The 72,089-nt window shown below is 45.3% G+C and overlaps 1 protein-coding gene and 1 long non-coding RNA gene across 2 annotated transcripts; both read left to right on the top strand.

Annotated features, from left to right (window-relative positions):
• The first annotated feature begins 30,375 nt into the window (after positions 1 to 30,375).
• Positions 30,376 to 33,326, top strand: LOC125551120 (putative indole-3-acetic acid-amido synthetase GH3.7). The gene is made up of 4 exons (XM_048714276.2): positions 30,376 to 31,071; positions 31,175 to 31,276; positions 31,403 to 32,241; positions 32,584 to 33,326. Exons 1-4 carry the CDS (start codon positions 30,752 to 30,754, stop codon positions 33,153 to 33,155), a joined length of 1,833 nt encoding a protein of 610 aa, XP_048570233.2. The 5' UTR covers positions 30,376 to 30,751; the 3' UTR covers positions 33,156 to 33,326.
• A 4,620-nt stretch (positions 33,327 to 37,946) lies between these two features.
• On the top strand, positions 37,947 to 41,395 carry LOC147975088 (uncharacterized). The gene is made up of 3 exons (XR_015600508.1): positions 37,947 to 38,336; positions 38,525 to 39,888; positions 41,115 to 41,395. It is a non-coding gene; the product is annotated as an uncharacterized LOC147975088 (long non-coding RNA).
• The last annotated feature ends 30,694 nt before the right edge of the window (positions 41,396 to 72,089 follow it).

Raw genomic sequence — 72,089 nt, 5'->3', positions numbered from 1 at the left:
CTCGAACTACCAGGGAATATCCCGTAATGGCCTGACATATAACATAATAAAATCCCTAGGGGTTGTCTCCTTTGTATGCAAGTATGAGTGGTGTGGCGAATGTAAAACCAGCTTGTGGCTCCTGGATAGTCTGCAGCTATGGGTAATTGGGACCCACGTATGGTTAATGCGCTCATTCATAGAACATAAACAAGATCCCACTCTAGGGGGGACTCAAGTGGAACAAAACCAAGGCATAAGGCCCAGCCTCTCACCGTTGTCATTTTCCTACCATTTAATTATCTCCACGTGCATATCATAATAAGTGACCCATGGTAATATAAGCATAATCCAAGTAAAGCATGACATAACTTGAAAGGAAACAACTTAAGCATGCATACTAAGCAAGTTAAGTAAGTAGTCACATAGCAATAATAAAGTTTTTTTGGGATATGATGGTAAAGGCTTTATCGTGGCAAGCAACATGGCTTTGACGGTGAGTTCAGAGGGCATTTTACCCCTCCCCCTCTGACACGTGACCCCGTCTCTCGGGGGCTCCCGCGGCCGCCCAGGCGACCTCGCGGTGCCGGAGATCCTGGCGGCCTAGATGGCCGTTCTATCAACGACGGCTCCACCGGAAAAGGGGGCGCCGCCTCCTGAAGATGGCCTCGTCGTGGGCGTCTTCAGCGGCCAGGAATGGAAGGTCCTTCGGGAGAGATCAAGGAGTTTAATCAAGAAAGCGAAAAATCGGGAAAGATGTCTTGAGCATCCAAGGAGAAGATTGAGGGATTTGTGCCGCAAATTGGCAGGTGAGATCCCCTCTGACTCACATGAGGAAGGTCCGACGGGGCCCAATTTTGCTATGGAAATTGTTGTTACGGTGAGACATGATTTGGGGAAAAATTTAGGGACAGAGGAGGAGGTGGTATTTAATCTTGATTATTTGGTAAATTCTCTCTCTAGTTTGGAAAGTAAGGACATGAATCAGTGGGGATCTTCCAAGGGAATCGCGAAGTTTTCGGCAGGTGGGATCCCGTCGAGTCTTTGTGAGGATAGTAGGATAGGATTGAGAGGAAACAGGAGTCCCGCTAGGTGGGAGGGGAATGATTCAGACAAGATGGGCGTGATTTCCGCCCGGGATTCAAAGGCTCTTCTTGCTATTCTGCTAGTTAACTTATCAATTCCAGTTTTTAGTATGAGTATTCAGCAGGATTTGATTGTGTTCTCGATTCTGGATCTAGCTCTGCCTGTTTGTGAATCATTTGAGGGAGAGGGGTTTTTTTCGTTGTAGTTAATAGGAAGCGTCTCATTCATGGCCTTTTACTCGTGTTTAATAGCATCAATTTCGTTCATGAGGCTGTGAGGAAGGGGATTCAGACTTGCTATATTTGTGGGTGCGGAAGAGGTCGTCCCCCCTCATCATTCTCGCCACTGCAGAACCATCTGCTCTCTGCTCCTTCTACCTCTTGCCACGACCGAGGGAAGTGTGCCATGGCGGGTCAGGGAGAGATCGCGCATGATGTTTTGGGGAAGAAACCAGCGAGTGGAGAAGGTTCGAGGGATGGGGGCCGTCCTCTTGTCATTGACATGGAGGCTGCTCACAAGGCCATCAGCAGCTTCCTGGTGGTTGGACGCCTCCTCTCCCCTTTCCAGGCCAATCCGAGGGCCATCCTCGATGATCTCCGGAACACGGCTTGGAAGAACCAAGGGGTGACCACCCTCCAAGAGGTGACAGCGATGACGGGAGGTTCATCCTCAATTTCACCTCTGAGAGTGACCGTCGGTTCGTGCTTAAGGCGCAGCCTTGGCACTTTAATCGGGATGGGCTCATCTTCGCCGAGTTCGACGGCAACGGTGACCCGGTAGAGGTTGACCTTGGCGTCATGACCATATGGGTCCAGGTACGCGATCTTCCGTACGTGCTTAAGACGGAGAGTATAGGGTGGCCTCTCGAGGATCAACTGGGAGAGGTGCTGGAGGTATCGCACCGCAACCATGTAATTGTTGAAAAATACTTGTGTGTGCGCGTGAAGATCTTATTGCATGAACCTATGAAGACTTTTGTAGAGTTTACCCCTTTAGGTAGTTCAAAGATTCTTAAGTTTGGTGTAAAGTATGAGAAGCTACCTTTGTACTGTGAGTGTTGTGGGACTGTGGGTCATACTTCTGAGAGGTTTTGTAAAATCCCAAGTGAGAAGAGAGTAGTTTGCTTCCCTAGAAATCTTAGTGTTGAGCCCTACTGGAAGAGCCAAGGTACTAGCAGGAGGGGTCTACTCTCCGGGAACTACTATTGTGGCGACAAGAACACGACTGCAAGCATCGCCAACAACAACAACAACGGCAAGCCCATGGACGTTGTCAAGGTGGCCACTGCCGTAAGTGGCCTCACGGTCTCTGATAAGGGGGGCGCTACTTCCGCCAAGACGACCACCGGCCAGGAGGGTCGGGCTTAGGTAGTCTTGGCGCCTGCTCCGGCTGGTGCGCCACTTGGTCAGGTGGACCAGGTGGGCATGCCATCTACTCGGGTCCAGGGCCACAAGTCCTTGGAGGACTCGTCCAAAGGTGCAACACATGACCGGGAGGGTCTTTTGCGTGCTACACTTGCTCCGAATCAGGCTCTCCAGGAGAGTCAGAAGTCCATGGGTACTCAGCCGCTGGGGATGTCCAGTAAAACCCCAGCGCCTGGGGCTGATACGGGCCTCCTGCTCTTCTATCCGGGGGTGTTGGATGCGTTGACAAACGCGGTAGCTGCAAGGTTTGGTAAAACAGGTGGTGGGACAGAGAACAATACTGTATGCTTTAAATTCAGTGCAGCTAAGAATCATACGCAGGGTAACTACAAAAATAAAGATAAAAAGAAATGGGGGCAAAATAGAGATGAGAATGCTCGCAAGCAAGTCATAGGAAAAAAAGGGGACATTCATTTGGCGTTCGTCCGATGGGTAGTGAGTTAGAGTTCTCTTTTGAGAAAGAAATGGATAGCTATGAGCGCATATTATATGGCGATGTAACCGCCTCTTCCAAGCGGGTGTGCACTGGCAGAGTTGAAGTAGTCCAGGACGAGGAGGGTGGGGTTACACATGCTGCAAAGGAGACTGATGAGAAGGAGGAAGAGTATATTCCGCAAGGTGTGGAATCGGTTGGCGAAGAGAAAGACGAGAATGGCACATCGGCAGCCTCCGAGGAGGAGGACCGCCGGGCCAAATGAAAATCCTAGGATGGAACTGTCGTGGTATGCTCTCCAACATGACAGTTCATGAACTCCTGGATCTACAGGAGCGTACAAGGGCATATTTATATTCCTTTCTGAATCTCATTTGAATAATTGTAAAGCCGATGAGCTTGTCGCATTTTAGATTTTGATTCTATGTTTCTAGTGGAAAGTGATGGTAAGGCCGGTGGCCTCGTTTTGTTTTATCATAAGTCAAATAAAGTTGAGTTGAACTATGTTTCACCCCATTTTATTGATATTGTGTTTATGTATGAGGATGTGGTTCAATGGCGTTTCACGGGTTTTTATGGTCACCCGAAATGGAATGAAAGTCATCTATCTTGGAATGATATTCGCAATCTACATAGTAAGGGTAACCACCCCTGGGTAGTTTTGGGGGATTTTAATGAAATTTTATATCCTTTGGAAAAAGAGGGTTGTATGGCAAGACCACTTGGTATGATGAGAGATTTATGGATTGTGGACTCGACGACCTGGGCTATACCGGTGACCTTTTCACTTGGAGGAGAGGCGAAATATGTGAGCGTCTTGATCAGGCGGTCTGTAATTTAGCGTGGGAAAATAAATTCCCACGAGCGGCAGTGATCAACGAAGAACATGTTCATTCTGACCACCACCCAATTGTACTAGACATGGATTATTTGGATGAAAAGGCGTTTAATCGACCAGAGGGGCGCGTTAAACAATTTGAGGCGAGGTGGTTGAGGGAAGAGACAGTCACTAAAATTGTTAAGGCATCTTGGGAGAAAGCCAAGCTTGCAGGTATTGGACCTTCACTTGCTAATCGTACGAGAGCAGTGCATGCCGGTTTGCATACTTGGGATCGGGAAATTCTAAAGGGACCGAAGGTAAGAATTAGGAAATTAAAAAAGGAATTAGAAAGATTAAGGCATGGCCCACTGAATACGGAATCTCGATGTCGTCAGAAGGAAATTATTGTGCTAATTAAAAACATTTTGGATCAAGAGGAAATTTTCTGGTTATAAAGAGGACGGGCGAACTGGTTGATGCACGGGGATCGCAATACGGCATTCTTTCACAACGCTGCCACGACCTGGAAAAAAAGAAATAATATAATGAAACTCTTAGATGAGTCTGGAAACTGGATAAAAGAAAAGGAGTTGAAGGATCACATCACCGAATGTTATTCAAACCTTTTCACATTGGAAGTTCAGCATCCGAACCAAGAAGTTTTATCACTTGTCCGTAGGAGAGTGTCAAATGAAATGAATAATGCTCTACTTGCCCCTTATACCGCGGAAGATGTTCGCAAGGCTTTATTCGATATTGGGGACTTAAAAGCTCCAGGACCAGATGGGCTTCATGCTATTTTCTACAAAAGGTTCTGGCCAATGCTGGGGGAGGACCTAATTGAGGAGGTTATGAAAGCAATCAACACATGTACTATCCCGAACGGTTGGAACGATACGACAATCGTGATGATTCCTAAGATTAATACACCAGAAAAGGTAACATTTAGACCGATTAGTTTATGTAATGTGGTATACAAAATAATTGCGAAAATGGTGGCTACTCGATTGAAGGTCTTTTTACCAGAAATTATTAGTCCCACACAGAGTGCATTTGTACCGGGTAGATTGATAACGGATAATAATTTAGTGGCCTATGAATGTTTTCACACAATCAAGAACAAAAGAGAAGGGAGAGAGGTCTTGTGTGCTATAAAACTTGATATGCAAAAAGCATACGATAGAGTTGAGTGGCCTTTTTGGAGGAGATTATGTTGAGATTGGGTTTTCATCGAGAATGGGTGAATTCAATTATGCAATGTGTCTCAACTGTCGATTATAGAGTAAGGATCAGTGCAGAGGAAAGTGGGAGTTTCAAGCCTACTAGAGGGTTGAGGCAGGGTGATCCGCTACCACCATACCTCTTTCTGCTATGCACAGAGGGGTTGAATGCCTTGCTAGCGCATGCTGAGGACAACGGGAACATATCAGGAGTTAAAGTCTGTAGAGACACCCCGCCAGTCACAAATCTTCTCTTTGCGGATGATTCATTGATATTGATGAAAGCCAACCAACATAATGCGGCGGCCCTGAAATCAGCATTAGATTTATATTGTGCGGCGTCAGGACAACTGGTAAGCGTGGAAAAGTCAAGCATTTCCTTTAGTCCTAATACAACGGTAGAGATAAGAGAACAAATGTGTATAACGTTGAATATAATGACAGAGGCAATGAGTGACAAATACTTGGGCTTGCCAGCAAATGTGGGTGTTGATAAAACAGACTGTTTTAATTTTTTGATTGAACGAATTGTTAAGAAAAATAGTGGTTGGAAGGAAAAATTATTGTCTGCCGAGGGAAAGGAGATCCTGCTCAAGGCTGTGATCCAAGCCATACCTACCTATGCAATGTCGGTCTTTAAAATTCCTAAAAAAATTGTAAATGAATCATTGACACGATTGTGCATTTTTGGTGGGGAGACGAGGAGAACCAGAGAAGGATGCACTGGATGGCCTGGTGGAAAATGTGCGTACCAAAAAAATCAAGGAGGAATGGGTTTCCGTGATATCCACTGTTTCAACATGGCTTTGCTCGCCAAACAGGCATGACGTCTCATTGATAATCCTGATTCCTTGTGTGCTACTATTCTGAGAGCCAAGTACTATCCTGATGGCGATTTGATGAAGTCCAGGCCAAAGCATGGCGCTTCCTTCACATGGCAAAGCATTATTGTAGGATCTAGAAGTAGATGTGTCTAGAGGGGGGGGGGGGGTGATTAGACACTTAGTGCTAAAGTTGCAATTTTTAGGCCTTTTTGGTTTGAGTGGAGTTTTAGGCACAATTTCAACATACACAATACATATCAAGCAAGCATGCAAAGAGTATATGAGCAGCGGAATGTAAAGCATGCAACTTGCAAGAATGTAAGGGGAAGGGTTTGGAGAATTCAAACGCAATTGAAGACACGGATGTTTTTCCCGTGGTTCGGATAGGTGGTGCTATCCTACATCCACGTTGATGGAGACTTCAACCCACGAAGGGTAACGGTTGCGCGAGTCCACGGAGGGCTCCACCCACGAAGGGTAATGGTTGCGCGAGTCCACGGAGGGCTCCACCCACGAAGGGTCCACGAAGAAGCAACCACCCACAAAGGGTCCACGAAGAAGCAACCTTGTCTATCCCACCATGGCCATCGCCCACGAAGGACTTGCCTCACTAGCGGTAGATCTTCACAAAGTAGGCGATCTCCTTGCCCTTACAAACTCCTTGGTTCAACTCCACAATCTTGTCGGAGGCTCCCAAGTAACACCTAGCCAATCTAGGAGACACCACTCTCCAAGAAGTAACAAATGGTGTGTAGGTAATGAACTCCTTGCTCTTGTGCTTCAAATGATAGTCTCCCCAACACTCAACTCTCTCTCATAGGATTTGGATCTGGTGGAAAGAAGGTTTGAGTGGAAAGCAACTTGGGGAAAGCTAGAGATCAAGATTCATATGGTAGGAATGGAATATCTTGGCCTCAACACATGAGTAGGTAGTTCTCTCTCAGAAATAGGATGCTGGAAGTGTAGGCTTAGTCTGATGGCTCTCTCCACGAATGAAGAGGAGGTGGAGGGGTATATATAGCCTCCACACAAAATCCAACCGTTACACACAGTTTTCCAATCTCGGTGGGACCGAATCAACAAACTCGGTCAGACCGAAATAGGAAACCTAGTGACCGTTAGAGATTTTCGATGGGACCGACTGGATCAACTCGGTGGGACCGATGTGCTAGGGTTAGGGTAAATCCAAAACTCGGTTTGACCGATTACTCAAACTCGGTGGGACCGATTTGGGTAATAAGTGAAACAGAGAGTTGGCCAAGCAAACTCGGTGGGGCCGATTGCATATCTCGGTGGGACCGAAAATATTGCAATAGGTAACAGAGAGTTTGCAAGCCCATCTCGGTGAGACCGAGATCCCATCGGTGAGACCGAACTGATTAGGGTTTCTGGCAGTGGCTATGACAGGTGAAACTCGGTGGCGCCGGATAGGAATAATCGGTAGGTCCGAGTTTGGCTTTGGGTTTAGGTCATATGTGGAAGTGGGAAAGTAGCTGAGGATTTTGGAGCATATCATTAAGCACATGAAGCAAGAGGCTCATTAAGCAACACCTCATCCCTCCTTGATAGTATTGGCTTTTCCTATGGACTTAATGTGATCTTGGATCACTAAAATATAAAATGAAGAGTCTTGAGCTTGAAGCTTTAGCCAATCCTTTGTCCTTAGCATCTTGAAGGAGTTCCCACAACCTTTAGTCCATGCACTCCATTGTTGAACTTATCTGAAACATGCTAGATAGAAATGTTAGTCCAACAAGAGATATGTTGTCATCAATTATCAAAACCACCTACGGAGCACTTGTGCTTTCAATCTCCCCCTTTTTGGTAATTGATGGCAACATACATCAAAGCTTTAGATAAAGATATAAAGAACAGCAAGTAAAGCTTTGGAAGGACATGTAACAAGCATAGGCTCCCCCTACATTTATGCACTCATGTAAAAATGAAATATAGAGGCATGTGAGAGCATAACCATGACAGAGTAGGCAATGTGTTACATGTATCTTGGCCATATGCATCAGAGCAAAAGATTATCAAGAAAAATACCTTCATGCTCATGAGTTCTTCTTGCAAACAGTATGTACATAAGCAAGAACTCCTCATACTCATGATTTTGATGCATATACTTACCTTGTGGTCTTGAGTTGGCTTAGGATGGAATGAACCTGCACAAACAAAGTTAGATAACATAGGTACATCCACTAGCCAGAGCACACAAAAGAAACCACAAGAATACCAAGACTGGGATGACATGTAGAGAGTGAGTACAAGGTACCACATTGGATTCAACATGTCCCCAAGAATAAAGATATGCAATGAATTTGACTGATTTCTTTCCCTTAGGTGTCTTGCTCCCCCAGAATCTTACATGGGATATTGGGAGATGATAAGGAACAGCAAATCAGAGCTGAAAGATACAAATGAACATGTCTTTCCCCCTAAAAAGACATGTGACATCTCTCCTCTTGAACATCAAGCATCAAGCATCTGGGACATCTGGGATCCTTGAGTATTCTCTCCCCCGGAAGTCTCTCTCTCCCCCTTAATACTTTCTCTCTTGTAGGTTTGGTCCTTGAGACTTTTTCTCTCCCTTGATGTGATCTCTCTCTCCTACAAGCTTTGATGTGATCTCTCTCCCCCTTTGACATCAATTTCCAAGAAGGGCTTTCTGGAATCTGTCGTATAGGTTTGGTCCTTGAGACTCAGCACAAAGCAATGGATAAAACTGTGATGCTTGAAGAGGACAAGATTCATTGAGTAGAGTTGGATCTGAAGAAATATAGAACAAGTGGCAAATTGTTTTTCCTGGTGCGAAGTCGGTGGCACTGAGTGGAATGTTTCGGTGGTACCGAAAGGATTCGGTTGGACCGAAAATTACAAGTCGGTGAAACCGAGTTTACACAGAGAAAAACATTTGTCACCTCAGCTCACTAGACATGTAGGATCTCACAAAGATTTGCAATGAATTACCTGAAGGATTTGCAAGGAATTGAATGCAGAAAATGCAGAACAAAAACAAAGAGAAAAGAGAAGAAATTGAAAGATCTAGATGGAGTTTTTTTTGAAAAAAGAGAAAGAAAATAAACATGCATGAGACAAATGCAATAACACAGAAAAGAACACAAGAGAACTTCATCTAGAGTTGGGCGGTGACATAGTCACCTATGTTAGAGTATATTGACTTAGGAGTCAAGTGAGAACACTTGATCATAGGTCATACTCATCGTTTAAGCTCAAAATGGGGTTACCATTTTTCGTTTAAGCATATTGATGTATTCACATCTTGTTGAGTTGCTTTGACTCATGTCTTGGAGTAAAGCTTCTCTAAGATGGAATAACATACCTTGGGTGGTGGTGTGGTTCTTGCTCATGTAGTTGAACTTGTGTGGGTGCTCAAGGTTGATGTAGCTCATCAAGAGTTGGGCGCACCACTTGGAGTTTGAGTTCATCTACCTACATGGGTTAGTTCTTGCAAGGAAGAGCACTTGTGTATCCAAAAATGACAATCATGAAGCTCAACATAGAATTTGTCAAAGGATATGTTTGAATGGTTTTGTGCTTCCTTGTCTTCAACCACCATTGTGTAGAGTCTTGGTGATGTAGAGATTGCTCAAGATGTGAGTGAGTCGCAATCTCATGGAATTAGATTCAACCAAGCACCTACATGGGTTAGACAACATGCAAGGTGCAAATATATCCAAGACATAAGATAGTTATCATAAGAGATATATCATGGATTAGTCATAAGCTCATGTCTTGCATGTATCTAATGGAGTTTCTACTCCAGGTTCGAAGCATCAATGATGTTCAATTCTCCTCTCAACCTGCAAAACACTTTCTCATCAAGAGGTTTAGTAAATATATCCGCTAATTGCTTATCGGTGCGAACATGCTTAAGATCAATGTCACCCTTAGCAACATGATCTCGAATGAAATGATGACGAACTTCAATATGCTTAGTTCGAGAATGTTGTACAGGATTATGACCAATTTTGATAGCACTTTCATTGTCACAAAGTAGTGGAACATGTTTCACATAGATCCCATAATCTTTAAGAGTTTGGGTCATCCAAAGTAATTGAGCACAACATGAACCAGCGGCAATGTATTCCGCTTCGGCGGTGGATAAGGATACCGAGTTTTGTTTCTTGGAAGACCAAGACACAAGAGATCTACCAAGAAATTGACAAGTACCCGAAGTGGACTTTCTATCAACCTTGTCTCCGGCATAATCCGAGTCCGAATAGCCAACGAGATCAAAAGATCTCTTAGGATACCAAATGCCAAAGTTTGGTGTATGGATTAAGTATCTCACTATCCTTTTCACAGTCTTAAGATGACATTCTTTAGGAGCAGCTTGATATCGTGCACACATGCACACACTTAGCATAATATCGGGACGTGAAGCACATAGGTATAACAATGAACCAATCATAGAGCGATAAACCTTTTGATCAACCGGTTCACCATCTTTGGTTAAATCATTATGTCCACTAGTAGGCATGGGTGTAGACATACATTTGCATTCTTGCATATTGAACTTCTTGAATAAGTCCTTGGTGTACTTCGTTTGAGAGACAAATGTACCTTCCTTAGTTTGCTTGATTTGCAAACCGAGAAAGAATTTGAGTTCACTCATCATAGACATCTCAAACTTCTCTGACATTAGCTTTCCAAACTTTTCACTAAAGAGAGGGTTAGTTGAACCAAATATGATATCATCAATATAAATTTTGCATACAAATAGTTCTCCATTAACCCTTTTAGTAAAAAGAGTAGAATCAATTTTACCAATTTCAAAACCAATTGTAGTAAGGAACTTGGTCAAGCATTTATACCATGCTCTAGGAGCTTGTTTAAGACCATAAAGAGCTTTGTGAAGTTTGTAAACATGATTTGGTTTCTTAGGATTGATAAAGCCGGGAGGTTGTTTGACATAAACTTCCTCCTCTATTTCACCATTTAGAAAAGCACTTTTAATGTCCATTTGGTACAAGGTGATATTATGGTGATTAGCATAGGCAAGTAAGATGCGAATGGACTCAAGTCTAGCAACGGGAGCATATGTCTCACCATAGTCCATACCTTCGACTTGTGTGTACCCTTGGGCGACGAGACGTGCTTTGTTGCGAACCACTTGTCCATCTTCATCTTGCTTGTTGAGAAACACCCATTTGGTACCAATGATGTTGTGGTTGTTGTCGGGCTTCTCAACCAATGTCCAAACTTGGTTTCTCTCAAAATTGTGTAGCTCTTCATGCATAGCGTTTATCCAATCCGGATCTTCCAATGCTTCTTCAACCTTCATAGGTTCAATGCTAGAGATGAATGAATAGTTTTCACAAAATTTAGCTAAACGAGTTTTTGAGCGAGTGATTCTCCCGGTTTGTATATCATTGAGGATTTGCTCGACGGGATGATCTTTGGCAATTCTTGCTCGAACTCGTGAGAGCTTTTGCTTGGGTCTTCATTGAACATCTTCTTCATCTTGTTCTTCTTCTTGGCCTTCTTCATTGTTGACGTCGTCGTTCTCTTGTCGTGGTGGAGAAAGAGGTTATTGATGTTCGTCTTGATGCATTTCCTTGTCTTCTTCATCTTGGTGTGTCCCACTTGTGGATGCTTCCGTGTCGATTCTTGGTTCACCTTGTCGTGAAGTAGAAGCTTCCACTTGGACGGATGAAGTACTCTCCTTCACCTCCGTTGGACGAATTTTGCCAATGGACAAGTCTTGGATTGCTTCTGAAGGGTCTTTGTCTCCTACATCAATTGGCAATTGCTCTACTTGCGAGCCATTAGATTCATCAAACTTCACATCTACCGTCTCTTCAACCTTTCGGGTGAAATTGTTGTAGACACGGTAAGTGTGAGAGTTTGAGCCATAACCAAGTAGAAAACCTTCATGAGATTTAGGAGCAAACTTTGAACGACGATGCTTATCAAGAATGTAGCACTTTGAGCCGAATACTCGAAAGTATCCAACTTGGGGTTTGTTACCGGTGAGAAGCTCGTATGCCGTCTTGCCGAGTAGCTTGTGAAGATATAAGCGATTTGTTGCGTGACAAGCTGTCTCAACCGCTTCTGCCCAAAAATGCTTCGGCGTCTTGTATTCATCAAGCATCGTTCTTGCCATTCCGATGAGCGTCCGGTTCTTCCTCTCAACAACTCCATTTTGTTGAGGTGTTTACGTAGCCGAGAACTCGTGTGAAATCCCTTCTTCGTCAAGAAAGGTGTCCACATTTGCGTTCTTGAACTCCGTTCCGTTGTCACTCCGAACCTTCTTGATCTTCACGTGAAACTGATTTTGGGCCTTCCTAGCGAAGTTTCTGAAGATCTTCTGGACCTGCGACTTGTCATTAAGAAAGAACACCCACGTAAATCTTGAAAAATCATCAACTATAACTAGACCAAAGGAATTTCCACCGAGACTCTTGTAGGCGTTGGGACCAAAAAGATCCATATGAAGTAGCTCGAGTGGCCTTCTTGTGGTCATGATGTTCTTCACGGGATGCCTTCCTCCAACCTATTTACCTGCTTGACAAGCACTGCAAAGTCTATCCTTATCAAATGTGACATCGTTAACTCCAAGGATATGATTTCCTTTAATAAGCTTGTCAAGGTTTCTCATGCCAACGTGACCTAGTCGTCTATGCCACAACCAACCTTTTGAGGATTTAGCAACAAAGCAAGTTTTAGGTTGTGCCTTTTTAGAGAAATCGACAATGTAAAGATCACCTCTACGCATACCCGTAAAGACCATTTTATGATTGTCTCAACGAAATACTTGGCAATCTACCTCAGTAAATAGGACATTCAAACCGAAATCAGCAAGTCTAGATACTGAAAGTAAGTTGTAGCCGAGAGATTCAACGAGCATGACATTTTGAATGGAACTATCATGTGAGATGGCCACCTTACCAAGGCCAACCACTTTACCCTTTGAATTATCACCAAAGGTGACATATTTTCGAGGGCCGTCATTTTCAGCAAGCTCACGAAACATCTCTTCATCTCCGGTCATATGATCAGTACATCCACTATCAAGAACCCATTCCTTTCCTCCTGATTCATATCCCCGAAGATTTGCCATAAGACCAAAATGTCTCATTGCATCATCAAGATCGAAGTCACTATCATCATCATCATCATCATCATCATAGTATCCATGTTCATCATGATCTTGTGACTCATCATTTCCTAGAGAGGGTAATTCATTAGATAAATGATCATCAAGGTGGTCACTTTTATGAATTCTTATAGCTTCGAATATGATATCACTAATGATTCCAACATCTCCTTTAGCATGCTTAAGACTGGTAAGTTCAAATAGACAATTACCAAAACTAGGATCACTAGAGTTCATCTTACTCAAGGCAATAGATTTATGAAGAATTTCATCCAAAGTTCTCAAGGAATGATCGGGAAATCGTTCCTCAAGAAATTTCCATATAGTATAGGCACAATTAAGAGTAGGCAAACTAGCAATCAAATTTTTGGGCAATCCTCTAATGATGAGCTCAATAGTTCTAAGATTGCGAATCATGTCAATATCTTCATCTAGGGTAGGATGCAAAGGATCAATATGAGGAGCACAAGGACTAGCAATATACTTGTTCAAATGATATTGATTGAAGATTACAAGCATCTCATTTTTCCACTCATGAAAATACTCTCCATCAAGAATAGGCACTCTATGTCTAAGACTCCCTAAGGTAGACATATCCATCTTCCTCCAATGGTGATTAAACCAGGGCAATGGAGACCAAAGCTCTGATACCACTTGTAGGATCTAGAAGTAGATGTGTCTAGAGGGGGGGGGGTGATTAGACACTTAGTGCTAAAGTTGCAATTTTTAGGCCTTTTTGGTTTGAGTGGAGTTTTAGGCACAATTTCAACATACACAATACATATCAAGCAAGCATGCAAAGAGTATATGAGCAGCGGAATGTAAAGCATGCAACTTGCAAGAATGTAAGGGGAAGGGTTTGGAGCATTCAAACGCAATTGGAGACACGGATGTTTTTCCCGTGGTTCGGATAGGTGGTGCTATCCTACATCCACGTTGATGGAGACTTCAACCCACGAAGGGTAACGGTTGCGCGAGTCCACGGAGGGCTCCACCCATGAAGGGTAATGGTTGCGCGAGTCCACGGAGGGCTCCACCCACGAAGGGTCCACGAAGAAGCAACCACCCACGAAGGGTCCACGAAGAAGCAACCTTGTCTATCCCACCATGGCCATCGCCCACGAAGGACTTGCCTCACTAGCGGTAGATCTTCACGAAGTAGGTGATCTCCTTGCCCTTACAAACTCCTTGGTTCAACTCCACAATCTTGTCGGAGGCTCCCAAGTAACACCTAGCCAATCTAGGAGACACCACTCTCCAAGAAGTAACAAATGGTGTGTAGGTAATGAACTCCTTGCTCTTGTGCTTCAAATGATAGTCTCCCCAACACTCAACTCTCTCTCATAGGATTTGGATCTGGTGGAAAGAAGGTTTGAGTGGAAAGCAACTTGGGGAAAGCTAGAGATCAAGATTCATATGGTAGGAATGGAATATCTTGGCCTCAACACATGAGTAGGTAATTCTCTCTCAGAAATAGGATGCTGGAAGTGTAGGCTTAGTCTGATGGCTCTCTCCACGAATGAAGAGGAGGTGGAGGGGTATATATAGCCTCCACACAAAATCCAACCATTACACACAGTTTTCCAATCTCGGTGGGACCGAATCAACAAACTAGGTCAGACCGAAATAGGAAACCTAGTGACCGTTAGAGATTTTCGGTGGGACCGACTGGATAAACTCGGTGGGACCGATGTGCTAGGGTTAGGGTAAATCCAAAACTCGGTTTGACCGATTACTCAAACTTGGTGGGACCGATTTGGGTAATAAGTGAAACAGAGAGTTGGCCAAGCAAACTCGGTGGGGCCGATTGCATATCTCGGTGGGACCGAAAATATTGCAATAGGTAACAGAGAGTTTGCAAGCCCATCTCGGTGAGACCGAGATCCCATCGGTGAGACCGAACTGATTAGGGTTTCTGGCAGTGGCTATGACAGGTGAAACTCGGTGGCGCCGGATAGGAATAATCGGTAGGTCCGAGTTTGGCTTTGGGTTTAGGTCATATGTGGAAGTGGGAAAGTAGCTGAGGATTTTGGAGCATATCATTAAGCACATGAAGCAAGAGGCTCATTAAGCAACACCTCATCCCTCCTTGATAGTATTGGCTTTTCCTATGGACTCAATGTGATCTTGGATCACTAAAATGTAAAATGAAGAGTCTTGAGCTTGAAGCTTTAGCCAATCCTTTGTCCTTAGTATCTTGAAGGAGTTCCCACAACCTTTAGTCCATGCCACTCCATTGTTGAACTTATCTGAAACATGCTAGATAGAAATGTTAGTCCAACAAGAGATATGTTGTCATCAATTATCAAAACCACCTAGGGAGCACTTGTGCTTTCAATTATGGCATCCATAAATACCCTGAAACGTGGCTACATTTGGCGAGTGGGGAATGGACACAATATCAATATTTGGGAAGATGTCTGGATCCCAAACTGTGCCACTAGGAAGATTATGACCCATGGGGGGACAATTGTTATCAAAAGTGGATGATCCGATTGATCCTGTCTCCAATAATTGGGACAAGGACCTGATCAGACAAACTACGTGGCCCGTTGACGCACAACGGGATTCTTTCAATCGCACTTTCGCAACATGATATGACAAATTTCATTGCCTGGAGTTATACGAAAAATGGTATGTTCTCAGTACGATCTGCTTACTTTGTGGAGTGGAATCATTAGCATGTGAGTAAACTAGAATATGCTAATGGGATGGGGCGAATCACACATAATCCTATATGGTGTCAAATTTGGAAGTTATCTTGTCCGACAAAAGTAAAAAAAATTATATGGCATACATTACCTAGCACCCTCCCATGCCGGGTAACACTCGCTAACACACACATGAAGGTCTCGCCCTTTTGTCCTAATTGCTCTCAAGGTTTAGAAGATACAAAACACATGCTTTTCCTCTGTAGTAAAGCAAAGGAGGTTTGGAAGAAACTAGGGATGGATGAGATTATTGATAAAGCTTGTGAGGTTGACCGTGCTGGGGAGGCGATATTGGAATACCTTCTACTTCTTCCTGACCAAGATTTGAGTATTATGGGGTACCAAAATGTACAAGAAATGATAGCCATTTCAGCTTGGTATCTATGGTGGGAAAGACGAAAATTAGTTGTCACATCCCTAGTTCTGGTATGACCTAGACCAGCTAGCCATTTGTGCATCATGTTTAAATTCCATTTAAATTTGAAATGGGGATTTGTGAAACCCTCAGAATCATTTCTAAAAATAATCCAGATAAAAATTTCTCCAAAAAGGTCCAAGAAAATGTTCATGTCTCTCTCTGAAAATATTGGGCAGAGGTAAAATTCAAACCAATATTTTTAGGGGCTCATAAATATTTATTTTGGCCATTTGGAATCAATCCAGTAATTATTTGCGTAGGATAAACATTTATATATATATATAATATTGTCCAATAATTCTGAATTTTGGTGAGGGGCTTTGGAATAATCCCTTAGGCCCCTGCAAAAATTGTCATAATTAAATAAAATGATTTGGTATTTTTATCAAATCAAAACAAATGGCAGATAAATAGAAAAGAAACAGAAATGGTAAAAACCCACCTATGCTTACCTGCGGCCCAGCTCCTGTGCTGGCCCAGCACTGTGCAGCCCAGCAGCAGCCCAGCCCACCTGTCCCCCTCCCCTGTCGTCTTCCTCCTGCCAGGAGGACAGCGCGTGTGGCCGCCGCGCGCGAGCACGCGCCGGCCACCTCCTGCTTCCCCGCTCGCTGCTGGAGGCCCCCGACGACGCCACGCACTCCCCTCGACTCTCTCTCACTCTCTCTCTCGCTCTCCCTCCTCCCCTGGATCCCTCTCTCTCGACCCGCCCGAGCGCTGCCGTCGCCGCTGCTCGCCGTTGCCGTAGCCACCGACTTCCCCTCACCTCGCTGTTGTGTCCAGAAGCTCCGCCACGCCTGCGTCTACCTCCTCGTCGGGCCACGCGGCTCGGGAGGCCCTGGAGTGCCTCCATCGTCGTCGTCTTCATCTCCGGCCGCCGTGGATCCCCATCGCCGCACCATCGACCTCAGCGCGTCCCCGAGCTCGCTGACGACGTCTACGATCTCCCCGTGAGCTCTACTTCGTTCTCCTCTCCTCCCCGTGCTTGTTTGCCCCGCCTAGCTAGCTCAGCTACCGCGCCCGAGACCTCATCGCCGCCGGCCATGGCGCCATCGTGGCCAGAGGCCGAGCCAGCCGCTCCCGCGCGCGTCACCGTGCTCCTGGTGACGCCAGGAGGCCGTAGAGGGCCTCCGCAGTTCCTGCCGTGCCCCGCAGCCCGTTTTTCGCCCGAAGCCGTGCTCCGGCTGCCGCCTCGAGCTCCTTTCCGGTGAGCTCAGGCACCCCCGCAGCCTCCTGCTTGCTCCAAACGACGCGGACGAGCTCCAGCTCCTCGTCCGTGATCTCCGCCGCCTAAATGGTCGCCGGAGGGCGTTTCCCGAGCCCTCCGCCGTGTTCGGCCTCGCCGGCGGTTAAACGCCGGTGGGGTTTGACCCCTTTGACCTCGCGGGCCCGTCAGGTGGGCCCCATGGGTCAGGTGATTAGCTTAAGGCTAATCACCATTTAACTAAACTTGACACTGACAGTGGGCCCCTGCGCCACTAATCCTATAATTAGGATAAACTAACCCCCTGTTAACTAACCGGTCACTGACGTGTGGCCCCCACACGTCAGGTTTGACCTGGTCAGCCCTGCTGATGCCTCTGTGATGTCATGCTGATGCAATAATGATTTTTCTGGATTTTAAATAATTCAGAGAATTCCAGAAATTGATATAAACTTCAAAAATTCATAGAAATTCAACCGTAGCTCAGATTGAAATAATTTATATATGAAAAATGATCAGAAAAATTCAATCTATCCATCTGTACCATTTCCATGCATGACAAACCATCTATACATGCTGTATATATGAAAACACACTTATGGCATATTTAAGAACTTAATTTGGAGTTGTATTTGAACCCTTGGTTCAAATGGACTTCAACCAAATAAATGCTAGATGCATTAACTCAAACAACATCACATACTCATGCCATGTTCATGCATCATAATGTTGCATATGCTTGTGTTTGATTTCCGACACCGTTCCTTCTCGATAGGTCCTGCTCCGGAGAGTGTTCGAGAGTACCTGTCTGAGGAGTAGTGCCCCCTTGTTGATCTACCAGGCAAGCTACCCCCCCTTGTTCATTCCGATAAAATCCTACTCTCTCGCTCCTGCTCTCATTTATTGCATTAGGACAACAACGATTCAACTGCTACTTTATGCTGCGGTAGTTGAACCCATTCCTCTGCATGACCTGTCATTGCCACAGTAAATAGTTAAAACCCACTAGCACGTGTAGGAGTTGTTTGAGCCATGTTGTGTTCCTACCATGCCATGCCTGCTATTGCTTAGAGTTGTGTCAGGTCTGATTCATTGGGAATGAATTGGAATGTTATGATATGTTCTGGTAATGAGAGTTAAGCGTGTGAACACGATTTGGTAAAGGTAGCGGTGAGAGGCCATGTAGGAGTACATGGTGGGTTGTCTCATTGGGACCGTCCTTAAGAACTGAGTTCTGTGTAAGTTGTCCAATGACTAGCTACTACCACACATTGGGCTCCGGGCGCTCCAAGCTCTCTCGACTTATTAACCGCCTTGAACTATGTCCAGGAGTTGCAAATAGTTTCTGGTGTTTGTAGGTAGTGCTATTTTTCTACCGAGTGGCACCCGGCAGGGTGGACTTGGGACAGACTAGGCACACGTGGCCCGGTGTACCGAGTGGCACCCGGATGGTGGGCTCGGGAACCCTGTACACATTGTTTGGGTCCCTGAGCGAAACCTCGGCCGGATCTCCTTGCGGATGGAACCCGAATAGGCGATAAACCTGGACTAGAGTCTTGTGTGGTTAGTCAGGTCATGGCCGACACCCTCGCCAGCCTTCCGCTTGAAGGTTGCCGAGATACATGACGGGTATACGGTGATAAGTGGTGAGAGCGTGTGTGATGAAGTACACCCCTGCAGGGTTATCATGATCTATTCGAATAGCCGTGTCCTCGGTTATGGACTTCTTGGATGCTTACGTGGTACATAGACAACCTGAAGTGGATACTCTAAAATGCTCAAGATAAGTGTGAGTGCTATGGATGGCCTTCTCATAGGAGAGACGGGGATGAATCCATAGTAGTGTATTGATGTGGTGATTAGTGGACTCGTGTGCGCTGCCTCACCTCAAAGAAGTTTCTCATTGTCGTAGAACAGGATAGCCACTGAGTCAAAGCTGGCTTGCTGCAACTAAACCCCACATTACCTTCTTGATACAAATGCATGTATGATAGGATCTGATGTAAGTCTTGTTGAGTACCTTTGTACTCACGTTTGCTTTATTTATGTTTTGCAGGTGAGACATCTGTCTCACTAGTAGTACCGCTTGGACTTCGACGAGTAGCTTGTTACCTCAACTACGATCTTGTACCTTGGAGGGACTTGTAGATAGTCAGGCTTCTCGGCCTTTTTCTGTTGTAGTTGTCTGTACTCAGACATGTAATGCTTCCATTGCTTGTATGCTCTAAATGATGGGTCATGTGACCCCTGTTTGTATTTATGCTATGTGGCTCTTCTGAGCCTTTATCTATATGAGTTGCGTTATGTTGTGATGACATGTTGTACATCACATACTTGCATGTTATGCGTACGTGTGACGTGTATTGCTATGTGTGGGATCCGACAATCTAGTTGTTTGTCCTTGGCAGCTCTCTTATTGGGCAATGTAGTCTAGTGCTTCCTTGAGCCATAGTAGTCCGCTACAGCCCGGTTCACCGGAGTCCTGCTAGCCCAGCACTACTGCTCAGAACACTTGACTGGCCGGCATGTGTTCCACTTCGTTCCTATGTCTGTCCCTTTGGGGAAATGTCACGCGGTGATTTCCGGAGTCCTGTTAGCCAGTGCTACAGCCCGGACTCATACGCTGTTGACCGACATGCTTGATGTGATTCATGTATGCCTGTCTCCATAGGTCTGTGCCGCTTTGGGTTCACGACTAGCCATGTCGGCCCGGGTTCTCTGTCATATGGATGCTAGCGACACTATCATATACGTGAGCCAAAAGGCGCAAACGGTCCCGAGCCATGGTAAGGCGACACCCGTGGGGTTACCGTGCATGAGGCCGCAAAGTGATATGAGGTGTTACATGCTAGATCGGTGTGACTTAGAATCGGGGTCCCGACAGCTTTGGTATCAGAGCCTGACTGCCTGTAGGATTTCCAAGCCAACCTGGTCGAAGTTGAGTCTAGAAATTCTTTAGCTATATAGGGGAATTGATTGTGGAAGGGAACGTAAGGCTCTTTTTACTCCTTATACCTCATGCCCTTCTGATCTGAGTCATCCTATCTTTCCTACGGGGTTAAGGAACTAGGCTTCCTCTTCTATCTATCAGGATCACATGTTACTACTCCGTAGTCTCTTAGGATTGGTTGATCAGAGTCATATCCCAGTTCGAGTACCTCCGGTGTAGTCTGTTTAGTAATATCTCAGAACCTTGAGTAATGATGTTGAGTATGGTGCTACCCCGTCTTTTGCAGAATGTCTCATTTCGAGCATTTTACTGCCGTTGTGCTGCCGGAATTGTCCTAGGAGCTCAAGAGATAGTATTTTTCCTCGTACTATATTCTACATCCTTATGATGATGCTGAATCCATCCTTGTTTCCTTGGTTGGTTCTTCAGGATGTTGTCGGTTAACCGAAGTTCTGTTGCTCGTATCCGGAACCACGGAGATGGTAGGGATGAGGATCCTCCCGACCAGTCTTCGTTGGCAGAGTTCATGTTAGAGGTTGAGAGGAACAAGCGTGAGTCTAACCGCTTGCTAGCACGTATTGAGGAGAACACCTCCCATCAGCACAAAGAGTTTGTGTCCATCCATGACTTCATCGGTCTGAAACCACCTACCTTCCATCATTCCATTGAACCACTTGATGCAGATGACTGGCTCCGTAGTATCACACACAAGCTGCGTTCTGCGAACGTAGCTGAAAGTGACAGGGTCACCTACGCTGCTTATCATCTAGAAGGTCCTGCTAGTATTTGGTGGCAGAACTATGAGGCTATGCTTCCAGCTGGCCAGATAACCACCTGGAGAGATTTCACCGAGGCTTTTCGCGAGCATCACATTCCTCAAGCTCTCATTGATCGCAAGAGAGAAGAGTTCTGTAGTTTCACACAGGGTGAGATGGCTGTTGATGCTTACAGTAGAGAATTTGAGAACCTTGCTCGTTATGCTACAGAAGAAGTGTCCACAGACGCCAAGAAGCAGGCTAGGTTCCGGAAGGGTCTCAACCCCAAGTTGCGTCGTGATCTCCACTTGCATCATTGCAATACATTCCAGGCTCTTGTGAACAAGGCCATTAATGCAGAGACAGCTCAGCTCACTTACGAGGAGTCTCGTAAGCACACCCGTGATTTGGTTTCTTTCTCCGGTTCTAGTTCGCAGAAGCGCCGGATTTGGGTTCTGAACTCCGCTCTTCCACCCAGATATTCACCGAGGCCATCTTGTGTGGCACCTCACCCAGTTCAGTTACATGCTCCACCCAGGCCTATTGGTAGACCGCTTGTCAATGCGGGTCCACGTCCTACTTCAGGGACTTTTTTCACATGCGGATAGCCAGGACACTATGCACGTGACTGCTCTCAAACCAACTATGCTCCACCCCAGCCTGAGAAGTCTGTTGGTCGTGGTAAGCCATCACGCAAGATGATTAGTGTCAAGTCAGCTCCCACTGAACGTGGATGTGTGCATCACGTCTCAGCTAAAGACACTCATGATGATCCAGATGTCGTTCTTGGTACCCTCCTTGTCAATTGCCATCTAGCTTCGGTTATGTTCGATACCGGAGCATCTCACTCCTTCATTTCTGAAGGCTATGCTCATTTGCACGACATGTCATTTTGCGATATGCCAACTCCACTTGAAATCCAAACTCCAGGGTCTAGATGGCAAACTACCAGAATAAGCCATGGTAATGAAATCCTTGTTGACAGACTTGTATTCCTTGCATCACTTATAGCCCTCAAGTCTACAGATATTAACATCATCTTGGGTATGGACTGGATGAAAGCTCATCATGCCAAGATTGATTGTTACACAAGGTCTGTTTAGCTTACACACCCATCCGGCAAGATAGTCACCATCTCCACTAGAGTTGCAAAGCGTCAGCTCTATTCTCTTAATGCCAACCCTCTTCCTGACCTTGAAGATATCCCAGTAGTCCATGACTTTCCGGATGTTTTTCCAGAGGAACTGCCAGGTATTCCACCTGACAGAGATGTAGAATTTGTCATAGATCTTATCCCAGGAACCGCTCCAATCTCTAGGAGACCTTACAAGATGGCACCCTTAGAACTAGCCGAGCTTAAGAAACAACTCGATGAATCCTTGCAAAAGGGTTTCATCCGTCCTAGTTCTTCTCCCTGGGCTTGCCCCGTCCTCTTCGTCAAGAAGAAGGATGGTACGGACCGGATGGTTGTAGATTATCGTCCCGTTAATTTGGTCACGATAAAGAACAAGTATCCGCTCCCCAGGATCAACGACCTGTATGATCAGCTCGCTGGATCCTCAGTCTTTTCCAAGATGGATTTGAGGTTAGGCTACCACCAAATCAAGATCAGAAATGGGGACATTCCTAAGACGGCTTTTGTCACTCGTTATGGTCAGTACGAGTACACCGTCATGTCCTTTGGTCTAACCAACGCTCCAGCTACTTTCTCTCGCTTGATGAACTCGATCTTCATGGAGTACTTAGATAAGTTCGTCGTGGTTTACCTCGATGATATCCTTATTTACTCGAAGAACGAGGAAGAGCATGCCGAACATCTTAGACTTGTGCTAGAAAAACTCAGAGAGCACCACCTTTATGCCAAGTTCTCCAAGTGCGAATTTTGGTTGCCAGAAGTGACCTATCTCGGCCACGTAATCTCTGGTAAGGGCATTGCTGTCAATCCCGAAAGAGTTCAGGCCGTTCTTGATTGGGCTCCACCTGAAACAGTTAAGCAAGTTAGGAGTTTCCTTGCTCTAGCCAGTTATTGTCGCCGATTCGTTGAGAACTTCTCCAAAGTGGCCAAACCTCTCACGGAACTTCTCAAGAAAGATAAAAAGTTCGAGTGGTCCCCACAGTGTGAGCACAGTTTTCAGGAACTGAAAAGACGCTTGACTTCTGCTCCCATACTTGTGCCACCGGATTTCACTAAGGACTTTGTTATCTATTGTGATGCCTCACGACAGGGACTAGGTTGCATTCTTATGCAAGATCGTCATGTGATTGCCTATGCATCTCGACAGTTGCATCCACATGAGGAGAATTATCCTACACATGATCTAGAGCTTGCAGCCGTAGTCTATGCACTTAAGACCTGGCGACATTACCTTCTTGGTAAACGTTGCGAGATTTACACCGATCACCAGAGTCTCAAGTATATCTTGACCCAACCAGATTTGAACCTTAGGCAAAGACGTTGGTGGGGTTGATCTCAGATTACGACTTAGGGATTACCTACACCCCAGGCAAGGGGAATGTCATGGCTGATGCGCTAAGTCGTAAGTCCTATTGCAACAATCTCATGTTGCGGCAGGGCCAACCACTTCTCCATGAGGAATTATGTAAACTTAACCTTCACATTGCTCCTCATGGATTCCTTTCTATCTTGGTGGCAAAATCTACTCTTGTGGATCAGATCATCTCTGCTCAGAAGCAGGATACGGGAATTTCCCGGATCAAGAGAAACATTAACAAGGGAGTTGGTGGTAGTTTCTCTATAGATGATCGTGGTGTTGTTTTCTTTGAGAGTCGCTTGGTGGTTCCCAAGAATCAACATCTTCAACAATTAATCCTTAAGGAGGCGCATGAATCTCCTCTCACGATTCATCCCGGTAGTACTGAGATGTATCAGGACCTACGCCAGAGGTTCTGGTGGACTAGGATGAAGAGAGAAATTGCTCAATTTATTGCTAACTGTGACGTTTGTCGTCGCATGAAGGCAGAGCATCAAAGACCTGCTGGCACCCTTCAGCCTTTAGCTATTCCTGAGTGGAAATGGGATAAAGTTGGTATGGACTTCATCACCGGTTTTCCCAGGACCAAGAAAGGGAATAATGCTATCTTCGTAGTCATTAATCGTCTTTCTAAAGTGGCTCACTTCCTACCTGTTCGAGAGAGTATCACTGCTAGTCAGCTCGCTGACTTATATATTTCTCGAATAGTGTCACTTCATGGTGTTCCACTAGAGATCAATTCAGACCGTGGTAGTCTTTTCACTTCTCACTTCTGGGAGAGTTTCCAAACTGCCATGGGCACCCATCTTTCCTTCAGTACCGCTTTCCACCCTCAATCAAGTGGTCAGGTGGAAAGGGTCAACCAAATTCTCGAAGACATGCTTAGAGCTTGCATTATCTCATTCGGTATGGATTGGGAGAAGTGTCTTCCTTTCGCCGAGTTTGCTTATAACAATAGCTACCAATCCAGCCTCAAGAAAGCTCCTTTTGAGGTTCTGTATGGACGAAGATGTCGAACACCTTTGAACTGGTCAAAAACCGGTGAAAGACAATTCTTTGGACCGGATATGATCCAGGAGGCAGAAGAGCAAGTTCGCATCATTCATGAGAATTTGAAAACCGCACAATCTCGTTAAAAGAGCCAGTATGACCATCGTCATAAGGAAGTGGCTTATGAAATTGGCGACAAAGCTTACCTTCGGGTTACCCCTTTGAAGGGTACCCATCGATTCGGTATCAAGGGCAAGTTGGCTCCTCGTTACATTGGTCCCTTTCTCATTCTCGCTAAGCGAGGAGAGGTTGCCTACCAGTTGGAACTACCACCACATCTTTCTCGAGTTCATGATGTTTTCCACGTCTCTCAACTCAGGCGTTGCTTCTTGGATCCCATCCGCAGAGTGGACCACGAAACGCTTGATCTCCAAGATAACCTCACATATCGAGAGTACCCTGTTCGCGTTCTTGATCAAGCAGAGCGTGTCACTCGACGTCAGAACATCAAGTTTCTCAAGGTTCAGTGGTCGCATCATTCCGAGAGAGAAGCTACTTGGGAGCGTGAAGATCGTCTTCGACTTGAGTACCCCACTTTCCTTCCGCCGACTCCTGAATCTCAGGACGAGATTCTTTCAAGTGGGGGTGAGTTGTCACATCCCTAGTTCTGGTATGACCTAGACCAGCTAGCCATTTGTGCATCATGTTTAAATTCCATTTAAATTTGAAATGGGGATTTGTGAAACCCTCAGAATCATTTTTGGAAATAATCCAGATAAAAATTTCTCCAAAAAGGTCCAAGAAAATGTTCATGTCTCTCTCTGAAAATATTGGGCAGAGGTAAAATTCAAACCAATATTTTTAGGGGCTCATAAATATTTATTTTGGCCATTTGGAATTAATCCAGTAATTATTTGCGTAGGATAAACATTTATATATATATATATAATATTGTCCAATAATTCTGAATTTTGGTGAGGGGCTTTGGAATAATCCCTTAGGCCCCTGCAAAAATTGTCAGAATTAAATAAAATGATTTGGTATTTTTATCAAATCAAAACAAATGGCAGATAAATAGAAAAGAAACAGAAATGGTAAAAACCCACCTATGCTTACCTGCGGCCCAGCTCCTGTGCTGGCCCAGCACTGTGCAGCCCAGCAGCAGCCCAGCCCACCTGTCCCCCTCCCCTGTCGTCTTCCTCCTGCCAGGAGGACAGCGCGTGTGGCCGCCGCGCGCGAGCACGCGCCGGCCACCTCCTGCTTTCCCGCTCGCTGCTGGAGGCCCCCGACGATGCCACACACTCCCCTCGACTCTCTCTCACTCTCTCTCGCTCTCCCTCCTCCCCTGGATCCCTCTCTCTCGACCCGCCCGAGCGCTGCCGTCGCCGCCGCTCGCCATTGCCGTAGCCACCGACTTCCCCTCGCCTCGCTGTTGTGTCCAGAAGCTCCGCCACGTCTGCGTCTACCTCCTCGTCGAGCCACGCGCCTTGGGAGGCCCTGGAGCGCCTCCATCGTCGTCGTCTTCATCTCCGGCCGCCGTGGATCCCCATCGCCGCACCGTCGACCTCAGCACGTCCCCGAGCTCGCTGACGACGTCTACGATCTCCCCGTGAGCTCTACTTCGTTCTCCTCTCGTCCCCGTGCTCGTTTGCCCCACCTAGCTAGCTCAGCTGCCGCGCCCGAGACCTCATCGCTGCCGGCCATGGTGCCATCGTGGCCAGAGGCCGAGCCAGCCGCTCCCGCGCGCGTCACCGTGCTCCTGGTGACGCCAGGAGGCCGTAGAGGGCCTCCGCAGTTCCTGTCGTGCCCCGCAGCCCGTTTTTTGCCCGAAGCCGTGCTCCGGCCGCCGCCTCGAGCTCGTTTCCGTGCTCCTGGTCAGCCCTGCTGACGCCTCTGTGATGTCATGCTGACGCAATAATGATTTTTCTAGATTTTAAATAATTCAGAGAATTCCAGAAATTGACATAAACTTCAAAAATTCATAGAAATTCAACCGTAGCTCAGATTGAAATAATTTATATATGAAAAATGATCAGAAAAATTCAATCTATCCATCTGTACCATTTCCATGCATGACAAACCATCTATACATGATGTATATATGAAAACACACTTATGGCATATTTAAGAACTTAATTTGGAGTTGTATTTGAACCCTTGGTTCAAATGGACTTCAACCAAATAAATGCTAGATGCATTAACTCAAACAACATCACATACTCATGCCATGTTCATGCATCATAATGTTGCATATGCTTGTGTTTGATTTCCGACACCGTTCCTTCTCGATAGGTCCTGCTCCGGAGAGTGTTCGAGAGTACCTGTCTGAGGAGTAGTGCCCCCCTGTTGATCTACCAGGCAAGCTACCCCCCCCCCCTTGTTCATTCCGATAAAATCCTACTCTCTCGCTCCTGCTCTCATTTATTGCATTAGGACAACAACGATTCAACTGCTACTTTATGCTGCGGTAGTTGAACCCATTCCTCTGCATGACCTGTCATTGCCACAGTAAATAGTTAAAACCCACTAGCACGTGTAGGAGTTGTTTGAGCCATGTTGTGTTCCTACCATGCCATGCCTGCTATTGCTTAGAGTTGTGTCAGGTCTGATTCATCGGGAATGAATTGGAATGTTATGATATGTTCTGGTAATGAGAGTTAAGCGTGTGAACACGATTTGGTAAAGGTAGCGGTGAGAGGCCATGTAGGAGTACATGGTGGGTTTGTCTCATTGGGACCGTCCTTAAGAACTGAGTTCTGTGTAAGTTGTCCAATGACTAGCTACTACCACACATTGGGCTCCGGGCGCTCCAAGCTCTCTCGACTTATTAACCGCCTTGAACTATGTCCAGGAGTTGCAAATAGTTTCTGGTGTTTGTAGGTAGTGCTATTTTTCTACCGAATGGCACCCGGTAGGGTGGACTTGGGACAGACTAGGCACACGTGGCCCGGTGTACCGAGTGGCACCCGAATGGTGGGCTCGGGAACCCTGTACACATCGTTTGGGGCCGTGAGCGAAACCTCGGCCGGATCTCCTTGCAGATGGAACCCGAATAGGCGATAAACCTGGACTAGAGTCTTGTGTGGTTAGTCAGGTCATGGCCGACACCCTCGCCAGCCTCCCGCTTGAAGGTTGCCGAGATACATGACGGGTATACGGTGATAAGTGGTGAGAGCGTGTGTGATGAAGTACACCCCTGCAGGGTTATCATGATCTATTCGAATAGCCGTGTCCTCGGTTATGGACTTCTTGGATGCTTACGTGGTACATAGACAACCTGAAGTGGATACTCTAAAATGCTCAAGATAAGTGTGAGTGCCATGGATGGCCTTCTCGTAGGAGAGACGAGGATGAATCCATAGTAGTGTATTGATGTGGTGATTAGTGGACTCGTGTGCGCTGCCTCACCTCAAAGAAGTTTCTCATTGTCGTAGAACAGGATAGCCACTGAGTCAAAGCTGGCTTGTTGCAACTAAACCCCACATTACCTTCTTGATACAAATGCATGTATGATAGGATCTGATGTAAGTCTTGCTGAGTACCTTTGTACTCATGTTTGCTTTATTTATATTTTGCAGGTGAGACATCTGTCTCACTAGTAGTACCGCTTGGACTTCGACGAGTAGCTTGTTACCTCAGCTATGATCTTGTACCTTGGAGGGACTTGTGGATAGTCAGGCTTCTCGGCCTTTTTCTGTTGTAGTTGTCTGTACTCAGACATGTAATGCTTCCATTGCTTGTATGCTCTAAATGATGGGTCATGTGACCCCTGTTTGTATTTATGCTATGTGGCTCTTCTGAGCCTTTTATCTATATGAGTTGCGTTATGTTGTGATGCCATGTTGTACATCACATACTTGCATGTTATGCGTACGTGTGACGTGTATTGCTATGTGTGGGATCCGACAATCTAGTTGTTTGTCCTTGGCAGCCTCTCTTATGGGGAAATATAGTCTAGTGCTTCCTTGAGCCATAGTAGTCCGCTACAGCCCGGTTCACCGGAGTCCTGCTAGCCCAGCACCACTACTCAGAACACTTGACTGGCCGGCATGTGTTCCACTTCGTTCCTATGTCTGTCCCTTCGGGGAAATGTCACGCGGTGATTTCCGGAGTCCTGTTAGCCAGTGCTACAGCCCGGACTCATACGCTGTTGACCGACATGCTCGATGTGATTCATGTATGCCTGTCTCCATAGGTCTGTGCCGCTTTGGGTTCAAGACTAGCCATGTCGGCCCGGGTTCTCTGTCATATGGATGCTAGCGACACTATCATATACGTGAGCCAAAAGGCGCAAACGGTCTCGGGCCATGGTAAGGCGACACCCGTGGGGTTACCGTGCATGAGGCCGCAAAGTGATATGAGGTGTTACATGCTAGATTGGTGTGACTTAGAATCGGGGTCCCGACATTAGTGCACAAGGAATTAACTCAGAATGCAAATCAGATATCAATGGGGATCATAGCCCTCACATCCAATTTTGTAAATGCATCATCTCCAAAGGCGTCCATGAAAAAGGAGGGTTGGTACTGTCCTCCTAGGGGTTTTGTGAAACTTAATGTTGACGCCTCTTTTGATCATGACATGCTGAAGGGTATGATGGGGGCAGTACCGAGGGACGATAAAGGTAGGTTTACTGCAGGAGGAAATGGAAAAATCGACTGATGTGCGGATGTTCTGATGACGGAAGCTTTAGCACTCAAATTTGGCCCAACACTGGCGCAAAAGGCGGGGTGTAATTGCATAATCATCAATTCTGACAATCTGGAGGTGATAGAGACTATGCAGGACGAAGGACAATCAGCGGATGCGGCGGCAGCAATTTTCGATGACTGCTTTCACTATGCATGTGATTTTGTCATGACTAGATTCAAACATTGTTATAAAAAGGCAAATAAAGAAGCTCATGAACTTGCCAGATTAATTAGATTTTCTTTGACTTCAAACTATTTTGAGGAGCCTCTAAATGAAATTGTAGTGATCCTCACAAACGATGTAACGGTTATCTTAAATAAATAAAGTTTCGTTTTATTTTAGAAAACATGGCTTTGACGGTGGATAGAAGTGAGATCATCAAAAACATTACAATCAGTATTGCAAGTAAAGTTAGTACAAGAATCCAAGGTAATAATCATTCTTGTCTTATACCTTTGGTAGAAGAGTAGACTCTGCGCGTATTTCGCATTATCTTCAAGTTCTATCTGTGAAGATGCAAAGAATACTGAAACACAAACAACAGATGCAATCTTACCACTACGCGGAAAAACTAACATGTTCATAATATGCAATGCATGACAAAGGCGAGACAAAAGGGAGCTGGCTAGAGGCACGAATGCTTTTTGTGGAGGCACATATTTAATTCCATGAGAAGTATAGTTGTGCTTCCCTGGGAAAAAAGTGCTTTCAGAAGAAGCATATATTTTCTTCTCATGGAGGCACACATTTACTTATGCAAGAAGTACGACTGTGCTTCTTGAAAAAGGAAAAAAATATGTACTTCCATAAAAAAAATTGGTTCCGCGCGAAAAGAAAATAAAAGTGAAAAAAAATCATGCTCCAGCTCTGGTTTTTTTCCTTTCAGTTTTTTTTGAAAAAAAATTGTTGAAACCTATTGGCATCGTATGTGGTTTCGAAAATCCCGACGCGGGAAATCCAATATTGAAAACGGTTTAGAATTTAGACGCATGGTTTAAGATATAAAATGTTTTGAATAAATGAATCTACGAAAAAAGACACATGTCAGCATCTGAGAAGGTGGGAGTGATCTTTGCAAGGGATAACGCTTAACCAGTGATTTTGCCGATTAGGAGCACTTTTTTTTTTGAGTGCTCACATTGGGGCTTAGCCCAGTCGGTGATGAGGCAGGCCACCTGCGAGGCTGGCCGAAGTGCTGGCCTGGGCTAGCAGGCCGCGGTTGGACTGACCCACGTCGGTTGGAGGCTTACGGAGCTGGGCCACGCGGCTGGTGCCCACTAGGGCGCGCGACCCACGCGGTCGGCGCTCGAGCGGAGCTGGGGTGGTGTGGCGGCGGTTCCTGGCGCGGCGGCGTGCCGCTGCGAGGCTCCAGCGACTCGCCGGAGGTCGTGGTTGGCCGCAATCGAAGTTGTCGGCGCGGGGACCTCCGGATCTGGTGCGGCGCCGAGCAGGGGAGGCGCGGGCCGAACCGGCGGTTGCTCCCTGCGGCGGGCAGAGGATGATAGCATGGCTTGCATGCCATAGCTAATAGTAGCAATGTAAGTATAAATCGGATAGCTAGCTAGCTCGGATAGGTGCTAATCACCAGAAAACAAAAGGTGCGCGTTCTGGTCCCGGTGCTTCCCGGCCGGTGATGATGGCGTTGCTGCCGGAATTCGATCCAGCGGACGTGGGCGCCGGCCGCGGCCTCATCGACCGCCTCACCGCCGACGCCGCGGCGTTGCTGAGGGACGTCCTCGCGGAGATACTCAGGCGGAACTCCCACACCGAGTACCTCGGCCGCTTCCTGGATCGCGCATCACCAGGCGCCTCGGCCGCCGACCTCCGCGACGCCTTCAAGGAGCGCGTGCCCGTCTCCGCGTATGAGGACATCGAGCCGTACGTGCGCCGCGTCGCCTCCGGCGAGCCGTCCAGCATCCTCTGCTCCGAGCCCATCACCCACCTCCTCACAAGGTAAACCCCGCGGTGCCCCGGTACTCGGTCGTGTGAGAAGGTCGTGTTGTACATACGTTTCTCATGGCCGTGGCGGCATTGGCATTTGCCACGTCTAATGCAGCTCGGGCACATCCGGCGGGCAGCTGAAGCTCTTTCCATCCACCGCGGAGAAGCTCGACCAGCGGCTGTTCTACAATGGCGTCCAGGCACTCTTGAGGAAGATGTAAGCATTGGGTCGCTTGTTCGAATTTATTTGGCCGCATAATATTTTGTCAACATGCATTGGACCGCTTGAGGAAGATGTGTTGTGCAGTCTAACAAACGGTGTGCATGCATTGCATGGTTCCAGGCATCTTCATCCTGATCAGGGGGACAGACGCGGCAAGGGGATGTACCTCATGTTCATCTTCCCTGGAAGCCTGACCTCATCCGGCCTGCCTATCATGGCATCCAGCAGTGCCTACTACCACAGCAGCCAGTTCCGGGAGCACGACATTGGCGGGTTTGGCCGGTGCACCAGCCCCATCGAGGCGGTCCTCTGCCCAGATGGCAGGCAGAGCATGTACTGCCAGCTGCTCTGCGGCCTGCTTGACCGTGGAGTCGTCGACCATGTCGGCGGCACCTTTGCTAACGCTTTCATCAGAGGCATCCAGTTCCTGGAAGACAACTGGGAGGAGATGTGCTCCAACATCCGCACTGGGCGTCTCAGCGACTGGATAACACATGCTCCTCTGCGTGATGCCGTCGCTGCGCGTCACCTGCGAGGACCTGACCCGGCACTGGCCGACGAGATTGCATCCGAGTGTGCCAGGAAGCCCTGGGATGGGATAGTCAGGAGGCTCTGGCCAGGAGCTCGGTACATCCTAGCCATTGTCACCGGCTCGATGTCGCAGTACATTCCGGTTCTTGAGAGTTATGGTGCTGGGCTGCCATTGGTGTCGCCTATGTATGTGTGCACAGAGTGCGCCGCGGGGATCAATCTGAACCCTCTTGATATACCTTCTGCTGTGTCGTACGCATTGCTTCCAAACATTGCCTACTTCGAGTTTGCAGAGGTTACGCATGGTGACGATGAAAAGGTGCAAGCGGGTACTGGTTTGTATGACAATTTGGGCGAGTTAAAGCTTGTGGATCTTGTGGATGTCAAAATTGGTCGGCGCTACGAGCTGATTGTCACCACCTTTGCAGGTGAGCTACTCATTATTATCTCCAATCTGATTTCTTGCATTCTTTCAAAGCTGTTGTAGCTGTGCTAGGACTACATCATGATTTATTCTTTCTTGGCGTTACTCCAAATACATGATCAATGTAGTTATCTGCCCTGCCAATTACGAAGAAACTGAATTGAACTAGCACTTCACTGCAGTAAGGCAATTAATCTTGCCTGTGTAAGCCTGATTTGTTTTGCTTACTTAGCTTGAAAGCTTTGTGGTGTTATAAAATCAACAATACAACAACCGCTGAGAAAGTTGTAGTCTAACTTGTGTAAGAAACACTATGATTTTGACTTAACAGTTTTTTGCATGCCAGGTCTTTACAGATACCGAGTGGGTGACCTTCTTACTGTGAGCGGATTCTACAACGCAACGCCACTGTTCCGCTTCACTGGAAGGTGTGGTGTCGTCTTAAAAATAGACTTCGAGAGTATAAGCGAGGAGGATCTCCTGAAGGCCATTTCACAAGCATACGAGCTGCATCTTAGGCCTCTTGGTTACATGCTTGGTGGCAGCACTGCATATGCAGACATATCCACCTTGCCTGGCCACTACGTCCTGTTCTGGGAGCTAGCCACTGCAGAGGGTAACCATGTCGCGACTGACATCGATCGAGCTGTCATGGAGAATTGCTGTTTGGCCGTGGAGAATTGCTTTGATCAGATGTACCGCAAAAGCAGGCGCCGAGGGTCGATCACAGCACTCGAGATAAGGGTACTTGAGCGTGGCGCATTTGATGCTCTCATGGACTTGTTTCTGTCCAGAGGCACATCGGCCAGTCAGTACAAGACTCCAACGGCTATTCGATCAGAACAAGTGCTGCTGGTGTTGGAGGAGAGGGTGTCAGGAAGGTACTTTAGCCAAGAGACTCCCAACGGCCCTTTGTAGTACGACTATACGAGAGGAAATGGTGCTGGTTAGTAGGTGTGCAGGACGAGAGGAAATGGTGCCTAGGCAGGAAGGCAGCCAAGTCCTTGTTGGCATGTTGCTGTGGGTCTGAACTTGAACACTTACAATTTAACATGCTTGTTAGTAGTATGATTCAGGTTGGAGAACTTACACTTTGTTTCCACTTTAGCATGCGTGTTTTTAGTTTATTTTCTTTCAAAAAAGGGCGCATTTATCTTATCCTATATATACCTAAATAGTTCATCTCAACTACTTCTATTATCTTAACACTAGCACAAATGCCACATTATCACAGGCCCACCTCAACATGCATGAGAATTATTTTTCATTATTAGTTTGATCCTCACTAATCTTATTTATTTCAACATACACACATAAGCCATCCACACATGTCACGTCATCAAAGGTCCACCAAACATGCATAGATTTTATATTTTTCAACTATACGATAGTTCGATACAATATATAATAGGTATTTTAGTTTTTTCATATATTATTAATCCAAATGTTTGCGTACAAGCTAATCTTATTGAAATACTCTTATATTACTACAACATATTCCCGCCACAACGCTTGCAGTATTATCTAGTATCTAGTATTCTTAAGAGATTCATCTTCACTAATTTTTTCTATCTCAACATGCAAGCATGTCATTTCACCATACAACTATGAATAGGGTGACCCACCTCAACATGCAATCATGTATGTGAAAGACCCACCGCAACATTCAATCATGCATGGAAAATTGTTTTTCATTTAATTATTCTTTTTTTTGCAAGTGTTCATTTAATTATTCTATTTATATTCAATACATAGTGTTACAACAATACATAATCAAATATAATAAGTCATATGTATTTTTAATTTTGGTCTTGATGTTATCAAACCAAAATTTAATCAACCAATTCCCGCAACAAGGTGCCTCGTATCATCTAGTTAACTCAAATGTAGCACCAAGTGAATATAAAACATGCTGAGCAACACCCGACCTCTGCATAACTAAGATGCACACAACCAAACAACAGCAATCTTCTGAAGAAAAAAATCGACATATTAACAACAGTAGCCATATTGGACTGACACCATTGACGTAGCCAGAGGGTGGCCAGGGTGGTCCATGGACCACCCTGGAATTTTACTCACCCTTGTAGGAGTACGAGCCAACGAGGAAATCTTTTTTAGGGGATGAGCCCACGAGGAAATGGTCATTGCAGCTTCGTTCAACTGTGTTGTGGCGTGTTAGCTTGGGGCCTAGGCGCTTGTTGTATAATTTTCGTTTGTAGCTGAAGTACTCCCTCCGTCCCGAAATTCATGTCGCGGCGGCGTTTTTGCAATTTAGCCCTCGTCATTTCCCCGACCAAACCCGCGGTCCTCTCTCTCCTTCCTCACTCTTCTCCGATGCCGGCCGATTTGGTCGCGCCCGCCCCCGCCCCCGCCGCCTTGCTCCCCCTCCCACCGCCTCACGCCGCTCCCCCCCCCCCCCCGGCGCCCCACGCCGCCGCCTCGTTTCCTTCCCCTCCGCCCGCCGCATCGTTCCCCTCTGCTAGCGACCCCTGAAGGCTCAATTTTTGGAGACCATCGTCCGGAGTCCTCGCACTCCTTCCGCCTCTGTCCATCATGGACCACCTCCTCAACTTGGACCACAAAGCTCGCCCCCTCCATGGATGCCATCGACCCGAGCACTAGAAAGCACGGGTGCCCCTTCTCCACTCCACTCCATCATTCTCTTCTGTGCAACATCTGGAAAGCTCAAAATGATTTCATCTTCGAAAAGAAAGAATGGTCCCCTTTGCAGGTGCTTTATGCTACGAAGGCTTTGCTTAATGCAGGAGTAGATGACCCTCTGGATAGAGCATCGAATGAACTGACTTTACATTCATCTAATAAATCGGATCACCCCTCTAATCACTTTCAGATCGCGCATCCTAAAGCTTTTGTTGATGTGTCCTTTAATCCTTCCATGGCACGGAATATGGCAACAATTGGAGTTTTCTTAAAAGAATAGGAGTCCTCTCATCATTCTCTCTTTATCTAGGAAATCTCTTTGGATACAAATTCTATTTTGTAGGCCGAAGCTTTAGGACTTTTATTGGGGGCCTTAATAGCTAAAGAACTTGGATGGAGAGATATCAAATTCCTTACAGATTGCAAAACACTAGCAATTGCGGTTGAGGTCAAGAACATTATTTCTGATCCTGGCATTGGAGCATCAGACCCACTCTTGCAGATTTCTTTCTTGCTTCTTCTGATTCTTAAGCTCTAAAGTTATCCATATCCGTAGAACTCTTAGTCTAGTGGCTCATTCTCTTGCTAAAAGGGCTTTCAAAAAATAGAGCAGCTACTAGTTTTGTTTATCTTTGTACCAAAGGATCAAGATGTAACTCTAAAAAGGCTTTACCGAAATAGGCTTACGCCCCGCTATATTGATATAGCAACCACCCGATACAACATTCCGATCAACGCTGGGGCAAACAGCACAAGCACGCCCAAAAGAAATAACAAGAGAAAATAAAAGAAGAAATGCCAACAACGCCGGATCAACGAAAGCTACGGCACACCGCGACCGATGTGCCCACCGAAGATAACCACCACACTCCAAAGCCACCGAGTTGCCGTGTACCAAGCACCACCTTCAAAAAGGAATGCGACGATGACGACGCTGCTGCCCAGACGAATCCTAAGATTTCTTCCGGTACACGGAGGGTAGAGGGGGAAGAGGGTCACCCGACACCCTTCAAGAAGGATGGCTTTTGAAGGCTTTTGAAGCCGTCAACCTTCCTAAGGGGAGGTTGTTATCTGTACACAGTTTGGGATGTTAATAAAATGTACTAGTCCTCCCTGGAGGACTACGGTTTGACAAAAAAGATGTGTGTGTATCTTTTATACATAAGAACACATCAATTTTTTTTTGATAATGACTCTAATGACTATATTCAAAACTTTTTTTGTTTCCAAAACATTGCAAATTTTAGCGATTTGCCATGTTCTTCACAATTAGATACCAATTTTTTTGTTAGCAGGGCTGGTTTTAGAAAGAAAAAAAATGTTATTCGCACATGGTTTTATTAGTTGCCATGGTTTTAGAATAAATTGGCAAATTTATGTTCATTAAATGGCTCCGGCAAGAGATGAGGCCCGACGAGCACCGCCTCTGCCGCGCATCGACGCCGACCCCGGCGACCTCACCAGGAACAAGCTCCAGGAGCACAGAGCTCCCTGCACACATCCTCCTTAGTTCCCGGCATAGAACCGAGGGAGATCACCACCAGCCACCAAGAAGAATCCTGCGCCTGCGACATTTACCGACAGTGTTTTTTCTCCAAAATAGATTTACAAAAAAATAGTTTGCCATGATATTGGGTATTATTTTGTTGCCATTATATGTGTAGTTGCCCTGATACAAGTACTTTTTCTCCTTATTTTCCATTATCTACACAACAAATTTTTCCTTGATATTTATTTGTTTAAAAAATCATTTTCCTAAATTTTCCATGCCAATTTAGCTCTTTTGCAAATACCGTGGCTTTTTTTATCAAACTTAGCCATGCAAACAACTTCTTCCATGATAATAGGTAGTAAATTTGCAATGATATGTATAGTTGACATGATACAAGTACTTTTATCCACATATTTGCCATGATATACAGAATTAATTTTCCATGATATATTATTGTTTTACAAAATTCATTTTTCTAAATTTTGCCACACAAATATGTAAAATCTTTTTTAATGATCACATGCCAATTTAGCCCTTTTTTGCCAATACATGTTTTTTTCCAAACTTAGCCAATGCAACATTTGCATTGATAATAAGCAGTTCAATTTCCATGACAATTATAGTTGCCCCTACACATGTACTTCTCTATCCACATTTGCCATGATTTTTTAGACCATGGCAAATTACTTTTTTGGACCATGGAAAATTCTTTCTTTGGACCATGGCAAATTTACTTTATGGATCATGGAAAATTTACTTCACGGAGCATGGCAAAAAAAAATTGGACCATGGCATATTTACTTAACAATCCATGGTATATGTGACACCCCGAGACTGTTGCGCCAGGTGTCTTTCAGTTATTCGCTGTTGTTGCCTTGTCTTTTGCTTGCGTGTTGCATCTTGTCATGTCGTCATCCGCATTGCATCATCATGTTTTCGAAACTTGCATTAGTCTGGGTCTCCCAGTTCCGTCCGTTGTCTGTTCCGAGCCCAGACACATTTGCACGCGCCCGCGGCACGTTTGAAATATTATTTATAGGTGGCCGGAATATGTTCTCGGAATGGGATGAGAGTTGGCGTGCGATCTTATTATAGTGTAGATAGGCCGCCTGTCAAGTTTCATCGCATTCGGAGTCCGTCTGACGCCCCAACGGATAACTATAGCGGCAATATAGCCGGTCAATCGTCGGGCGTTTTCGGTCTTCGGAAACAGACGCCGGGCCTCTCTCTCTCTCACTCTTCTCTCCTCTCAGCCTGAGGCCTTCTGCACAGCACACAAGCTCCAACCTACCCCTCTCCGCGTCCGGAGTCGTTCGATGCGATCGCACTGTTCGAAAACCCCTCTCTGCTCAGTTCTCAGAACCCCTCGCGCGTCCGAAAACCTCCCCGAACCCGACCGGGCACTCGTGTCCGTTGAGTCCGGATCGTCACCCAACATCCCCAAAACGTCTTTGTTTATTTGTTGGACTCGCCCACTCTAATTTTCTCGACCGTCTGATTTGAATCGGAGGGCCCAAATGCACCCCAAATCCACCTGCTATATATACTTGAGGTCCAACCCTAAAAATTAGGAGGTTTGTCCCATCAGTCCAATCCCGCCGCCGCCACCCGGTCTCGATCTATCTCGGGATCCATCCCCTCCTCGTTTCCACTCCCCAGCTCCTCCCGATCCATCCAGCTCCACCCCTCAATTTCATCATCAAGCCAACTGGCGGCCTCCCTGCGTAGCCGCGCCCCTGCCCCGATTCAGTCACCCGAGGCCCAGCCTCCTCTCGCTCTCGTGCGCGAGCACGCGCCCAGGAGCTCGAGCAAGGGAGCCCCGATCCCGCAGCGCCAGGCACCCCTGCATCCTCCCGTGCTTCCCCGCACCACCGAAGCCACCAGGATCCCGTGCCGGCGAGCGCCACCGCCGGAGCTGCTCTGTTCCTTGCCCGAACCCGCAGGTCGTCCTTGTTGCCCCTCTCCTTCCCGTGCTCTCTCCCTCCTTCTAGTTCTTCTTTGTCTCTCTCTCAATTTTTCCTTCTCTCTTTCTCTGTCACGCACAGGAGCTCCGCCCCAACGCCATGACCGTCCTCTCCTTCCTCCCTCGCTGCTACTTCTCTGAATTTGATTCCCTGCCTTGTCCTTGCAGCTCCTCCGTCGCCTTGCTCCGTTCGTCGCCATCTCCGCAAGATCCGGCGAGGCCCCTGCGTTCTCGCCCTCGTCCGTCGCTCTCCCGGCGACCAAGCTGCCGGAGCACTAGCGCCCTGTCGCCACCGTCAAGGACCACCGGGAGGAGCGCCCAGTCCGTCTTCGCGCCGGAGCGCCGAGCCGCAAGCCCCTGCGCCTCTTCCGCCGGAGCCCCGCAGTCCTTGCGCCGCCATCCCGCATCGAGCCTTTGCGCCTCTCCGCCGCCGCTGATGAAGACCACGGCCAGGTCGCCTCGCCCTGCTTCCTGTTCCGCTCGCGCATGGCCGCGCCGAGGTCAACACCAAGCCTCTGCTTCGTCTTGAGCGCGTCGCTGCCTCGTTGACTCACACAACGCCTCGACCGGCCGCTCCAGCGCCCCCTACTACCCAGCCCGTAACCAACCTAGGCCGAAGCCCACTGGGTGAGGACACCCCCCCTGAGCGCCTTCTTTTTTTATTCCTGCTGTCGGGCCATGCACTGTCGGGCTGCCCAGTTTCGGCCCAGTGGATGTTTTTTTGGTTCTACGAATTTGCTATTTAACCAGAGTTTTACAGATTTGCAGAAAAACCCTTGCACTTCATGCATATAAAAACTCATCAACCGTGCATCATATTAAAATGTTTTATATATGTAACTTGCTTAGAATTTTGCCTAGTTTCATAATATGCCACTTTCATCCATGTTTGTAATGCTTAAAATGATGTTTGCTTTAATTTGCTTAAATAACATGCTAAAATGATTAAATTCATAACTAAATAACCGTAGCTCCAAACCTAACAAACTTTATATGTATTTGGGGTAGAAAAATGCCTAGTTTAACATGGTAGCATCTCTTTATATGCTTAACAACTCTAAAATATGGTTTAGGGCAGAACAGGACCAAACCTAATATATGCACATGAGGAGTTTCCGGATTTGTTGTTTGTTATTCCGGCCTCATTTAAACTTGCCTAGATAGGTAGTTTTCATATGCTTCACCTCTTGCCATGTTTAATAACCTTTAATCTTGTTGGGTATATAAACGAGAGAGAACTAAACAAGTCTTGTGGTGTTTCGTCAATATGCAACTCGTTGCATATTGAGCTCCACTTAATTTGTAGTATTGATTGTTGCACTTTGCCATGCCATGCCTCATTAAACCGGACATGCATCATACTTGGTTGTGTATCATGCCATGTTATGTGATGGTTGTTTACTATGTTGTTTGCTTCTTTCCGGTGTTGCTTCTTCGGGTTGGTTCCGATAACGTCGCGTTTGTGAGGATTCGTTCGACTTCGTCCATTTTTCTTCTTCATGGACTCGTTCTTCTTCCTTGCGGGATCTCAGGCAAGATGACCATACCCTCGAAATCACTTCTATCTTTGCTTGCTAGTTGCTCGCTCTATTGCTATGCCGCGATACCTACCACTTGCTATATCATGCCTCCCATATTGCCATGTCAAGCCTCTAACACTCCTTTCCTAGCAAACCGTTGTTTGGCTATGTTACCGCTTTGCTCAGCCCCTCTTATAGCGTTGCTAGTTGCAGGTGAAGCTGAAGTTTGTTCCATGTTGGAACATGGTTATTGTTGGGATATCACAATATCTCTTATTTAATTAATGCATCTATATACTTGGTAAAGGGTGGAAGGCTTGGCCTTATGCCTGGTGTTTTGTTCCACTTTTGCCGCCCTAGTTTCCGTCATACCGGTGTTATGTTCCTTGATTTTGCGTTCCTTACACGGTTGGGTGTTATGGGAACCCCTTGACAGTTCGCTTTGAATAAAACTTCTCCAGCAAGGCCCAACCTTGGTTTTACCATTTGCCTCACCACCACCTACCCCTTCCCTCGGGTCGGCTAGCCCGAGGGTCATATTTATTTTAAGCCCCCGGGCCAGTGCTTGTCTAAGTGTTGGTCCGAACCGAGCTGCCTGCGGGGCCACCTCGAGGGAACTTGAGGTTTGGTTTTACTCGTAGCTAGTCTCATCCGGTGTTGCCCTGAGAACGAGATACGTGCGACTCCTATCGGGATTGTCGGCACATCGGGTGGCTTTGCTGGTCTTGTTTTACCATTGTCGAAATGTCTTGTAACCGGGATTCCGAGTCTGATCGGGTCTTCCTGGGAGAAGGAATATCTTTTGTTGACCGTGAGAGCTTGTGATGGGCTAAGTTGGGACACCCCTGCAGGGTTTTGAACTTTTGGAAGCCGCGCCCGCAGTTATGGGCAGATGGTAATTTGTTAATGTCTAGTTGTAGAGAACTTGACACTTAAAATGCATCAACCGCGTGTGTAGCCGTGATGGTCTCTTTCCGGCGGAGTCCGGAAAGTGAACACGATTCTTGTGTTATGCTTGAACATAAGTAGTTTCAGGATCACTTCTTGATCACTTCTAGTTCACGACCGTGCTTTGCTTCTCTTCTCGCTCTCATTTGCGTAAGTTAGCCACCGTATATGCTAGTGCTTGCTGCAGCTCCACCTCATTACCCTATCCTACCCATAAGCTTAAATAGTCTTGATCTCGCGGGTGTGAGATTGCTGTGTCCCCGTGGCTCACAGATTACTTCCTAAACCAGTTGCAGGTGCCGTTGATACCAGTGCAGATGACGCAGCCGAGCTCAAGCGGGAGCTTGATGAAGATCGTGTTCGTTGTGTTGTTTTGTTTCCAGTTGATCAGTAGTGGAGCCCAGTCGGGGCGATCGGGGATCTAGCATTAGGGGTTGTCTTTCTTTATTTGGTTCCGTAGTCGGACCTTGATTGTATTCTGGATGATGTAATGCTATATTTATGTATTGCGTGAAGTGGCGATTGTAAGCCAACTCTTTATCCCTCTTATTCAGTACATGAGATGTGTAAAGATTACCTCTCTTGCGACATGCCTACTATGCGGTTATGCCTCTAAGTCGTGCTCCGACACGTGGGAGATATAACCGCATCGTGGGTGTTACAGTATACCTATTTTGTTCACTATAATGAAAATTTTATATTTGGAACATGGCAAATTTATTTGTTAGACCATGGTCAAATAATGTTGGAACATGGTCAATTATTCTTGGAAGAGGGCAAATTTTTTGAACAAACCATGGCAAATTCATTTCTCTACACATTTGTTGATCAAACCATGGTAAATTCCTTTTGTAAACCGTGGCAAATTTATTATTAGAATCATGGCAATTTATTCTTTTGGACTCACAGCAAATTTATATACAAACACGGGGCAAATTTATATTCTACAACATCTTTTTGCATATGTTTGCAATGTTCTATCTGAACCAAGGCAAGTTTTTGGTACTCCCTCCAATCCAAATTAATTGACGCTAACTCGGTAAAATTTTAATACAAAGTTTTAAAAAGTCAACGTCAATTAATTTGAATCAGAGGGAGTACATTACATGGCAAACTTTTTTATTTCTACCATGGTAAATTTTATTTCCAGCGCATGTGATTCAAATGTTATAACAAAAGAAAATATAGATCATGGTAAAATCGGTGTACATCCTTTATTATTTAATAGGCAAACTTGCCACGTACTTGGAAATTTAGATGTTGTAGCAAATTAAATTTAATAGCTATGTCGAATTAAATTTTCCTAAAAAATATTTTTAATCACTGGCTATGCGGTAATTTTATTATAGAAAGGATGGCAAATTTGTGTGCTTTTCTATACCTATTAATAAAGAAAGGTGATTTTTTTGTTTTGTCGTGGTATTTTGCAGAAAAGCCCCTTACTTCTAGAGAATCAACCCGCAATACTCGGCTGAAGCATATAAAAACTAATTGTCGAAGTTGTGAATCAAACCCAGCACCTGCACGTTGGTCCAACATTGTGCTACACAAAACGTCATGGAACAATTCTATACAATAAACATAGAGACATAATACATACAAGTCAGTGCTATGTGGGTCAGCCCATCTGCATTGCACAACTCTGCTTCGGTTACGTCTTCCAGCCCAAGGCCTAAGCGGGCAGCATATCAGGAATTGTATATTCAGCTTTTCCTATTGGTTCGCCCACTAAATAGTCTCATATTGCTTTATTACACCAAAATCTATCGGTTTATATATGCTGACAAGTTGTCTGAATAACAAGTTGCCTCAAAAAAGTAGAGGATGAGTCCTGGATCATAGGAGTAACAAAGGAGGTTGTGCAATGAGGACCGGGGTTATGCAAGATTATGGGCCAATGAGAAAAAAAATAGAATTTTAAAGGAAAATTCTGGATTAAAGTTGAATTAAATTGGTCATGCACCAGTGGTGGGCTAACTAAAACCAGAGTATTGACATGCGTGGAGTGGTGGGCTAACAAAAACAATATTCTTTGATTAAGTTGGATTTGGTCGGTCATGCACTGATGGCGAAAACAGAACTCATGACGTGGTGTGATGGGCTAACGAAAAAAAATTTCTTTCGGATAAAGTTGGATTACATCGGTCATATGTGGTCGCGGAAATAGAATTTACGTAGTTGATGAAATACAATATCATATTTAGTTCTAGACCTCGGTGTCCACATTCCTGCCACCAGTAAAATAAAATATTTTTTTAAATTTAAATAAATGAAGTATTTATTTTTAGTTCTAGACATCAATATACCCATCCATGCCATTACTTTTATAAATTCAGAGCATGACACCGCAGCAGCAGCCACGCATCAACGCTGGACTCCAGGAGGGTGACGAGCACCGGGACAACACCTGCATGACCCTGCCGGCACCACCCCCAGCGAGTTCGCATTCCTTCAACCGGCGACTGCTAGCTCGCACCAGCACCGCATCCATCGCAACTGCGAATGCACATGCCCCTCTCTCTCACTCCTCTGTCGCGCCTCACTCAACCCCGAAGCTACACGATTGTTTCCAAATGTCTTCAGCAACTTATGAGGAAAACACCTCCCCCGGGGCCTCAACGGCTACCACCCTGCGCCCGTCTACACTGACTTTGCACCCCGCATATCCACCTCCGTGAGCCTCCATCATGGCCACTCCTACCCAGACCACGACGAGTTTGTCGATTCCTCTCTAAATTTGGTGTTCACTACCCCACAACATGGTTCCTCGACCCGACCAATCATGGTTCATAGGAACCAATATTTTCTCTGTGGTGAAGCACATGCATTTGTGCTAGGGAGCATGTGTGTGGGGAGTGGTGCATGCACCAAGTGTTGTTGACGAAGTGTAGATTAGAGAAGGGTGGCGTCCACCGTCATTACAAGTCCGTGGAATTACAAGTCGGCATGGGGAGGGCTCATCAAAAGGAGTGCTAGAGTTATGATGACCAAGCCCATCGCTTTGGGATTATCACGTTCATCATGAATATGTGCACAACATGATCACTATCGTGGTGAAGATGAGAAGTGGCAACATGAATGGATTATAGGGACTTTTTTGCGAGATTATATATAGAGCGAGGCTTGCAAGGATTTGTTTCTCCACGTCCCATGGCAAAAAAATACAATTGCTCTCATCTTATCTCGCAAACGGTTAGCTTTCCCTGTGCATATGATCTCAGAATATCGTGCTGTGACTTGAGGTCCAAGGCAGCACCGGCGCAACAGCCCATTGGACAGGATGACATCCATGTCATTGTCGGCACCTCGGCAGTCAGGGATTCGAAGGTGCCACACATTGTGGATTGGATAATAGCAGCCTATACACTGCACCTCTCTTTAACCATCTGCTTCTTCACCATACGCGTCCCCCTGAATGAAGATCCTCTCTTCCTTGCCGGCGTCCCATGACAGCTGTCGCTGTGGGTCTCGTTTGGCGTCTACTTCTCGCTGTTCAATGTGACCATGGGTTACATGTGCCTGTTCCTGCCGCGGACGCCCATGGTCATGGACAAAAAGTTCGTGGACCTCAGGGGCTTGGCGATCGGCAGCTCTACCGGAGCCATGGTGTCGGTTGGGGCGACATGCTGCGAGGACGACCGGGAGACGATGGCCTGCACGTGCAACGACGGCGTGTTCATTGCCGGGCTCCTGGCGTTCTTGGTGTCGCTCATCCACAGGTACGGTGGCCAGCCAGAAGATTGACCGCCAAAGGTTATCAAATTCTAGGGGATCAATATAACCGCGAGTGTACCAGGATGCGACTATCGCATTAGTACTGATGCTTTAGAGCATCTTCAATAGACTATGCAAATTTTGAGATGTAAAACAGAAGATGTAAAAATTTACATCTTCAAAAGGTGTTTTTTGCATCTTCAGAAAAGGGCCAACTTCAACAGATGATGCAAAACAGAGATGTAAAAGAGCAACTACAATAGAAATGCAAATTAGAGATGCAAAACCGGCTGCTGGTCGTGCGACCGCTGTAGCTGCTGTTCAGCCGCACAAATTGAAATACAACATCTAAAAATCAACTTAAAAATTTCACTTGTCGACAATACCAAGTTATTATATAATTCATCAAATCCATAAGATCAAATGCAACACATATTCAACATAGTTTTGTACAATACAACAAACAAATAAATGAAACTAGGCGGCTCTTTCGCCATGGTATTTCCAAGACTCCTCCAACAAATCTTTCTGAAGTTCATAGTGCACATCGGAGTCTCTAATTTCATTTTACACCTTCATGAAACGTTTGATTCGCCCCTCTCTTCTCATCGACATGGAGCGTATGCCCATCAACTGATAAAAGGTGTAATCTAAACCCTGTCCATGCTCATTCTCAATGATCATGTTATACATGATCATGCAAGCAGTCATGATATACCAAAGGGTTCTCTTATCCCAGAATCTAGATGGTCATCGCACAATAGCAAATTGGGATTGCAAAATCCCAAATCCCTCTCAACATCTTTCCTAGTTGTTGCTTGTGCATTGTGAAAGATGAGTTCTTTCTTACCTTGGGGTTTTGCAATTGGCTTGACAAAAGTACTCCACCTCGGGTAGATCCCATCTGCAAGATAGTACCCGTATTTGTATGTGTGGTCATTTGCTTCGAAGGTCACATGTGGTGCTTCTCCATTTGCTAACTTGGAAAAAAGAGGTGACTGATCGAGCATGTTGATGTCATTGCAAGATCCAGGCATCCCAAAATATGAATGCCAAAACCATGTTTCTTGATCGGCAACGTCCTCAAGAATGATAGTGGCATCCTTCCCACGACCCTTAAATTGTCCATGCCATGATCTTGGGATATTTTTCCATTTACAATGCATGCAATCGACGGACCCTAGCATACTTGAAAACCCACGAGCTTTGTTCATCTCCAACAACCTCTGAATGTCCTAAGCATCGTGAGCTCTCAAGTACTCTACACCAAACACTTCTACCATAGTGTTTGCAAATTGTTTGACATAAAAGATAGAAGTGCTCTCTCCCATCGCCAAGTTGTCATCAAGGTAGTCTATCGGAGCACCGTAGGCCATCATCTGCAATGCGTCGGTCACCTTCTGTTCAGTGCTATGTCCAAGAAACCCTACACGATTCCTCCTCTGCTCAAAGGATCAATCATACTGCTTCATGATAACCCACAAGTATAGGGGATCGCAACAGTTTTTGAGGGTAGAGTATTCAACCCAAATTTATTGATTCGACACAAGGGGAGCCAAAGAATATTCTCAAGTATTAACAGCTGAGTTGTCAATTCAACCACACCAAGATAAATTCATATCTGCAGCAAAGTATTTGGTAGCAAAGTAATATGATAGTAGTGGTAACGATAGCAAATGTAATGGTAGCAAAAGTAATATTTTTGGTGTTTTGTAGTGATTGTAACAATAGCAACATAAAAGTAAATAAGTGAAGAACAATATATGGAAAGCTCGTAGACAATGGATCGGTGATGGAGAATTATGCCGGATGCGGTTCATCATGTAACTGTCATAACATAGGGTGACACAGAACTAGCTCCAATTCATCAATGTAATGTAGGCATGTATTCCGAATATAGTCATACGTGCTTATGGAAAGAACATGCATGACATCTTTTGTCCTACCCTCCCGTGGCAGCGGGGTCCTATTGGAAACTAAGGGATATTAAGGCCTCCTTTTAATAGAGTACCGGACCAAGCATTAACACATAGTGAATACATGAACTCCTCAAACTACGGTCATCACCGGGAGTGGTCCCGATTATTGTCACTTCGGGGTTGCCGGATCATAACACATAGTAGGTGACTATAGACTTGCAAGATAGGATCAAGAACTCTCATATATTGATGAAAACATAATAGGTTCAGATCTGAAATCATGGCACTCGGGCCCTAGTGACAAGCATTAATCATAGCAAAGTCATAGCAACATCAATCTCAGAACATAGTGGATACTAGGGATCAAACCCTAACAAAACTAACTCGATTACATGATAAATCTCATCCAACCCATCACTGTTCAGCAAGCCTACGATGGAATTACTCATGCATAGCGGTGAGCATCATGAAGTTGGTGATGGAGGAAGGTTGATGATGACGATGGCGACGGATTCCCCTCTTCGGAGCCCCGAACAGACTCCAGAGCAGCCCTCCCGAGAGAGTTTAGGGCTTGGCGGCGGCTCCGTATCGTAAAACGTGATGAATCCTTCTCTCTGATTTTTTATCCCCGAACACGAATATATGGAGTTGAAGTTGAGGTCGCTGGAGCTCCAGGGAGCCCACGAGGCAGGGGGCGCGTCCAGGGGGGTAGGGCGTGCCCCCCATCCTCGTGGACAGGGTGTGGGCCCCCTGGCATGGATCTTTCTTCCAGTATTTTATATATATTCCAAAATAATTCTCCGTTGATTTTCAGGTCATTCCGAGAACTTTTATTTCTGCACAAAAATAACACCATGACAGTTCTGCTGAAAACATCGTCAGTCCGGGTTAGTTCCATTCAAATCATGCAAGTTAGAGTCCAAAACAAGGGCAAAAGTGTTTGGAAAAGTAGATACGACGGAGACGTATCAACTCCCCCAAGCTTAAGCCTTTGCTTGTCCTCAAGAAACTCAGTTGATAAACTGAAAGTGATAAAGAAAACTTTTACAAATTTTGTTTGCTCTTGTTGGTGTAAATATGTAAAGCCAACATTCAGGTTTTCAGCAAAGATTATGAACTAACCATATTCACAATAACATTTAGGTCTCATGTTTACACATATCAATGGCATAATCAACTAGCGAGCAATAATAATAAATCTCGGATGACAACACTTTCTCAAAATAATCATGATATGATATGACAAGATGGTATCTCGCTAGCCCTTTCTGAGACCGCAAAACATAAATGCAGAGCACCTTTAAAGATCGAGGACTGACTAGACATTGTAATTCATGGTAAAAGAGATCCAGTCAAGTCATACTCAATGTAAACTAACAGTAATGAATACAAATGACAATGGTGCTCTCTAGCTGGCGGTTTTTAATAAGAGGGTGATGACTCAACATAAAAGTAAATAGATAGGCCCTTCGCAGAGGGAAGCAGGGATTTGTAGAGGTGCCAGAGCTCGGTTTTTGAAACAGAGATAAATAATATTTTGAGCGGCATACTTTCATTGTCAACATAACAACCGAGAGATGGCGATATCTTCCATGCTACACACATTATAGGCGGTTCCCAAACAGAATGGTAAAGTTTATACTCCCCCTCCACCAACAAGCATCAATCCATGGCTTGCTCGAAACAACGAGTGCCTCCAACTAACAACAGTCCCCGGGGAGTTTTGTTTACAATTATTTTGATTTGATTTGCATAAAGCATGGGACTGGGCATCCCGGTGACCAGCCACTTTCTCATGAGTGAGGAGCGGAGTCCACTCCTCTTGAGAATAACCCACCTAACATGGAAGATACGGATAACCCTAGTTGATATGAGCTATTCGAGCATACAAAATAGAATTTCATTTGAAGGTTTAGACTTTGGCACATACAAATTTACTTGGAACGGCAGGTAGATACCGTATATAGGTAGGTATGGTGGACTCATTGGAATAACTTTGGGGTTTATGGGATTGGATGCACAAGCAGTATTCCCGCTTAGTACAGGTGAAGGCTAGAAAAAGATTAGGAAGCGACCAGCTAGAGAGCGACAACAATCATGAACATGCATTAAAATTAATCAACACTAAATGCAAGCATGAGTAGGATATAATGCACCATGAACATAAATATCGTAGAGGCTATGTTGATTTTGTGTCAACTACATGCGTGAACATGTGCCAAGTCAAGCCACTCGAATCATTCAAAAGAGGATACCACCCTATCATACCACATCACAGCCATTTTAATAGCATGTTGGCACGCAAGGTAAACCATTATAAGCTCCTAGCTAATTAAGCACGGCATAAGCAACTATATTCTCTAATTGTCATTGCAAACATGTTTATTCATAATAGGCTGAATCAGGAACAATGAACTAATCATATTTACAAAAACAAGAGAGGTCGAGTTCATACCAGCTTTTCTCATCTCAATAAGTTCATCATATAATCATCATTATTGCCTTTCACTTGAACGACCGAATAGTGTGGATTATAATAATAGTGCACATGCATTGGACTAAGCTGGAATCTGCAAGCATTTAATTCAAGAGAGAAGACAAGGTAATATGGGTTCTTTGTTAGATCAACAATAATGCATATAAGAGCCACTCAACATTTTCATTATTGTCTTCTCCTCTCGACCCCCAAAGAACAAGAAAGAAATAAAACTATTTACACGGGATAGCTCCCAACAAGCAAAAGAAGAACGAGAAATCTTTTTGGGTTTTCTTTTTAATTATTACTACTACAGCATGAAAAGTAAACTAACTAAAAGCTACAACTATTTTTTTTTCTTTTTTTCTTTTCTTAAGGTTTATCAAACACACAAGAAGAAAGCATAAAAAGGAAAATAAACTAGCATGGATATTACAGTGAAAAAGTATGAGCACCTACAACTAGCATGAGTGTGTGAACATGAATGTAATGTCGGTGAGAAATACGTACTCCCCCAAGCTTAGGCTTTTGGCCTAAGTTGGTCTATGGCCACGGCTGGCCCGGCGGATATCCAAAGTTGTAGCTGGGGTCATACTGAGATGCAGTGGCAATTGCCTCATGAGCTGCAGCTTGGAGGCGAGCTGTCTCCGCCCTCCTCTCGTACTCGGTCGCCTCCTCCCTGGTTATAACATATCTCCCTTTTGCCTGCAAGTCAAAGAAAGTAGGAGCATGGAGAGCGACGTGATAGGTGCGTCGTCTGTCAAAGATTAGTTGGTACTGGAGAAACTGATCGTTCCTCTCAACAAACTGATGACAAACTATAGCCTCATAATCTAAATAAACAGGAGGCAACTCAATATCATACTCGCGTATGGGTATATCAAGAAAATTAGCTAGACAGGTTGCATAAATTCCACCAAAGAAATATCCATTAAATATATTATTATGCAACCTACGTGCAACAATGGCTCCCAAATTATAATGTTTATCTCCTAATACAGCACTCCTGAGAACATTGAGGTCAGGGACACACATGTGACATGCTTCATCCTTACCATTTATGCACCTACCTATGAAGAGAGCAAAATAATGTATAGCAGGAAAATGAATGCTCCCTATTGTAGCTTGTGTTATATCTCTAGATTCCCCCACAGTTATACTAGCAAGAAAATCTCTAAACTCAGATTTGCGAGGCTCACTAGTGCTGCCCCATTGTGAAAGTTTGCAAGCAGTATTAAAATCATCTAAGTCCATAGTGTAAGAATTTTCATAAAGATCAAATAGGACAGTTTGAGAATTGCGTGATGATGAAAATTCAAACCTCCTCACAAAGGAATCAGTGAGATAGTGGTATTGGCGGCACTTATCTGCCTCGAAGCTCTCAAGATCGGCATTACGCACATACGCGTTAAATTCTTCCTTGATTTCTGCTCGATCCATAAAATCCTCTGACGGCCATTCACAAGCCCGCACTTGAGCTTCCCTCGGTGGTTCATCATCGGCATTGCGTATTGCGAGCCTGGGTCCTTACTTCCTTGAAGGACCACCTTGGTACATTTTCCTAAACATATTTCTTCCTCTGATTTTTTTTAAATTTTTAGTAACTTCAAAATAAAAGTGAACCAAACTCAACAAAATTGATAGCAACTACTCCCACAGGTGCCTAGAGGATATATCATGCATTAAAACTACTTTTGACCATATAAATTTGACATGAAAGCTCAAGAACAGGGTCACCTAAGCAGCAAAAATATGCAGTGAATAAAGCACTAGAACAAAAACTAATTGGACCATTGGAGGTGTCACATACCAAGGAACAATCCCCCAAAGCAGTTTTGTGAATGGAGCTTTGAGCAAGGAGATCGAAAATGGCAGCAAGATGAGCTAGAACTCGGGTTTGAACTGGTTGGTGATTTTTTTGGGAGGAAGGAGTGTGTGGTGGCTGGAATAAGTGGAGGGGAGCCACCATGGGCCCACAAGGCAGGGGGGTAGGGTGCGCCCTGGACCCTCGTGGCCAGGTGCTTGCTCCCCTGCTGTGTTCTCAGTGCCAGATATTCTCAAATATTTCAGAAAAAATCATATCTAAATTTCAAGGCATTTGGAGAACTTTTATTTTCGGGGTATTTTTTATTGCATTGATAATTCAGAAAACAGACAGAAAAAACTATGTTTGCTTTATTTTATATAAACAACAGAAAGTAAAAAAGAGGGTACAGAGAGTTGTGTTTTCTAAATTCATCCATCTCATGCTCATCAAAAGGAATCCACTAACAAGGTTGATCAGGTCTTGTTAACAAACTCATTCCGAATAACATGAAACCGGAGAATTTTCGAATAACACTAGGTTACCTCAATGGGGATATGCATGTCCCCAACAATAAGAATATCATATTTTTCTTGACAGTAGGAAGAGGAAATTCAAAACCTCCAATAGTAATTGTTGAAATTTTTCCAATAGAATTGATACTATGGACTTGAGGTTGTTTCCTCGGAAAGTGTACCGTATGCTCATTACCATTAACATGAAAAGTGACATTGCCTTTGGTGCAATCAATAACAGCCCCTGCAGTATTCAAAAAGGGTCTTCCAAGAATAATAAACATACTATCGTCCTTGGGAATATCAAGAATAACAAAGTCTGTTAAAATAGTAATGTTTGCAACCACAACAAGCACATCCTCACAAATACCGACAGGTATAGCAATTGATTTGTCAGCCATTTGCAAAGATATTTCAGTAGGTGTCAACTTATTCAAATCAAGTTTACGATATAAAGAGAGCGGCATAACACTAACACCGGCTCCAAGATCACATAAAGCAGTTTTAACATAGTTTCTTTTAATGGAGCATGGTATAGTTGGTACCTTGGGATCTCCAAGTTTCTTTGGTATTCCACCCTTAAAAGTATACTTAGCAAGCATGGTGGAAATTTCAGCTTCTGGTATCTTTCTTTTATTAGTAACAATATCTTTCATGTACTTAGCATAAGGATTCATTTTAAGCATATCAGTCAAACGCATACGCAAGAAGATAGGTCTAATCATTTCAGCAAAGCGCTCAAAATCCTCATCATCCTTTTCCTTGGATGGTTTAGGAGGAAAAGGCATGGGTTTCTGAACCCATGGTTCTCTTTCCTTACCGTGCTTCCTAGCAACAAAGTCTCTCTTATCATACGTTGATTATTTGATTGTGGTTTATCAAGATCAATAGCAGGTTCAATCTCTACTTCATTGTCATTACTAGGTTGAGCCATCAACATGAACATCATTATTAACATTATCACTAGGTTCATGCTCATTATCAGATTGTGTTTCAGCATCAGAAATAGAGATATCATTGGGATTCTTAGGTGTGTCAATAACAGGTTCACTAGAAGCATGCAAAGTCCTATCATTTTTCTTTTTCTTCCTCTTAGATGGACTAGGTGCATCTACATTATTTCTCTGAGAATCCTGCTCAATTCTCTTAGGATGGCCTTTAGGATACAAAGGTTCCTGAGTCATTTTACCAATTCTAGTAGCCACTCTAACATCAAAATCATTAATTTTACTATCCAATTCATTGAGCAAATCATTCTGAGCTTTAAGTACTTGTTCTACTTGAGTGGTAACCATAGAAGCATGTTTACTAATAAGTTTTAGTTCACCTTTAACATTAGCCATATAATCACTCAAGTGTTCAATCATATAGGCATTATGTTTCAATTGTCTACCAACATAAGCATTAAAATCTTCTTGCTTAACCATACAGTTATCAAACTCATCTAAGCATTGGCTAGCAAACTTAGTAGGAGGGATTTCATCTTTATCATATCTATAGAGAGAATTTACCTTTACTACCTGTGTCGGGTTATCAAGACCATGTATTTCTTCAACATGCGGTAAATTAAGACCATGTATTTCTTCAACAGGAGGTAAATTCTTAACATCTTCAGCTTTTATACCTTTTTCCTTCATAGATTTCTTTGCCTCTTGCATATCTTCAGGACTGAGAAATAGAACACCCCTTTTCTTCGGAGTTGGCTCAGGAAGTGTCCAATTATTTTCATTGGTCAACATATCATTCAATAAAATTTCAGCTTCATCTGGTGTTCTTTCCCTGAAAACACAACCAGCACAACTATCCAGGTGGTCTCTGGAAGCATCGGTTAGTCCATTATAAAAGATATCAAGTATTTCATTTTTCTTAAGAGGATGATCAGGCAAAGCATTAAGTAATTGGAGAAGCGTCCCGCAAGCTTGTGGGAGACTCTCTTCTTCAATTTGCAGAAAATATATATTTCCCTTAAAGCAGCTTGTTTCTTATGAGCTGGGAAATATTTAGCAGAGAAGTAATAAATCATATCCTGGGGACTACACACGCAACCAGGATCAAGAGAATTAAACCATATCTTAGCATCACCCTTTAATGAGAACGGAAATATCTTAAGGATATAATAGTAGTGAGTTTTCTCATTATTAGTGAACAGGGTGGCTATATCATTTAATTTAGTAAGATGTGCCACAATAGTTTCAGATTCATAGCTATAGAAAGGATCAGATTCAACCAAAGTAATTATATCAGGGTCGACAGAGAATTCATAATCCTTATCAGTAACAAAGATAGGTGAAGTAGCATAAGCAGGATCATATTCATTCTAGCATTCAGAGTTTTTTGTTTCAGCTTAGCTAATAATTTCTTAAGATCACTCCTATCATTGCAAGCAAGAAAATCTCTAGCAGTTTCTTCATCCATAACATAGCCCTTAGGCACAACAGGTAATTCATATCTAGGGGGAGAATCTTCATCATCACTTTCATCAATATTATCAGTTTCAATAATTTCATTCTCTCTAGCCCTAGCAAGTTCTTCATCAAGAAATTCACCAAGTGGCACAGTAGTATCAAGCATAGAAGTAGTTTCATCATAAGTATCATGCATAGCAGAAGTGGCATCATCAATAACATGCGACATATCAGAATTAATAGCAGAAGTAGATCTAGGTGTCGCAAGCTTACTCAAAACAGAAGGTGAATCAAGTGCAGAGCTAGATGGCAGTTCCTTACCTCCCCTCGTAGTTGAGGGATAAATCTTGGTTCTTGGATCTTTCAATTTCTTCATAATGATAAGCAGATATAAATCCCAAGTGACTCAAAGAATAGAGCTATGCTCCCCCGCAATGGCGCCAGAAAATAGTCTTGATAACCCACAAGTATAGGAGATCGCAACAGTTTTCGAGGGTAGAGTATTCAACCCAAATTTATTGATTCGACACAAGGGGAGCCAAAGAATATTCTCAAGTATTAGCAGCTGAGTTGTCAATTCAACCACACCTGGATAACTTAATATCTGCAGCAAAGTATTTAGTAGCAAAGTAATATGATAGTAGTGGTAACGATAACAAAAGTAACGGTAGCAAAAGTAATATTTTTGGTGTTTTGTAGTGATTGTAACAATTGCAACGGAAAAGTAAATAAGCGAAGAACAATATGTGGAAAGCTCGTAGACAATGGATCGGTGATGGAGAATTATGCCGGATGCGGTTCATCATGTAACAGTCATAACATAGGGTGACACAGAACTAGCTCCAATTCATCAATGTAATGTAGGCATGTATTCCGAATATAGTCATACGTGCTTATGGAAAGAACTTGCATGACATCTTTTGTCCTACCCTCCCGTGGCAACAGGGTCCTATTGGAAACTAAGGGATATTAAGGCCTTCTTTTAATAGAGTACCGGACCAAAGCATTAACACATAGTGAATACATGAACTCCTCAAACTACGGTCATCACCGGGAGTGGTCCCGATTATTGTCACTTCGGGGTTGCCGGATCATAACACATAGTAGGTGACTATAGACTTGCAAGATAGGATCAAAAACTCTCATATATTGATGAAAACATAATAGGTTCAGATCTGAAATCATGGCACTCGGGCCCTAGTGACAAGCATTAAGCATAACAAAGTCATAGCAACATCAATCTTAGAACATAGTGGATACCAGGGATCAAACCCTAACAAAACTAACTTGATTACATGATAAATCTCATCCAACCCATCACCGTCCAACAAGACTATGATGGAATTACTCACGCACGGCGGTGAGCATCATGAAATTGGTGATGGAGGAAGGTTGATGATGACGATGGCGATGGATTCCCCTCTCCGGAGCCCCGAACGAACTCCAGATCAGCCCTCCCGAGAGAGTTTAGGGCTTGGCGGCGGCTCAGTATCGTAAAACGCGATGAATCCTTCGCTCTGATTTTTTCTCCCCGAACACGAATATATGGAGTGGGAGTTGATTTCGGTGGAGCTCCAGGGGGCCCACGAGGCAGGGGGGGCGCCTAGGGGGTAGGGCGCGCCCCCACCCTCATGGACAGGGTGTGGGCCCCTGGCGTGGATCTTTCTTCCAGTATTTTTTATATATTCCAAAATAATTCTCCATTGATTTTTAGGTCATTCCGAGAACTTTTATTTCTGCACAAAAATAACACCATGACACTTCTGCTTAAAACAGCGTCAGTCCGAGTTAGTTCCATTCAAATCATGCAAGTTATAGTACAAAACAAGGGCAAAAGTGTTTGGATGAGTAGATACGACGGAGACGTATCACTTCACAGAATTGCAATGTGGATGAACAAGTCTTTGGACATTTTGAACCGGCGTTGGATGTACTTCCCTGAAAAAACGGGTGGTGAAGCAAAATCGTTGCGCATCAACCTCTTGAGCACCTCAACTCGTTCCCTCCGAATGAACGCACGGCCATACACGGAACCACCGTGCTTTGGCTTCTTCGCCTTGTGCATCACCACTAGCATAGCAATGTCCTCTTCTTCGTTCAAATCAAATTCCCCATCCTACAAGGAATCTTCTACGAGAGAGGAGTCACATGAGCTCATCTACAATGCGGAAAATCACCGTCAAACTAACTCTCCAAAACCAATAAAAAAACCTTCAAGTTTCATCATTTTTTTACCTTGGGGAATTTCGTTGAACGCCTTGCTTGCGGGGTGGAAGAAATCGGCCGGGGCAGCCGTTCTGCGGTGGTGGGTGCGGCCGGCAGCGGGTGCTCAGCATATGAGATGGATGCAAGTCGGCCAAGATGAAGGCGTGAGCTCGGCGCTACGGGTTACCGGCTTCGCACGGCGGAAAGAACGGCCGAAACTCGCGGTCGTCGGGCAAGCGGCTGCGGGACGCCTCCCCTAAATTCGGCGGGGGTCTAGCCTAGGAAGAAGCGTAGCCCATCCTAGACCTCGCTGGGGAAGGCATTTAGGCTAGCCGGACCGCCGAAGATGCTTCGATTCGGCGGCGGCCGAAAGTGAATCGGCAGCTGCGGGCGGCGGCTTGATACGTCTCCATCGTATCTACTTTTTCTAACACTTTTGCTCTTGTTTTGGACTCTAATTTGCATGATTTGAATGAAACTAACCCGAACTGACGATGTTTTTAGTAGAACTACCATGGTGCTGTTTTTTGTGTAGAAATAAAAGTTCTAGGAATTGGACGAAACTTTCTGGAGATTTTTTATGGAATATGTGAAAAATACTAGTGCCACCTGTTGCCCACAAGGCAACAAGGCGTAGCCACCCCCCAGGCGCGCCAGGTTGCCTTGTGGGGCCCACAAGGCTCATATGACCCTAATCTAAAGCCTATAAGTTCCTTTTCCCCAAGAAAAAAAATAAGGGAATAAATTTTATCGTGTTTTACGTTACGGAGCCACCGCCACCTCTTGTTCTTCATCGGGAGGCCAGATCTGTAGTCCGTTCGGGGCTCCGAAGAGAGGGATTCGTCGCCATCATCATCACCAACCCTTCTTCATCACCAATTTCATGATGCTCACCATCGGGAGTGAGTAATTCCTTCGTAGGCCTGCTGGACGGTGATGGGGTTGGACGAGATTTGTCATGTAATTGAGTCAATTTGTTAGGGCTTGATCCCTAGTATCCACTATGTTCTAAGATTGATGTTGCTATGATTTTGCTATGCTTAATGCTAGTCACTAGGGCCCAAGTGCCATGATTTCAAATCTAAACCCTTTATGTTTTCATGAATATATTTGAGTTCTTGATCCTATCTTGCAATTTATATGCACCTATTATGTGTTATGATCCGCATACCCCAAAGTGACAATACTTGGGATTCTTTTCGATGATTATCGTAGTTTGAGGAGTTCATGTATTCACTATGTGTTAATGCTTTGTTCCAGTTCTTTATTAAAAGGAAGCCTTAATATCCCTTAGTTTCCATATGGACCCTGCTGTCACGGGAGGGTAGGACAAAAGATGTCATGCAAGTTCTTATTATAAGCATGTATGACTATATAGGGAATATGTGCCTACATTACATTGATGAAATGGAGCTATTGTGTATTGCTCTAGGTTGTGCCTGTTATAAGATTAATGTCATCCAACAAAAATATCCATCACTGATCCAATGCCTATGCTTTTCATATATTGATCTTTGCTAAGTTACTTTCGCTATTGCTACTGTTACAATCACTACAAAACTTCTATTGTTACTGTTGATGTTACTATTGCTACTGTTATCACTGCTATCAAACTATCATACTATTGTGCTACTGATCACCTTGCTGCAGATATTTAGTTCTCCAGGTGTGGTTGAATTGACAACTCATCTGCTAATACTTACAAATATTCTTTGTCTCTCCTTATGTCGAATCAATAAATTTGGGTGAAATGCTACCCTAAAAAACTATTGCGAACCCCTATACTTGTGGGTTATCAAGACCTTTTTCTAGTGCCGTTGCCGGGGAGCATGTTCTATTTGCTGAGTCACTTGGGAATTATATCTGTTGATCACTATGAAGAATCTAAAAGACACTAGAACCAAGATCGTACCCTCTAAGACAAGGGGAGCTAAGGAACTGCCATATAGCTCCGCACTTGATTCACCTTCTATTTTGAGTAGGCTTCCGACACCACTGATACGTCTCCAATCTATCTATAATTTTTTATTGTTCCATGTTGTTTTATTATTAATCTTGGATGTTTTATAATCATTTTATATCATTTTTGGTACTAACCTATTGACATAGTGCCAAGTGCCAGTTGTTGTTTTTTCCATGTTTTTTACATCGCAGAAAATCAATATCAAACAGAGTCCAAACGCCACGAAACTTTACGGAGATTTTTTATGGGCCATAAGGAAGGAAATGGGCCCTGGTTGCACCTGGGGGTGCCCCGAGGGGGGCACAACCCACCAGGGCGCGCCAGGAGGCCCAGGCGCGCCCTTGTGAGTTGTGTTGAGGAAAGTAGTAATTTCAAAAATTTCCTACACACACATGATCATGGTGATGCATATCAACGAGAGGGGAGAGTGTGTCCACGTACCCTCATAGACCAAATGCGGAAGCGTTAGCACAACGCATGTAACACCCCGTATGTAACATGCCATATTTGTATTCCAACTCTTGCCTTTTCCGGCACTAAGTTATTTTATTTCCTCGGTGTCAGGTTTTTTTGTCTTCGTGTTGTTTTGTCTTTGTCATGCATCTCATATCATGTCATCATGTGCATTGCATTTGCATACGTGTTCGTCTCATGCATCTGAGCATTTTCCCCGTTGTCCGTTTTGCATTCCGGCGCTCCTATGTCCTCCGGTGTCCCTTTCTACCTCTTTTCATGTGCGGGTGTTAAACGTTTTTGGATTTGACCGAGACTTGCCAAGCGGCCTTGGTTTACTACCGGTAGACCGCCTGTCAAGTTTCGTGCCATTTGGACTTCGTTTGATACTCCAACGGTTAACCGAGGGACCGAAAAGGCATCGTGTGTGTTGCAGCCCAACACCCCTCCAAAGTGGCCCAAAACCCATCTAAACCTCCTCCATCATCTAGGCTATTCGATCACGATCACGTGGCCGCAAACCGTGCTCAATTTGGAGCCTCCTAGGTCCCTCTACCTATAAATTTAACTCCTCCCCGAAATTTAAGGATCTTCCCTACCCTAACCCTAGCTCCCCGCTCCTCCGCGCGCCAGACAACGTCCGGGCCGCGCCGGACAACCGCGCCCAGCCAACCATCGAGTGCCACATGTCCCGGCCGGCTCCTCACCACCGCGGCCCGCCACAGCCCATGGCCAGCCCTCCCTGGCCCGAGGCCGCACGCCGCCCGCGCCATCGCCCCGCCGCCTGCCAGCGTCCTAGCGCCGCCCCAGCGCCGCCTCGCCGGCCCCGTCCGCCGACGACCGTCGCCCTCGCCGAGCTCCACCGCGTGCCGGTCGCCGAGCGCCTCCGCCTCCGCCGTCGCCTTGCCGCGCCAAGTCCCTCTCCTCGCCGGATCCTTCCTCCGCCAAGTCTGGCGACCTCGGCCCCAAGTCCGGCGACCTCGAACTCTGGCCGGCGAACCTCGGTTCGTGCGCTGCTATAGTACCCGATCTGGATCTGGATCTCGGGTTGACTTTTTGCCCCTAACCCTAATATTTTTGCATATCTTCATCATGGCATAACTCTGCAACCGTGGCTCCGTTTCGGGCGTGTAGCATATCAAATTGTTCGTCTCGACGAGTACTTCATTTCATCTCACTGCATCATGTTCATTTGAGCTCATCTTGTTGCCCTAAATGCTGTTGCAAGAGTTCTAGTTTCTGTTAGTTTCAGTTTCTTATCAGTAATTGATCATTTTTCATTTTTGCCATGATTGTCGTGTGCCTCCTATGAACTTGAGCTCTACATGAGTTTTGAAGTAGGCCATGCCATCTTTACATGGGTGTATGCCATGTATTTTTGTGATCTCTGTGGTGACTAGCACAAGCATGCAAAGTAGCCCTCGTAATGTTGCTGATTTCAGGGACTTAGAAATATTCTAAGTCATTGCCCTGTTTATATTTTTATGCCATGTGTTCATGTTCATACAGAGTGATTCATGCCTCTTTTGAGCATGATCAGTAATGATGTTTTGTAGATATTGTGGTGCTCTATCCATCCATGTCTTTGTTTGCAATTATGGAGCACCGTAGCTTGAGTCAATCGAGCTCTACTTTTGCTATAAAATGTTCCTGGCAGAATGTTTACATGTTAAGCATTTTTGCCGAGGTTGTTGTAGTTGATCCGTGCATGCTATGATGTTGTTCTTGCCATGTCTAGCATCTATTCCATGCCTACTTGCTGGGTGTATGCTTAGTTTATCATGCAATGCCTTGTGGTGAGTGCATCGAACTCGTAAACATGCCTACTTAATATCTGTTTTGCCATGTTCCAGTTTTCTACCAAGTCTGAATCTGTTAACGATAATTGCTATGTTCACATGGTTGCCGTTGTATTTTCTGATCCCTTTTGGCTTATGGTCAGTAAGGGACTTTTGTTGTATGCTTTGAGTAGCTTCATGCCATGTCTTGCTTTGCCATGATATGTTCCTGTAGAATGTTGTTACCTTGCTCTAAACATTGCTTCCTGATGTTAAATTCCTGACATGTTATTTTCACTAAGTCTGTAAGATGATATCTTTTGCACTTTTGCCATGCTTGTTTGAACCTGCTATTGAGTGAATTAGCCGTAGCTCAGTGTTCATCTTTTGTCAAGCATATTGAGTTGATCCCTGTCATGTACTTTGTTGCTATGTTAGAGTGCAGTAGCTTGTTGTTCTTGATGCATTTAGATGGCCTCGTGCTGTTAATCACAGATCGGTGCCATATTTGTTTTGCTTGCCATTTCCAAACGTGCATCCGATTCCGGTGATCTTTATATCGATTTTGACCGAAATCAACTCATCTTTCCAGTGGCACTCTTGGTTTTCCAAGTTGAGGCCAGGTTCAATCTTTCCTTCCCGAAACATGCATATGCATCGCATATCACATCCCGCATATCATGCCATGTTTTGCATCATGTTGTTTGTGCATTGCACGTGGTTGATTGTGTCTCCCTTTGCTTGTTGTTCTTGCTTGGGTAGAGCCGGGAGACGAGTACGTGATCGAGGAGCCCGTTGAGTACGTTTACGAGGATCAAGCTAGCGTCAACTCGGAGAACTTTACAGGCAAGATGACCATACCCTCGAAATCACTTATATCTTTGCTTGCTAGATGCTCGATCTTTTGCTATGCCTATGCTACGATACCTACCACTTGCTTATCATGCCTCCCATATTGCCATGTCAAACGTCTAACCCACCTTTTCCTAGCAAACCGTTGTTTGGCTATGTTACCACTTTGCTCAGCCCCTCTTATAGCGTTGCTAGTTGCAGGTGAGATTGGAGTTTGTTCCTTGTTGGAACATGTTTATTGTTGGGATATCATTATGATATCTTGTCTATTTTTAATGCATCTATATACTTGGTAAAGGGTGGAAGTCTCGGCCTTATGCCTGGTGTTTTGTTCCACTCTTGCCACCCTAGTTTCCGTCATATCGGTGTTATGTTCCTTGATTTTGCGTTCCTTACACGGTTGGGTTATAATGGGAACCCCTTGACAGTTCGCCTTGAATAAAACTCCTCCAGCAATGCCCAACATTGGTTTTACCATTTGCCACCTAGCCTCTTTCTCCTTGGGTTTCCGGAGCCCGAGGGTCATCTTTATTTAACCCCCCCCGGGCCAGTGCTCCTCTGAGTGTTGGTCCAAACTAGAGCCCTTTGCAGCGCCCTCTCGGGGAACCTAGAGGTTTGGTTTTAGTTGTACGGAGCGCTCATCTGAGTGTGCCCTGAGAACGAGATATGTGCAGCTCCTATCGGGATTTGTCGGCACATTCGGGCGGCTTTGTTGTTTAATTTTACCATTGTCGAGATGTCTTGTAACCGGGATGCCAAGTCTGATCGGATTGTCTTGGGAGAAGGAATATCCTTCGTTGACCTTGAGAGCTTGTGATGGGCTAAGTTGGGACACCCCTGCAGGGATATGATCTTTTGAAAGCCGTGCCCGCGGTTATGGGCAGATGGGAATTTGTTAATGTCCGGTTGTAGAAAACCCAAAACTTAACTTAATTAAAATGAATCAACAGAGTGTGTAGCCGTGATTATCTCTTTTCGGCAGAGTCCGGGAAGAGAACACGGTCTCGTGTTATACTTGAATGTAGGTTGTTCTAGGATCACTTCTTGATCATAGTTCATCGACCTTGCCTTTGCCTTCTCTTCTCGCTCTCTTTTGCGTACGTTAGCCACTATATATGCTAGTCGCTTGCTGCAGCTCCACCTCACACTTTTACCCTTCCTATAAGCTTAAATAGTCTTGATCACGAGGGTGTGAGATTGTTGAGTCCCCGTGACTCACAGATTCCTTCCAAAACCAGATGCAGGACCGATGATACCGCTCCAGGAGATTCGACTGAGCTCAAGTGGGAGTTCGATGAGGACTCAGGACGATACTACGTTTCTTTTCTAGACGATCAGTAGTGGTGCCCAGTTGGGGCGATCGGGGACTTTGTCGCATTTGGGGTTGTTTTTTATTTTGGTTCCGTAGCCGGACCTTCATTGTATCTGGATGAATGTAATGATATTTATGCTATTGTGTGACGTGGCGAGTGTAAGCCAACTATGTACTTCTTTTCCTTTTTCATTACATGGGTTGTTGTGAAGATTACGTCACTTGCGACATTGCTTACAATGCGGTTATGCCTCTAAGTCGTGCTTCGACATGTGGGAGATATATCCGCATCATGGGCGTTACAAGTTGGTAATCAGAGCCTTCCCCGACCTTAGGAGCCCCCTGCTTGATCGAATCGCTGGCGTTGTTGAGTCTAGAAAAATGTTTTGAGTCATTTAGGATTATATATATCGGAGAGTAGGATTCTTTTTACTCCTCAGTCCCTTCGTCGCTCTGGTGAGGCATCCTGACGTAGAGTTTTGACTTTTCTCTTCTCAAATTTCACTAAAAAATTAGGATCACGCGGGTATCTTGAAATCGTTCCGATGGTTTTGTGACGAGATCATTGTTCTTGGTGCCTCCTGACATTTAGGGGTTGTGGCAGTGTCCCGGGGAGTTGAGCTTGGAGGTGTTGTCGTCACAATTTTATCGTTGCAATTCTAGAATACCTGAGTTTCGCCAACATCGAAAATCTCTTTTATGCAGTTGTTGGTGAGATAACCTCGACGCCACCCAGTACTGGGGCGGGAGTTCGGGAGTATCGCCATAACTCGTATAACGGATGCTTTTCGAAGGTTGAGGTAAATGATTTCCGAAGTTTTTCTTGGTTATGTGTTGAAGGATGGATACAGCTGGATGTAGGATTTGCTAGCTTTGGGTGAGATATTATGCTTCCCCTGTATCCCCAACACCTGATTGCATAACCGGAAAGGTTCAGGAGTTTCATAGGTGGGAATTCATGTAGCTCTAGTATTTCTTCTGCGGATATTTGGTTCGTGATTGGGTAATCCTCACCAAGTATTTGTTCTTATCCGTACCTTGTTGTTTTATTCTTCTACCTCTATCTAAGTGGCTTCTCAATTTATGGAAGTGTGACCATTTCTATTGGAATGCATTCGTTCATTTTGTTCAGATGTTAAGACTATATGTTGCAATTTCGATCCATTTGATTCAGCTTGAATATATGTCTATCAAGATGCTAACGGATGTCACCCTCTTCAGGATGGCTCCTCCAACGCGTTCGAATCCTGATCCGCCACCACCACCTCCACCTTCGGAGGCATGTCAAGCTGTGATGGCCGCTACCAATGCAAACACGCAGCTGATCATGCAACTCTGGCAAGAGAGCAACCAAGGGAACCAAGGCCATGGCAACAATCAGAATCAGTTTGCTACACTCAACCAGTTCCTCGCTAACCAGCCAAAGACCTTCAGCAACTGTGTTGAGGCAACAGACGCTGATGATTGGCTCGTGGATATCTGCAAGCATTTCGAGTGTAGCAACGTCAGGCCTGAGGACTTTGTCAAGTTTGCCTCGTTCCAACTCAAAGACCAAACTGCAGAATGGTTTCAGCAATACAAAGATTCCAGAGGAGGTCGTGTGATTACGTGGGATGAATTCCGTCAAGACTTCAGAGCTCACCACATTCCTCAAAGTGTTGTTGAGAGCAAGTGTGAGGAGTTCCGCAATCTGAAGCAAGGCAGCTTGTCTGTTTACCAGTATAACATCATGTTCCAGAAGCTCACTCGTTTCGCTAAGCAAGACGTCCTTGACGAGAAGAGCATGATTTACCAGTTCATAGGTGGCCTCAGAGAAGATCTCCAACTAGCTCTTGTGCTTTTAGAGCCGCAAAAGTACGATGAGTTTTACAACATGGCACTGAAACAAGAGGCTGCTCAGCTTAAGTGTGATGCTTCCAAGAATCGAGTCAGAGATGCAACTCCTTCTACCTCAAATCAAGTGGCAACTAAGCAGCAAAAGTATTGGTTGCCTCCTCCTCCTCCGTTCCATCAGCCTTATCAGCAGAAGAGCAAAGGTGGCAATAGATCTTCCCACCCACCCAACCTAGGCTTTCAGAACAAGACTTCGTCTCAAGCTCCAAGATCAAGTGCTCCGTATCACCGTCCGCTCTCAGAGGTCACGTGCAACAAGTGTCAGCAGAAGGGTCACTATGCCAACAAATGCTTCAATCAGAGGCGTCTTCCTCCTCCTCCTCCTCCTGTGAGATCTGCCAGTACCCCAGTGGTCAAGCATAATCCCAAGCACGGCAAGGTCAACTTGATGAACGCAGCTCAGGAAGAGGACTCATCATATGTGATTATGGTTAACCTTCCTGTTAACGATTGACGGTGTCCTGGACTAGGGGGTACTCATCACATCATCTCCCGATCAGTTGGATTGGGCCGAGGACCCCCATGGCCGCATACTCACGGGTCAGTTCGGACAGCTGCCGCATACAAGGAAGATTCCACAAGACTTGGAGATCAAGACAAGGACTCCTCCCCGCCGGCGTATTCGACTAGGACTCTTGTTATCCTAGGCCTCTGGTGCATTATATAAACCGAGGCCAGGCTAGTCGATAGATCATATACATACAATCATACCATAGGCTAGCTTCTAGGGTTTAGCCTCTCCGATCTCGTGGTACATCTACTCTTGTACTACCCATATCATCAATATTAATCAAGCAGGACGTAGGGTTTTACCTCCATCAAGAGGGCCCGAACCTGGGTAAAACTTCGTGTCCCTTGCCTCCTGTTACCATCCGGTCTAGACGCACAGTTCGGGACCCCCTACCCGAGATCCGCCGGTTTTGACACCAACATTGGTGCTTTCATTGAGAGTTCCGCTGTGTGATCGACAAAAGGATCGATGACTCGCCTGCAGATCAACTGCGACTTCGGCATCTTCGTCACCAGCTCGACTGGTCACCTTGGTTCGACCAAGAATTGTGCCCCGTGTTCAGATCACCATGTTCGTATGAGGGCCTTCATCAAACATCAACTCCGATCTCTATCAAGATCACGGAGGAATCATCTATGGAGCTCGGGGGCTCAACGTCAACATTGCCCTGAAGCGACCGTGCTGTTTTTTTGGACAGCGAACTCATATCTGCCGCCACCACCTCCTCGAGTATCGCTTTGACGATCGCTTTGGTGGAATTGTACGGAATTGAGTCTATAACAACCCTGGAAAATTTCGTCGAGTTCCGAAGGAGGAATCTCTGGCAATCCACGATATACCGGAGCCCTGTCAAATCTGAACGAGAATTTGGATGAGTTTAGGGCATGGTATTCAGCTTCTAGCTCGGACGTCCTTTGGAATATCCAACCGTTGATCGGCTGCGGAATTCCTATATCTACCATCTCTCAAAATTTCAGCTCGATCCGACCGTCCAAACTCCGGGAACCTTCCGATTAGTGCATCACTTTTCGAATCTGTTTTCTGCGAGAAAACGAATCCGACCCGAGTTCATCTTTTTTATGAACGGGATTTCGGACATCCCTTTTGAAGGAAGTTTTGTATGGGGTATTGTGTTTTGTTCCTGAACACATCCCACTAACTTTAAGATCTTTTGAACATGATCTTCAACATCATGCTGGTGTCAAACCAGTCCGCCAATATTACTCCACGGCTGCCGACCTGCGCTAGACACGTCGTCACTTTAGCCGAGCTCAACTTCTTCGGATCATCATCTCGGCAAGCCGAACAAGAGTCCGGCATCGCGAAGGATAAATCATCATCAACATCGCCGCCCCACGGATTACATGGAGCGGGCATACCGGCATCGCCGCACGGTCGCTTCATCAAGCCGGCATCGACCATGTCACGACCTGCATCGACAGGTCCTCACTATTGCTTCTTCAAGCTGGTGTCCATCACGCCGACCTACTTCGACTCATCGGCTGACGTCGAGGCTTCAACATCTCGGCTGGACCGGGGGCTTCGCCATCTCTTCATCAACCTACTCCAGACACTTCGGCGTCACTAGCCGACCAGCTCCGTCACGTTAGCTGGGCCGAGGGCTTTGCCTCGGCGAGTCAACCTTTACCAGCATTGCCATGCCGTCGTTTTATCGCCAATCAGGCAATGGGTGTGCGGAGCAAGTCCCAATTTTGGGAATCACCTTCCTTCGGATTGCTACAACAAATAAACCAGGTCTATCAAATGGTGGCCGCATTAACGACGGTCGCGTGGTGGTTCGATCAGTTTTCGTACATAGTCCGGCGAACGCCGCATCCGGAGCTCGGACCGACCTGTGAATTCAGGCTTTGCCACGCCTTTACTGCATCACGCCGATGCCCTGCATCGACATTGACTTCGGCGCCAGGCCATATTTCTTCTATTACTCACTTTGCACAAATTATTTATTATGCAACGATTTTTTTAATTATCATTATTACTATTATCTCTGATTTGCACTATTTTTTGGGCACAGGAAAATGATCAGGGGACTTCGGCGTCACTCTGCCGGTCTGCATTGACCGAGCTATGTCACCACTTCGGTGTGTCGAGCTCTCCGCTCCGCCACCTCGGGACCGGTTTGGGGGATGGAACCTTGTCCCGCATCAAGCTCGGACCGCGTCATCAATACCGAACACATTAACCAGCTAAGTCGCTTTCATGCTCAAAGCTTTAATTTCTAACTTGTGTTCGGTTCGACCAAGCATTATACTTTTTTGGAAAAAAGTCGCTTGTAAAAAATTTCCTTGTCCAAACTTTGTTTGTGGCGCATAAATTCAAGTACCCCGTTTACTTGAGGGCTTCCTTTATGAAGCTTTTCCACTTGCATATGATTATACTTGTACGGCTTCGTTCCTTGTTCGTGTATCACGCCACAATATGCACCATATTGACTTAAGCGATTTGCAAGCTGGGTTGCCTCGCTCCTGTGTTTACCCCTATGTTCCCGATTGTTCAGCTAGGGAGTAAAGGGAGCACCTCTGCGATTGTCACGATCGGGTCGCCCGAGCCGGACCTCAGACTGGGTGAAGCCGAAGGCTAGCGCTCTTATAGTTTTCAATGATGGTCGGCACACAACGGAACTCATGAATACAAAAAATCTATTGCACAAGTCTCATAATAACAATGAGCACCGAAGAAAGGTATCGGTGGGGGTACTATTTTCTTCGAAGATGCTTCTTACACTTCACGGTAATATAGCATAAGTTCCCTGAGCGCGCTTTGTCTGTTATAGCCTTATAGCCTGATTGCCTGGTTATTGGAAACATCGTCGATATTCTTGACCGATGGAGTACATAACACTTTTCGGTCCTTGACCGAAGAGGGAGAAGCTGACGGTCGGTTAAGACGCGTTTAAAGTTTGGTTGAACATAGATATGATATAAGTACTTTGGTACATGCAATCATTCTTCTACCCAAGTCACTTGGGGGCTCTTAAGTTTATTTGAGTCATTTTATAATAAGTGTTCTTCTTCTTAGTCATTGCAAAATTTTATTATTATTATTTATCACTCCTTTTTTTGACACGAGTGTGCGGTCACTAGCTGGGGAGCCTAATTCCTCTCTCAAAGCCGCTAGAGTTTAGTTTGCTAAACTGGCCTGAGGAGAAGTACTCCGCCCTCGGGATAGGAGGTTGAAGCCGTAGGCTGACCCGCTCGAAGTCTTGAGATAGGATGTATCATGTTAAAGCATGACAGAAGCACTTCTTTTTTTTAAGACCAACTTTCGGATTGGCACCGAACACTTGATATTGTTCGGACGTCATGTTTTTACTGACGTTTCATGGTTTTCCAAGCTTTTTGGCACTTTTAAACTATTTGTGCTTTTCCAGCATTAGTCTCGCAGTGCAATGCCGGACACCTTTAGGGATTCGGCAAAAACATTCTCAGATATTGCTATATATGCATCGGTTTTGAATTGTGTCTTCGGTCAATAGTTGGGTTGTCCCGCTCCTGCACTTGCTTCCTACGTTCCGTTTTGTTCGGCTAGGCGTGCAAAGGGAGAGCCACTGCGATTGTGCTTCTAGCTCACATGGTTAAGCACCTCAGTGGAGAAAGCCGAAAACTGACTTTCACAATAAGCGTAAACTGGTCAGCGATCCGATGACTATGTTAAATGATGGGCCGTTCATAACATTGGCCGAAGTGTTTACGGCTTGACCCCGACTGTCGTCGAACACTACCGGGGGCTATTAACTGGCCTCCCAAACTAAATCCTCAATATTTTGCTCTTACATTAGAGCTGAGGTTTAATGATCATGGTTAGCATGACAACCCAAAGAAAGGAACCGATAGCGGGACTATTTTCTTTGGAAGACATTTCTTCTGTTAAACAGTAATATAAATCTCTGCGTACCGTTGTTTATAAAACCGTATGGCCAGATTGCCTTGTTTGTTGTAAATCCTTGCCCTCATAAAGGCTTTATAAAGTAGGACAAACATTCCTCGACTACTGGCCGAGGAGGTGGAAGCCGATGGTCGATCAACAAAGTTTTGTACAATGCGGATCCGAGCATTAATGACGTAAAGTACTTGGATACATAGAGTCTTTACACATAATTTGTGATTTTACTATGGATATTGATCCTTAATTCGGCCACCCGTGCCCGCATTAAGGCTCGGGGGCTACTGGGCTTCGGGCTTATTATTTACAAATATTAAAGGGGCACATTGATCCCCTGATCTGGTGTTACCACCTGACCAGTGTCTTGGGGGCTACTGCATTGCTTGTCCAATGCAGAAAATTTTATGTGCAATATAGTTTCCGAGGAGATTTTGACTCTGAGGTTGGTCGGCCGCACCCAACCTGAGTCTCGAGGACTGAGCACGCCACTTTTAGTGTCCCGAAGTGTTCTGCCGAGCTTGGACTTGATCCTCAGGCCGATTTTACAAATCAACCTGAGTCTCAGCGGCTACTGGGATCAGCAGTCTTACGTCATCCTTCAGGTGCATCTCGGGTTTTAGACCGATACACACCTTGAGGGCTACTGGCCATATATCTCGGCAGAGAATAAATTGCAGCAATAAAAAATATTGACAAAAATCGGCCCACATTCGGGGTGGTGCAACACCTCGGAAGCAGTTCGGCATAAAGCTCGGGCGCTAGTGGCTGGCTCCATAGAGGGCATTTCCAGCATTAAGCTCGGCTAAACTCCTTCAAACTTCTTTGAACCAAGGTGATTTACGACACCTCGGATATAGTCCGGCGTTGGAGCTCGGATACAGTCCGGCGTTGGAGCTCGGATATACAGTCCGGTGTTGGAGCTCGGATACATAGTCCGGCGTTGGAGCTCGAATAAATTCCGGCGTTAGAGCTAGGAAGCGGTCTGGCGTTGGTGCTCAGTTGCAAAAGATACCTCGAATACAGTCCGGCGTTGGAGCTCGGACGCAAGAGGACGCTGCCACCCAGGAACAACTTCAAACCCGAGGTGTGGCATAAAAATAACAAGGCATTGGTAAAGGCCGGAAACTTAAAGGGGCTCCTCGGATACCCGACGTGTAAAATCGTCGAATGCATTTCGGAGATCCTCAAGATCGAAGATGAGAAGATTTGTTGAACCAGTTTTCAAGACCGTCAACCGAAGATGAAGAACAGTTCAGAAGAATCGAGGAGTGTCCCTAACTTGAAGACCGGTTCAGGGGGCTACTGACGGTGTCCTGGACTAGGGGGTACTCATCACATCGTCTCCCGATCAGTTGGATTGGGCCGAGGACCCCCATGGCTGCATACTCATGGGCCAGTTCGGACAGCTGCCGCATACAAGGAAGATTCCACAAGACTTGGTGATCAAGACAAGGACTCCTCCCCACCGGCGTATTCGGCTAGGACTCTTGTTATCCTAGGCCTCTGGTGCATTATATAAACTGAGGCCAGGCTATTCGATAGATCATATACATACAATCATACCATAGGCTAGCTTCTAGGGTTTAGCCTCTCCGATCTTGTGGTAGATCTACTCTTGTACTACCCATATCATCAATATTAATCAAGCAGGACGTAGGGTTTTACCTCCATCAAGAGGGCCCGAACCTGGGTAAAACTTCGTGTCCCTTGCCTCCTATTACCATCCGGCCTAGACACACAGTTCGGGACCCCCTACCCGAGATCCACCGGTTTTGACACCAACAACGATGTTCCTGCAAAAGTTCTTTTTGACACTGGTGCATCGCATTGTTTCATTTCTAAACCTTTTGCATCAAAGTATGAGTGCGATTATCAGCATTTGCAAAGGTCCTTATCAATTGTGTCCCCGGGCAAGCAAATGACAGCTAATATCTGCGTCCCGGATGTTACTATCACGTTGGGTGACTACAAATTTCTAGCTTCTCCTATTGTTCTGGGCGACTCGGATATTGATCTTATTCTTGGAATGGATTGGCTTTCTAAGCACAAGGCTCACCTTGATTGTGCTGCAAGGCAGATTCAATTGACACATTCGTCTGAGGATGTAATCGTCTTTGCCGCTCGTGATGATACCATCCGTCTGTTTTCTCTCAATGAGAAGGGCGAGCTGGATGCCATCTCTCAGATTCCAGTCGTTTGTGAGTATCAAGACGTCTTTCCAGAAGAGCTTCCAAGAATGCCTCCGCACCGGCCAGTTGAATTCGTCATCGATCTTGAGCCTGGAACAGAACCTGTTTGCAAACGTCCTTACAAGCTTGGACCTGAAGAGTTGAAGGAGCTGAAGAAGCAACTCGATATTCAAGAGCGTATGGGTCTCATCCGACCAAGTTCTTCTCCATGGGGTTGTGGTGTTCTTTTCGTCAAGAAGAAGGATGGGACGGACCGACTTTGTGTCGACTACCGTCCATTGAACAAGAAGACCATAAAGAACAAGTACCCACTTCCCAACATCAACGAGTTGTTTGAACAACTCAAAGGTGCTCAAGTATTCTCCAAGCTTGACCTCCGTATGGGCTATCATCAGATTCGCATTCGTGAAGAAGATATCCCCAAGACAGCATTCAGAACAAGCTATGGTTCATATGAATACACTGTCATGTCTTTCGGCCTCGTCAACGCCCCTCCAACATTCTCTCGCATGATGAACTTCATCTTCAACGCCTACACAAATGACTTCGTCTTGGTCTACCTCGACGACATTTTGGTCTTTTCCAAGAACAAGGAGGATCATGCCAAGCACTTGAGATTGGTGCTAGATAAACTCAGAGAACATCAGTTCTATGCGAAGTTTTCTAAGTGCGAGTTTTGGCTCGATGAGGTTCTCTACCTTGGGCATATCATCTCTGCCAAGGGCATAGCTATTAATCCTGAGAAGATGTCTGCAATTGTGAATTGGGAACCACCTCAGAATGTGAAGCAACTCCGTAGCTTCCTTGGGGTCGCAAGCTATTGTCGAAGGTTCATTGAGAACTTCTCTAAGATCGCGAAGCCTCTTTCCAACCTCCTCCAAAAGCATGTGAAGTATGTTTGGTCGCCTGAATGTGACATCGCTTTCAACACCCTGAAAGAGAAGTTAGTCACTGCTCCAGTTCTGACTCCTCCTGGTGAATCCAAACCGTTCGAGGTCTTCTGTGATGCTTCCCTTCAAGGTCTTGGTGCAGTGTTGATGCAAGAGAAGAAAGTTGTGGCCTATACCTCTCGCCAGTTGAAGCCCAACGAAAAGAACTACCCCACTCATGACCTCGAGTTGGCAACATTTGTCCATGCTCTTTTAACTTGGAGACATCTCTTATTGGGAAGAAAAGTGGACATCTTCACCGATCACAAGAGTCTCAAGTACATCTTCACTCAGCCAAACCTCAACCTCAGGCAGACTCGTTGGGTCGAAATGATTCAAGAGTATAATCCGAGTATTGAATATACTCCAGGCAATGCCAATGTAATTGCTGACTCATTGAGCAGGAAGGCTTACTGCAACAGTCTGATTATCAAGCCCTACCAA

Source organism: Triticum urartu, chromosome 4A, assembly GCF_056163025.1.
Source record: "Triticum urartu cultivar PI428250 chromosome 4A, HENAU_Tu73, whole genome shotgun sequence".
NCBI classification, from domain to species: domain Eukaryota; kingdom Viridiplantae; phylum Streptophyta; class Magnoliopsida; order Poales; family Poaceae; genus Triticum; species Triticum urartu.
The sequence above is the reverse complement of the archived record's forward strand: the minus strand, read 5'-3'. Positions and strand labels throughout refer to the sequence as shown.

Bases quoted from the DNA above. Each gene is read 5' to 3' on its own strand.
- LOC125551120 (XM_048714276.2), top strand. From the start codon at position 30,752: ATGATGGCGTTGCTGCCGGAATTCGATCCAGCGGACGTGGGCGCCGGC. The intron at 31,072-31,174 runs GTAAACCCCGCG...CGTCTAATGCAG, and splicing joins ATCACCCACCTCCTCACAAG to CTCGGGCACATCCGGCGGGC. The intron at 31,277-31,402 runs GTAAGCATTGGG...GCATGGTTCCAG, and splicing joins CAGGCACTCTTGAGGAAGAT to GCATCTTCATCCTGATCAGG.